Source organism: Engraulis encrasicolus, chromosome 4 (assembly GCF_034702125.1).
Source record: "Engraulis encrasicolus isolate BLACKSEA-1 chromosome 4, IST_EnEncr_1.0, whole genome shotgun sequence".
Taxonomy (NCBI): domain Eukaryota; kingdom Metazoa; phylum Chordata; class Actinopteri; order Clupeiformes; family Engraulidae; genus Engraulis; species Engraulis encrasicolus.
Genome location: NC_085860.1, coordinates 54,209,498 through 54,281,586, shown reverse-complemented (window position 1 = coordinate 54,281,586; position 72,089 = coordinate 54,209,498). Strand labels below are relative to the sequence as shown.

Genomic DNA, 72,089 nt, shown 5'->3' with positions numbered 1-72,089 from the left:
GTCTTTGATATAGATGATGTAGTACTGAGCAGCGTCGTCTGATTCATGGAGTTGTTCGTGCAGTCTGGAAGGGAAAACACAAACACACAGACGGAGGCTAGATCAATAGAATATGACGGCATCATTATTTTCTGAATTATTGGGTTTTTATGTTACTTTTAACATTTCATTTTACTGTGTCTTATATAATGTAATACTGTGTTATTTTACATGTCTGAAGTATAAGACAAAAACCTACGGTTTGCTAAAAAGTTACACATAATGAATGTCATACACTTAGGGTGAATCCCATTACACCCCTTAGCCCTATGCCGATCCCCTTTGCCTCCGTTTTGCGCGTCCACATGTAGGCGTAGTGGCATCCCGATTCACGTTCAGACAGATGGGTAGGGGTTTGCCACGCTGAGATTTTCCGACACCTCACTCCACAGACTGAGGGCTTCGACAGATTTCCCTGAATGCATTGCGATTGCATTTAAAAATGGGCGGCAAACCGCAGCATCCACAACAGCACACGAGATTAAGTATTTTCGCCGCAATTGTCGGTTTTAAAGTGGTAATAATTATTCCATTGTACTAAGTTTAACATTGTCCTAATGTGTGATGGCCCTTTTCTCTGTGAAACGCACATGAAAAAAATCGCTATTAACGTCAACCTAATGCATGGAATTAGTGACAGCTGTGAGTGTCATTCCGTGATTGTTGAAGGGGCATCCCAATCCATAGGGGTTGCGTTTCAAGCCCTACACCTTGCGGCTTTGTTTGAAAGCACGAGGGGCAAGAGGAAGGCAAAGGGGTAGGGGTGGAGATTAGTAATGTGAAAGGCCCTTACTTAGCCAGTTTGAGAAGAGCCATCCTTTCCACATCGCCTACTGAGTACGCCCTCCAATAACACTGAAACACAGATACACACACATACACACACACACACACACGGGTTAGACACTGAAAGTACTGTAGGTACCGCAACACTAAGGACTGAAGCTACACGCTCCCATGCTGTGCACTCACCTTCTTAGCTTCCACATGCTGGTTGAGTTTCTCGTAGCATTCACCAAGAGCAACGAGCATACGCGAGTCATTGGGTCTGCAAAAGAGCATGGGCATAACATGGGACATCATGGCTCATTTTAGATTTGGTCTGACTGAGCAAGACAATGCACACAATAGCCAACATATGTAAACACTCTTGAGATCTTTAATTCTGTATCTGAGGAGCACAACAGTGACTATATAACAGAATGCGTTACATACGCGCACACACACATTAATACAAGCAAGGGAAACGTGCGAACACACACATACACACTCTCACTCTCACTCTCACTCTCACTCACACACACACACGCACGGTGGTGGGCTTTGCGGTAATACCATGAAGAGTAGAAAAACACACACAAAACACAAACAAAACACACACACACCTGAGGTGGTGGGCCTTGCGGTAATAATATAGAGAGTAAAAGGGCATCTTGAGGATCTCGTAGGTCTGTCCAAGTCCGTACCAGGCTCGATAGTCACGTTTGTTCACCTCGATTGCATGTCTAAGGAGCCACACACACACAGAAAAACAGCACAGCGCACAAGATTTTTAAAAAATATATTAAAAGAACCTCACACTTGAAACAGATATAAAACCAAATGGTGTCAGTGCCCTTAAATGGACACAAGTATGAGAATAAGCTTTTTAACAGGCTTCTTACATTGCATCCATAATCGTCTTTCAGCCATCTTCTGTAGTTGAGCACAATCGTTCTCATCAATTGGACATAAAACTAAGACGCCAAACACAGTGTATAGGCATGCATGTCTATAGGCATGTATTCCGTGTGTGTGTTTTCCACTAAGGCCTGTATGAAGGGTAATGTGTTCTTCATTTCCGTGTATTCATGGCTCATGAGTGTCCATGCCCACAGGCTGTGTGTGTGTGTGTGCGTGTGCGTGTGTGTGCGCGCGCGTGTGTGTGTGTGTGTATGTGTGTGTCCTCACCTATAGGCCTGTATGGCAGCTGATGTGTTCTTCATCTCGTCTGTGTGTGTGTGTGTGTGTGTGTGTATCCTCACCTATAGGCCTGGATGGCAGCTGATGTGTTCTTCATTTCCATGTACTCATGGCCCATGAGGGTCCACGCCCCCAGGCAGCGTGGGTTCAGCTTCAGGGCTCGCTGGAAGTACAGGGCTGCCTTCTCATGCTGCGACCGCAAGCTGTAGTAGTTACCTTGACAACCACACAGCCAGGAGCAGAACATGGGGAGAATGGGACATAAGAAGATGATATTAGGGATGCATCAATACCACTTTTTTGAAAACCAATACAAGTACGAGTACATTAATGTGTGTACTTGCCGATACAGAGTACTGATACCGATACCTTTTACCACCAAAATACAATGAAAATTAATGCATGGCCTTGTTTTTTTTCTACCCATGATATTTTTATTGTCCATTTCCATGTAGATTTAAATGTTGGTAAATGTATGAGCTGGCACTTTTTCCCATGCTGCTTTTAAGTCCACAGAACGTGACAAGATTTTGCATTGTTTTGTGTAATAGCAGTATCGTTCCTGGTATCGGCAAGTGCTTGACGAGTGCGAGTACGAGTACGAGTATAATGAGCAGTATCGGGTGCCGATACCAATACTAGTATACGAAAACACAATGCATGCGCACATCCTGGACCACATCCATCAGACAGGTGTCGTATATAATGTGTCAAGCCTGTGTTTGTCAGTGAATCTGAGGAAGACCAAGAGGTCGAAACGTCATCATGCTTGCCAGTGAATGAATAAAAAGAAAAAAGTGACTTAAAAGAAGAAAAAATCCAAAAGCAGTGTGCGAACCTTTTTTCCACAAAGCATTATACATGCGGCTCATTCCACAAAAAGAAAGACAAATTGATACACCATAATTCCTAACATAATAAAAGTAGTTTTGGACCGGGCTACAAATGGGCAGGCTCCAATTGGAAGGAGTCTTAATACAAAAAAGAAAAGACTTTTATTTATTGAAACATGATGTATGAGTTGAGGGATTAAGGGTATGTGTGAACACATGGATAAAACAAAATAAAATCATTCAAGTCAAATCAAATGAACTTGATGTGCTAGTTATCCACACTAACAAAGTAAAGACGCAGATATAAACATACTGTATATATTGAAATCTCAAAATGCACAATGTGTTTTTTTTCACATTACCCCACATTTGGGCTTGCATGCCCATGATGACCCAGGTTCGAGTCCGGCCTGAGTCATTTTCCCAGCCCACCCCCATCTCTCTCTCTGACTCATTTCTTGTCATCTCTTCACTGTCACTACAAAATAATAAAGGTATAAAAATAAAAAATACATACCGATCACACAGCATGTCTCCACTCGGTACTTGTCAATCTCCACCAGATTGTGGGCCAGATAGCTGAGCTCCGGTTTCATACTCTACACAGGAGTACATGAGGAAGACAAGGGAGATGGAGGATAGGAAAACGGAGAAAAGATGATAATATAATTTTACATACACAAACAAGTTATTTTGCATGGAATTCCTGCACACCTCCTTTGGTCAGGTGTGTCAAAGGGAGAACCCTAGGTCACCAACGTTAGAGATAAGAAAGCTCCCACACACTGTCCACATTTGCAACATTTGGCTCAGTGGTTAGAGCACTGAGTTGGCAACCCAAGGGTTCCCGGTTCAATGCCCGACCGGACCACGGCTGAAGTGCCCTTAGGAGCAAGGCAGCTAACCCCCACACTGCTCCCGGGCGCCGCTCAGCAGGCAGCCCACTGCTACAGACTAGTGTGTGTACTTCAATGTGATTCACTAGTCCAAATGGGATTAAGTGCAGAGAAAGAATTTCCCCTAGGGGACTAAAATTGGCTCCAATTGGCTTAAATTGGCTCCAACATTAATTTGACATACATGAACAAGTCCATCAGGATTTACAGTAGTTGCAAGTACCCCAACAAACATGGTCCTGGTTTAGAACTTGTAGTAAAATGAGGACTCACTCGGACATAGAGCAGATTGGAGAAGGTGTCCATGTTCTCGATGCGGAAAGGGTCCTGCTCTCGCAGCTCGTTGAAGAGTGCAAGAGCCTTGTCAATATCTGCAAAATAAGACGACGGGACATTAGAAATGGGACTTAGGTGTCTGTGTGTATGATAGTATAGTGGGTGTGGTTGTGTGAGGTCTGTGTAAGAGTGTGGTGTGTGTATGTGTGTGTGAGAGAGACTCAGACTGACTGACGGACAGGCAGGCAGATGTAGGTTAGTTTAGTTTAGTTTGATATTTATTTGACAGGGACAGTGCACAACATGCAATTGAGCCAGATTATAGTCACAAGGCTAATGTTCATCTGTATTCCCTGCTTTTTGTAGAGAAAGTGCGCTCAACTCCGAAAAGTTTCTTACAAGGTCTTTGGGTGCAAACAAAGACGCTGAAGAAGGCTTAGGTCGAAACGTCTGTCTGTCTGCCACGCTAACCCAGTATTAAAACTGCAAGAAACTCATCCAGGAGTGGGGCTTTTTCACTACACATCTGTAGTCCCTGGATATAAATTGATGTCAAGTTAAAAATGTACCTCGTATGTTGTGGTAGGCGACGGCGATCTGTGAGATGATGTAGGTGCTTTTGGAGAAGCCGGCCTCGATGAGGCTCTGGTACTTCTGAAGCGCCTCCGTGATCATCTGCAGCTCCGTGTACATCTGAGCCAGGAAGAAATCTCGCACCCAGCACTCCGGCAGCGACAGGGACTTCAGCTGCAATACACACATTGGGCACGATCGTGACGAAGCAGTGCTGCTTTTGCTAGGCAGTGGGCATGCACACTTTGCCAGTTTGATGCGTTGTGGTTAGAAAATTCTAACCACAATGCATCAAACTGGCAAAGTGAGCATGCCCCACTGCCTAGCAAAAGCAGCACTGCATCATCACGATCTTGCCCATTACATCACATTACACTGGTGCTGACATCTTTATCCACGGCCAATAGTTATCAGAGGGTATTGATTACAGTCCAGGAAGTAGTCTGCCACCCAGCACTCTGGCAGAGACAAAGACTGCATTCCAATATGCGGACTTCCGTCCTTCCTTGCTCACTTGCCTGCTTGTGACCTCATGATGTCACAGACGACAGAAAAATTAATCAAAAATCTTGCAAAAGCTCAATTCTAATGTAATTTCCTCATGTGCAATTGGGATGGTGAATGAAGAACAGTCCCCCAAAAAGTTGTTGTGGCTAGGCTGACAGCGGGGAAACTTAATTGTTTTCTCCACGGTGGCAGGCCGTCAGCAACATGCGAGGCCACAAGCACAAGTGGAGGACGGGAGTCTGCATATTGGAATGCACCCAAAGACTTCAGCTGCAACGCACTCATTACATTGTGTACATAAAGTATACGCATGTAGTTACGAGTGATGTAGGTGTGTGAGCAGTGATTGAGGCCCAAGACAATTTCCCCTTCAGTGGACGATAAAGTCCAAGTAAACTCTAACTCTAGCATTATATTATATTAAATTATATTTCGTGTATGTGTAATATATTATATACAACAACACAACACCTAGAAAACAACAAGAGCCTCTTTGAGGGTGTGTGGGTGGGTGTGTCTGTGTGTGTGTTGTGTGTGTGTGTGTGTGTGTGTGTGATTTTTTTAGGGGATTTTATGCCTTTAACTTATTTTGACTGGACAGTCGAAGATGGTGACAGGAAGCGAATGAGACAGAGAGACAGGGGAGGATCAGCCGGACTCAAACCGGGTTCCCTGTGGGTGGGCATACAAGCCCAAATGTGGGGGGGTTTAGCGCACTGCGCCACAGTGCCCCCTGCGTGTCATCTTACCATTTCAATGTTGGTGACCAGATTGCAGAGTTCCAGCCAGGCTCCCCAGTGTAAAGGCAGGGCGTGTGTTGCGGCAACAAAGATGTCCACCGCCTCTTTAAGCAGATCCAGCTTCCGCAACACCACCCCATAGCTACACACACACACACACACACACACATGCGCGCACACACATGCACACGCACACGCACACACAGTTTGAGAATATGCATCCACAATCACTTAACACAGCAATACTGGCAAACATTGACCCAGCGATGCACACAATGATCACCTGTAGGCATGATGGTGCACAAGGAACAATAACATCCACAATCACTTCAGCACCTTCTCAGCCACAAACAAAACAATGAGCATTGGACACAATGCAATAAGTTGGAAACCAGCTGAATCCCCCGTATTTCCCAGATTGCTGTCAATAACAAATCATCTTTGTGTTGAATGGGCGTGTAGAGATAAAAGAACAGCCACCTTGAATAGGACAGGTCGGTGCCTGGATTATTAAATATTTAAAATGTAGTGCAAAACTACTTAGTCTTGGTGTCCTGTTTGCCGTAACATACTGTATACTGTAGTGTCAACTCATAGAGGCAGAATATTAGGGGTGACACTGCAATTTGTGACAGCACTGGAAAACGGCAAGTGCAGCCTCCCATCTTGTGTAGGTAGTGTAGGTACCTTCAGGTAATACAGATCATTTTTCCCCATCCATTTACATTTCTCAGGTCTACCTACAAATACCTCCAGCCTCCAAATAATGGCTGCCAGGATTGGCATGGAAAAGGGAGCGGGGTCACCTCTAATGTCTAATGTTCTACCTCTGTGTGTCAACTCATGTACTTACAGGTACAAGGCAAATCCATCCAGTTCCCCGGCAATGTGCTTCTTACTCAGCTCCACTCTCAGCTCCCTCAGGGCCTCGTTACGCACCTGACCCTTCTCCAGAGGGCCTACAGCCAATCACAACACAGCCAAACAAGAATTAACCAATCAGCTGGCAAGTACATCCTCAAAAACAAGGATGCTGTGATAAACAACTACCTTTTGTAACACTATTAAAATCTAACAAATCAGAGGTTAGCTGTACAATGAAGTTGGTTTAAAAAAAAACTCATCAGGAAGTTAATGGTCAGCAAACCATTGGACAATATTAACTGAAGGGCAAAGGTCTAATTGTCAAGAGAGGGACAGTAGCAGTCCTTCCATAAGAAGTGAGACCTTCAAACATATTGTGACCTGGCAATGCTACTCAAACAACACACTTCACCCCATAACAGCAATGCGGATATAGCAAAATTACAATCAAAAGCTTATCAAAGACTCCCTATACATCTGAATGGGCTCGTTTGTATTGTGCAGCTCACCTAGGCTGTCCACTGTCTCGTCATCTTTCTTCTTCTCTCCTGACTTGAAAAATAAATGATGAGAATCGTTAAAATGCCTGGTTGGTTATAATCACGAATGATTCATCAACTGCTACAGATATGTTTTGCTTACCAAGTATCGAGAGTACATATACAAAAAATAGGCTTTTTTACTGCGACAATCCCGAAGAAAATAGGCAGCGCGGTCATACTCCTTCAGGTCAAAGTAGGATTTGGCCAAACAGAGAGCGTCAAAGTCTGCAGCATCCTCCTAGACCAAACATGTATATAAAAGACACTCAACAGAATGTAACTTGACGGATAAAATGACATCAGAAATACCGTGATGTTACCACCTGTCAACATGTCAACATGAAGACTTGAACTCACCTCAGTGAGATCAGGAGGCGGGGGGTGTTCGTTTACTGGGAGAGGGTCCAAGGCAAACGCCAACTCGGAAGCCCTGTTAGTTACAAAAGCAAATGAGTGTACGGCTGCGGTATTGAAGACATTTTAAAACCCTCGCAATTAAATGATACAGTGCAAAACCAGCTAGTATTCCGCGGTTTGGGTAAGAGAAGCTAAGTTCTACAAAGCTAGCTGACAAAACACCGTAGTCGGCTTCCTTTCATAGCATTGCTAATTCATTTCGAGACAGGTTGATAACAGTGGGATACAACATTTAAGCGCTCACCACTTCACACTATGTACTAGCCCCCTTTCTCTGCATTGCGATATTATAGATATTAGTTGTTTTTTAATTTGCACCAAGTCGCCAAACTCCGTACCGAGCGCCGCCATTTTTCATAACCCTGCCTATACGTCATCAGGCAGTGAGACAGGATTGGTCTAGTGTTTTATCCGGCTGTCTGATTGGTCGGATGGACACTATGATTAGCCAATGTATGGACTGATTTTTAATATTTCTTTTTTCTGTACCAACCCTGCAATCATGAGTGCCACCTACCGTACGCACTGTATAACAATGTACATATTACTGGTATGATTGATATCCATGAACACAATGTATTTACGGTTGGACTACAATTCAACAAACACTAGTAAGTAATTATCAGGTTAGTTTCGACTCACCAAAAAGCGAAACAACAACAAACCAAGACCACGATTACAGAGGGGGCTTGCCTGTAGAGGTTTTGGAGAGGATCTGCTACTCTGCTGCTACCTACCAAGCATTTGGCCTAAGGATTTTGAAGTAGGCCTAGCAGCTTTATGATTTATGTCATGACTCATGAGATCCCCTGTTTTCTATGAAGTCCTCTGTAAGTGCACTGCTGCACAACTTTGTGTTACAGTAGTAGGGTTATGTGTGTGTTTGTTTGTTTGTTTACGTGCTTGTTTGTTTTTTAACCTTTCCTGTGTCAGGCTGAATCTGTAATGCTCCCTAGTCAATATTGGGGCCATTGCAATGTGCACACCATGTCTAGGCCTATGCAGTGAACAAGTGAGCATTTCAGAGCCTGCCATAAAGAATGGTAATGTATACCTGCTAAAATATAATTCTCTTTTCCCAAAGAAGTATAAGCTATTTGATTTCACCAACAACAAGATATGTTGACATCACCAACAGAGGCCATTTTGTAGTGTGATGACAGTAGACTACAATGTAAGTTATGATCTAATTAAAACTCACAAATAACCTTGCTCAATGGATGACATATGCATTTATAAATATATTGATTATATGTTCACTCACTCATTTATTTAACATGGGTGTATCTTCTTCAACTTTTGCATTATTTCTTTCTTTGTTGTCTCTCATTCTTACTTGAGGAGTGGCGTCCTAAGATGACAAGGTGATGTTTCTTTCCTCATTTACTGTATTATACTGTAAGCTATTCATGATTTGTTAAACATGTAACCTTCTGTTGATGAGAGGAAGGAAACAAGGAAGGAAACGTGTTTGGAAATCATTTCTTTTAGAATTTCACCCATTCAGATGAGAAACGAAGAAAGCGAAGATGGTTCATCACCTGAAGGGCAAGAACAATGCAAATACCACAAACCGGAACCAAGGTGATCTCTTAAACAAACTCGAATGACTTTTCACTCAGCTCGAACCTCTGAGTGATAGCCGCAAAAAACACAATATGTTATTTTATTATTATTTTAACAGCATTTATGAAGTGAGTGTCAAATAGCATCCAGTACTGTGGGTGTTTTGTTATTCAAAGTCTGTATCTTCGGGGCTGGGAGATAGTTCCTTTTTATAGTTAGATAGCTGGGAGATAGTTAGTTTGGTTTTCTAAAATTACCAAGTCGAATCTGATGTAGGTGTTTTACTAGTTTTAAACTCGTCCTCTTTGGATGACATTGTTTACTATGTTCAACAAACCCTCTTATATGTGAAAATTTTAGCACCACTGTCTCACGGTGTCAAAAAAATAAATGTGCAAATGTCAATTTTGTAGATTTATGAGCCTAATTAATCACATTTTATGGGTGTAATAAAGTGATTGCCACATAAAACAAATGTTTACATTAAGCATAAGCAATTCCGTCAAACAGAACATTTATGCAAAACACTCTCATCCCTCCTTAAGCACATATTACTAGCTAGGGAGGTGGTCACATCACGGACACAGAGGCTGACACATGCAGAGGGACTGTGTGCTGTACAAAGATAAACCATGATTCAAAAGTCAATAGACAGGTCTGATTCCAGATATGTGTGGGTGGTGTGGGAGTCTGGGACATTGACGTTCAGATGTTGACATCACCACCCTGTGCTAACAGAGCTTGGAGACTGAGGTGCTGTTTCCACGTAGCTGGATATTTTTATATGTGGATATTTTTTTCTCCTGCTTGTATTGGTTTTGCATTGGTTTTGGCCTTCCGTTTCCACGTAGCAGATATTTAAAAATCCAGGTGCAGGAGAAAAAAATAGCAGGAGAAAAAAATATCCTGTGTAGGGGTATGAAACGCATTTGTTACAATGGAGGATTTTTTTTATCCACATGTTGTGTTTCCACGTAGCAGGAGAAAAAAATACCCTGCTAAAAAAATATCCTGCTACGTGAAAACAGCACCTGAAGCTGAGAGCAGGATTCGGGGCTGGACGGAGGCGTTGGCACTGTTACATGTGCACTATTCATGACTGTGCACATTTATACAGTTCTTACAAGTGTCTTGCTTTTCTCTTGTCTGCTAAACTATTGAGAAGGGACAGGCCATTTTAAAGATATTTTTGATCCATTTTTTAAGACTTTTATGGACAGGAGGACAGCATGAGAGGCAGACAGGAAACGAATGGGGAGAGAGACGGGGAGGGGTCAGCAAAGGACCCGGTGCGGGAATCGAACTCGGGTCAGCCGCATGGCAGGCGAGTGCCCCACCGGATGGCCATGGCAGGCCATTTTAAGTTATAGGCCCTAGGCTAGTGATGTCAAAGTCAAGTTCAGTGGTCAAAACTGGCCCGCTGGGTCAATTTATTTGGCCAAGCTGATCATTTCAAATGTCTATGACAGATGGCCCACATACACCATTAATAGCCTATAACATGACTTGAACACTAAATTTGTTGTGTCTCAGGAAAACGATTGGGCTTCTGTAACATCTCACACTCGTGCAACAGACAGCCACATTTGAACTACCATGTATTATGAGAATGAGTGTTTGTAAAATTTGACTTAGAGTATTAAAGGGTGTGTGCATTTGACTTTGAGTGTGTGCATGAACAATTTTAGTTCGGCCTGTGTCGTTATTCCAGATTTAAATTTTGTCCCTCAGAGCATGTGAGTTTGACGCCCTTGCCCTATGCAATGAGCTTTTTTTTCATGTGGCGTTAAACACTTTCCACTCAATGCGTTCGAAACAAGAGTGAGTTGCATCTGGAGGCGTACACACATACACGTATACTGTTTTCTGCCTGAAACTGCTAATCATATATGCAAGTCATGATGTTGTCTATGATTACTCAATTGTAAATCACTTTGGTTAAAAAAAGCGTCTGCCAAATGCAATGTAACATACAGCTTCGCTTCAAAACAGACTTTGTTTTGGCCCTACCGTGGCTGATATGGTAGGGCACACGTTTACCACTCGGCCGACCTGGGTTCGATTCCCGGTCCGGGTCCTTTGCCGGTCCTTCCCCATCTCTCTCTCCCAGCTCACTTCCTGTCTCTCCTCCACTATCCTGTCTCACAAAAAAACAATAAAGGCTGAAAAGCCCCCAAAAAAATACTTAAAAAAATAAATCAAATAAAAAACGGACCTCGTTTGACGTCATGGAGGAAAAGGCTACTTGAGTTTGCCTACAGCACCTGGTTGTGACAGGCCTGGGTGTGGCATAGAGCGCATCTACCTCCCAGCACCATGGAGGATGTGCTGTGCTGCACGGCAGAGGAACACCGGAGGTTTAGCTGTGGCCATATCAGTACATAGTGTGGCCTGTGGCTGTTTGCCCATGGTGGAGTGGCCACACAGCAGGCAGGGGAACAGCAGGAGAGCACTGCAGGAGCTGAGGCAGGACTTGCACTGGTAATCAGTGGTGTGCACAGACATTTTGGGTGGCAGGTGCTCGGGGTGGGGTGGGATGAGGCTTCTGGATCCCTTAGGCCAGGGGTGGGGAACCTGTGTTTCGAGGGCCAGGGGTGGGGAACCTGTGTTTCGAGGGCCAGGGGTGGGGAACCTGTGTTTCGAGGGCCAGGGGTGGGGAGCCTGTGTTTCGAGGGCCAGGGGTGGGGAGCCTGTGTTTCGAGGGCCAGGGGTGGGGAACCTGTGTTTCGAGGGCCAGGGGTGGGGAACCTGTGTTTCGAGGGCCAGGGGTGGGGAACCTGTGTTTCGAGGGCCAGGGGTGGGGAACCTGTGTTTCGAGGGCCAGGGGTGGGGAACCTGTGTTTCGAGGGCCAGGGGTGGGGAGCCTGTGTTTCGAGGGCCAGGGGTGGGGAGCCTGTGTTTCGAGGGCCAGGCGTGGGGAGCCTGTGTTTCGAGGGCCAGGCGTGGGGAACCTGTGTTTCGAGGGCCAGGGGTGGGGAACCTGTGTTTCGAGGGCCAGGGGTGGGGAACCTGTGTTTCGAGGGCCAGGGGTGGGGAGCCTGTGTTTCGAGGGCCAGGGGTGGGGAGCCTGTGTTTCGAGGGCCAGGGGTGGGGAACCTGTGTTTCGAGGGCCAGGGGTGGGGAGCCTGTGTTTCGAGGGCCAGGGGTGGGGAACCTGTGTTTCGAGGGCCAGGGGTGGGGAACCTGTGTTTCGAGGGCCAGGGGTGGGGAACCTGTGTTTCGAGGGCCAGGGGTGGGGAACCTGTGTTTCGAGGGCCAGGCGTGGGGAACCTGTGTTTCGAGGGCCAGGGGTGGGGAACCTGTGTTTCGAGGGCCAGGGGTGGGGAACCTGTGTTTCGAGGGCCAGGGGTGGGGAACCTGTGTTTCGAGGGCCATTTGCGGCCCTTGAGGCCGTTTCATCTGGCCCCCGATATCATTTTAATGTTATGCAGCTTCACATGAAATATGAAATAGGAAAGGAATCATAGAAATTAAATTTTCAATACAATTAAGTTATATTCAGGGCACCTAGAGGAGGTGGGAGGGGTCTGTTCTACAGCTGTCTGCCTTCAATATAAGCCTAAAGCCTACCACTGGGCAGTCATGGGTGAGCGGTTAGGGCGTCAGACTTGCATCCCAGAGGTTGCCGGTTCGACTCCCGACCCGCCAGGTTGGTGGGGGGAGTAATCAACCAGTGCTCTCCCCCATCCCCCTCCATGACTGAGGTACCCTGAGCATGGTACCGTCCCACCGCACTGCTCCCCATGGGGCGCCACTGAGGGCTGCCCCCTGGCACGGGTGAGGCATACATGCAATTTCGTTGTGTGCAGTGTTCACTTGTGTGCTGTGGAGTGCTGTGTCACAATGACAATGGGAGTTGGAGTTTCCAAATGGGCTTTCACTTTCACTTAAAGTGCAAGGGGAAATCCTGGTTTGAGTTGGAGTTTCCAAATGGGCTTTCACTTTCACTTAAAGTGCAAGGGGAAATCCTGGTTTGCGTTCATAGTACGACCCTCGGAGGACTTTTACGGCCCTTGGTGGAATTTGATGTGGCCCCCCAAATGAAAAAGGTTCCCCACCCCTGCCTTAGGCTACAAAGGTTATGATTATATATTTTTTATATATTATTATAGGGCATTATTATCACTTGCTTTTAATGGTGAAGCCTTTCAAGATGATCATGTCAACATGGACAACAGTACAGTAAAATTAAAAGCTTACAAAACACTTTCAAAAGGGCATTTTTTGATCCAGAAGGGCAAAAGAGGCAGGTGATATAGCACCACTTTGTCCCTATCTGTGCACGTATATGCTGGTAATCTACCATACAGGGCATTCTCCTGGTAATCTACCATACAGGGCATTCTCCTGGTAATCTACCATACAGGGCATTCTCCTGGTAATCTACCATTACAGGGCATTCTCCTGGTAATCTACCATTACAGGGCATTTTCCTGGTAATCTACCATTACAGGACATTTTCCTGGTAATCTACCATTACAGGGCATTTTCCTGGTAATCTACCATTACAGGGCATTTTCCTGGTAATCTACCATTACAGGGCATTTTCCTGGTAATCTACCATTACAGGGCATTTTCCTGGTAATCTACCATTACAGGGCATTTTCCTGGTAATCTACCATTACAGGGCATTTTCCTGGTAATCTACCATTACAGGGCATTTTCCTGGTAATCTACCATTACAGGACATTTTCCTGGTAATCTACCATACAGGGCATTCTCCTGGTAATCTACCATACAGGGCATTCTCCTGGTAATCTACCATACAGGGCATTTTCCTGGTGGGCCAACAGTCCTCAGCGCAATTCAATTTGCGATCACTTGGAGGGCCCCTAGGGGTGATCTTGATTTGTTGCCTAGCAATGCTGAAGAATCTTTTTAAAAATCCTGGTTCCGGTTCATGATCCGGATCAACAGCAAAATTTAATAACTTGTTCCTTTGGTCATTTCCAACAATTCCATTTTCGAGTCATTCTGCTGACAAACAAACAAACAGACAGACAAACCAACGCAACCGAAAACAAAACCTACTCGGCGGACATAAAAGTGTCCAGGAGTCTCAGCGTGTGTGTGTGTGTGTGCGTGTGTGTGTGTGTGTGTGTGTGTGTGTGTGTGTGTGTGTGTGTGCATGCGAAGGTGTGACTTTAAAGGTGAGGGTACACAGGATCTCAACAGGAGACCTGGATCAAGCAGGTGAAACGATGGCACAATAGCAGAGTGTTTTATAGGAAATCCCCTTCTAAAACAAATGCCCGTATGAGTTTAGAAGACAACTCTGCACTTGCTCAGAACTTTGAAGGGCTATTTTTAACATGTAGCGGAGACAACACCGTCCTTATCACCTCGGTTTGTGTCAATTTAAGCAAATTTTTCATGGCAGTCAGGAAGATGGCTGTGTGTACATTGCTCAGCAAGTGCTGCTATTCCTGTAATTTTGTAAGCTCAAACAAAAACGAGTAAGGCACCCATATCCAATTTCAACCAATCACAGCTAATGTTTCGGTAGCGCAGAAGGAAGAAGAAACTACTTTTCCCAGTAATAAGGAACTATCCAAGGCAGCATACTGTAGTTCATATTGTTGACTCTATCGCGGTCCAGAGTTCTATTGCCTTTTATTCATTGACAGTATATCTCAATACTTTCATTATATCTAAATGCGTCATCGCATTGTGTTGGCTTTACCGTAACCTATGAAGCCTTGGCCTTGATCAAGGGACTTCCACAGTGCTCCATGGACTGAAAATAATGCCCTGTATGTGTAATTTTCCTGTATGTCAAATGTGGTGTTCCTCATTACATTATATGTATTGGGTATGGGGCATTCAATTGATTTTGTCCTGGGTGCAGCCAAAGCTGTCAGCGGCCCTGCCCTCTACTCTAGGGCTGTCATGGGGAAGTGGTAAGGGCATCAGACCTGTAGCTGGATAGGTTGCTGGTTTGACTTCCAACCCACCAGGTCTTCCTCCATGAATGAGGTACCCTGAGCATGGTATGGTCTTGCTGCACTGCTCCCTTGGGGTTGCCACTTCCACGTCACCGGCCCAATCACTTTATTGCTGTGGTTTTCAAAGTGTGGGCCACAAGGGGATGCTAGGACCGGATCAGCAGGTTGTCAATAAAATGATGCAAGACTAAATAAATATGTATTTCTATAAATTAAATATCTAATGTACAGTACAGTATTACTATCAGTTAAGAACTGGATTACTATAATTTCTCTCCCCTCACCTCCATCCATGGCTGAAGTGCCATAGGCATCTAACCATACATTGCTCCAGGTGCCGTAAAAACTTCAAGTCGCTTTGGATAAAGGCTTCAGCTAAGTACATACATATAAAGGTATATGAAGTAGGCCTGTAGCCTATATATTAGAAAATGCATCTGTCCGGTGGAGAACTGTTTCCATCAAATCCTGTCGAGACTCTTCTTCACAGTTGACAGACATATTATCCGTAATTCCTAGCTCACAATCATGACACGATGTAATTTTGTTGCGAAATTTGGCTTCCGGTGGGGCCGTACAGCAACATGCAGCCTGAGGCCATGTTAATGCGGCCCTGGCAACCATAGTCACGCACGGCCATGTTTTTCCCCATCCTGCTTCCCTTAGAAACTCTCTTCTCTGTCCAGGATGCCAGTGAACTTCTCACCGGTGACGGATGTGTTCTGGGATTATGGCAGAACCAGGATCCAAACGCCCTGTAACAGGTTAATGATCTATCTCGCCATGATGGAACAGGACAGATGGTGAGTAGAGGACAGTGCTACACCCTTCAAACATTACATTCAGACCAGCCAGGACACGGTGCAACCTTCCAGCCCTTCATTGACGCATGTTGACAGACTGCATGTTTACTACTTTCTCGCACATGCACACACCTTAATTTCCCCCTGGGATCAATAAATGATACTCTACTCTACTCTACTCTACTCTACTACTCTACACGTGCAGTGCATGCATGTTGTACACACACAGACATGCACAACATGCACATATATACAGACACACACACTAATACACACACACACAGAATATTTTTTTTTCTTCAGAAATATAGGCAGAGGCTTAAATATTTACATTATGGTATGGAGTGTACACACGCTGCCAAGGCGTATGCATCAAAGTCGGCTCAACAGTCCTCTCATGTGTTCCCCTTAGTTTTCCTTGGGATTATAATGGTGTTTTTTCTTGAAGGTTCCGTGAGAAAGTCCATAAGAACACACATCACATATCCATGCTTCAAATGTCAGCATATTGGGCTTATTATGAATGTAATTTGATGTCAACTTGACCTCAATTAGTTGCTCTTCTGTTGGATTCATGGATGAGATAGATAACACCTTACAGAGTTCATTGTGTGTGTGTGTGTGTGTGTGTGTGTGTGTGTGTGTGTGTGTGTGTGTGTGTGTGTGTGTGTGTGTGTGTGTGTGTGTGTGTGTGTGTGTGTGGTGTGTGTCTGTCTGTCTGTCTGTCTGTCTGTCTGCCTGCCTGCCTGTCTGTCTGTCTGTCTGTCTGTCTGTCTGTCTGTCGGTCTGTCTGTCTGCGTGTGTCTGTGTGTGCCTGCGTGCCTGCGTGCGTGCGTGCGTGCGTGCATGCATATGTGTGGTGCTGTTCTATCAGCATCTCCACCATAGGAGGAAGCAATCGCTGCAGCCATCTCCCCACGAAGGGCAGCCCAGGCCAGGCCTCTTGTTTGCAGTGTCATGCCCAGCATCTGCTGTGGGTGTGGAGGCGGCGTGGAGATATGGAGTTCAGCAAGAGCTTTAAAAGGTGGACGCACAGAGGTCCCTCCTCAGCTTATGGCCCTCCAGTCCACTCGACCCAGCAGAGGAGAGAGAGAGACGTGTGGAAGCCAATATGCCCTGGACCAAGCCCAGCCTCTGGGCTCTCGTTGCCTGCATGCTCACCTGTGCTGCACAGGTGGATGCTAAACTTGGTGAGCTGTTGGAGGGGAACAATTTTGTGTCTTCTCTCTGTATCATTGTTAATTTTTTCTTTCTTTGATAGCTGGATTGATATTTTTGCAATGGTATTAATTGATGTGTAATTGCGTGAGTGAGAATTCACTGCAGACCTTTCAAAATAACGTTTTTTAATTTATAATATAAGTACCGGTATATTAAAATGTTTTTTAAGATTATAAAATTATAGATTTAAGATTATACTTTATATGTTAACGTTTTCAGTAAATGTTTTATGATGTATAGTACCTGCATATTAAAATGTTTTAATATATATGTAAATTATAATTGTATTTCAATAACTCTTTTAGTCCTTAAAATATTTGTTTTATATTTCAATAAATGTTTTATAATGTATAATGTATATTAAGTATGTAATGTAAATAAAGTATGTTAAAGTTAATTATAATTACACTTTCAATAACTGTCTTACTCCTCAGTCCAGCACTACAGTTACTACAGTAATAAGTAACAGTTATTATTAGTTAGAGCAATTCCTGTCAGTATAATACAGTTACTAGATACTACATACAATTATAATTGCTATACTACTGTTTTTGTTCCTCAGTCCAGCGCCAGAATCACGTGCAGAGCATCTGCAGCATGTGGGGGAAGGACCACTTCAAGACCTTCGACGGGGACTTCTACCAGTTCCCGGGGATGTGCGAGTACAACCTGGCCTCCGACTGCCACGCCTCCTTCCAGGTAAGGGGGGGCGAAATGACGATATTAAACAGGGTTCCCACTGGTGCTTGGATTCCTTGAAAATGCTTCAATTTCAATTACGTGTTTTCAAGGTTGTGTAAATGCTTGAATTTTTGGTTAAGTGCTTGGAAATGCTTGAAATTTGTGTCAAGTCAAACTCAGTAAGCCAAATAACAGAAATAACTTGTTCAGATCCATCAAAAATGTGAGGGAGTGAGATGTCAGATGGGATTTGCCATTTGACACCCTATAATTGATTAGAATGCAAGAAATTGCATCTTGAAACCACAAACATTTCTGGGGGAGGACCACCAAACCCCCTTCCTGAGAGCTATTTAAGGTGCTGGAAAACTGAAAATTTGGTGCTTGAAGGTGCTTGAAAAGTGCTTGAATTTGTTCATGGAAAAGGTGTGGGAACCCTGATTAAATCGTAAATCATGATATCGAGTACAAGATCGTCTCGAATCTGCCAAAGTGGAGAAATCGTATTGATCGTCTTGCAGTGAGGATGTTTACTATCAGTATTAGAGTGATGTTTACTTTCTTGTGTTGTTGTCTTCACAATGTTCTTTACGTTATTGTATTCCAATTGTGCAGTTTATGAGAGTGTCATCAGTGTGTTAACGTTTTATTAACTGCAAATTACAAATTGCAAGTATGTCAAAGTTGATTTTTGTTGTTTTTATTTTTTGGATGGAAGATCGTGATTAAAAGAATCGAAATTGAGATATCCTGTTAAAAAATCGTGATATGACATTGTTGCCATATCGCCCACCCACGCCTCCTTCCAGGACTTCTCGGTGCACGTGAGGAAGGCCGTGGACCACCGGGGGCGGGTGACGGTCACCCAGGTGATGGTCACCATCAAGGAGCTGCCCATCCTCCTGACCAAGGAGCTGGTCTATGTCGACGAAGAGATGTGAGTGTTGTTGTTAAACTTGGATTTTTTCCGCACACCTCAGCTGGCAGGTGCATCGGAGATGGCCCTTGGGTCACTCAGCAGACAACTTGATGAAAACAGCGAAATGGTCAGTGTGCGGGAGTTTCTTCAAGTTGTCTGTTGTTGGAGGTGTGACGTCATGCCATACCTTTTTTTCCATGGAGTCTTTTAATTAACCTGCGCCTCACTTCTCCGATGCCATACCTCTGTGAAGAAAACAATAGTTTGCCCTCTATCAACTTAGCCACAACAACTTTTGGGGGACTTTTCCCCATTGAACAACCTGATTGCAAATGAGAAAATGGCCTTTGAATTGCACGTTTGCGAAATATGGAATTCAACTTCCATTGTCAATGATTGTCATTGTCACGCCATCACAAGGCTATAAGCACAAGGGAGGACAGGAGTTAGGATAATGGAAAGAGCCCCATGTTTTTGTAATGGGCCTTTGTGCCCTTATTGGCAGTACAATTTAAGAGAGACAGGAAGCATGTTGGACAGCGATGGAAAAGGGTTGTGCAATGACCTAGACTGGATTCATACCTGGGTCCCCATGGGCATATAGCTCATGTATTGTATGGTTTGTTAGCACGCAGTGTCACACAATATTTCATGAATATACCTTATTATACCACCACTATCAGTTACATTCATTATGCATTTATAAGTATTCATTATGATCTGGAAATGTAGACTTTTCATACATGAATAAGTGAATCTTCTCCATGTCTGCCTTACTTTACTTTGGTCAGAGCAGTAAACATACGCTTATGACCTTGTCAATATCAAGATCTAATTTGTGAACTGGCATCACACATTTTGAAAGAAATAAACAACCAAAATGATAGCTCCTACATAAGTTCAGTAAATGAAGGTCATGGTTTATCAAACACAAGCAGGGAATTGGAGTGCTTCTGGGTCTTCACCTTTTTCCCTTGGTGCTCAAAAGTGTAAGGGCTCTCAAACTTGGTCCAGGTAGACAAATGCTGAGGCACTCAAGGTTGCAATTTTTTTATTTGGCTACAATGCATACGCGTTTAACTGCGCTGTATGTTTGCCTCCACAGGGTCAGCACTCCTTACCATGCGTCTGGCATCCTGATCGAGGAGAATGCTGCCTACACCAAACTGCACTACAAGCTGGGCCTCAGTGTCATGTGGAACAGGGACGACGCTGTCACAGTAAGTGGGCCGGAGGTGTTCCTGCCCAGTTTGCCCCCCCCACACCTCGTCAACTACATCGGTTTCGGGAATGGGAGGCACAGTACGAGCGTGCTGAGCTAAAGGGCCGGTCCGATAGCCCAACGCTACCGCACTCTATGAGGCTTCGGGAGGGAGGGTTTACTAACGTTTCACGCCACACTCTGCTAGTTGGCCTCCATTGAATATTGCCACCCCCTGATACAAGGGGCGTGAAAATAATGGGTTTTGGAGTAGGGGGATGTCAACTATTAACCGATTAATCAACTTTAGTTGATTAAAACGTTAATTGATTAAAAAAATAACTGCAATTACTCACCAGTTCTACCTCCTTCTTCTTCTTCTTCTTCTTCTTTTTCTTCTTCTTCTTCTTCTTCTTCTTCTTCTTCTTCTTCTTCTTCTTCTTCTTCTTCTTCTCCTTCTTCTTCTTCTTCTTCTTCTCCTTCTTCTTCTTCTTCTTCTTCTTCTTCTTCTTCTTCTTTTTTTTCCTTCTTCTTCTTCTTCTTCTTCTTCTTCTTCTTCTTCTTCTTCTTCTTCTTCTTCTTCTTCTTCTTCTTCTTCTTCTTCTTCTTCTTCTTCTTCTTCTTCTTCTTCTTCTTCTTCTTCTTCTTCTTCTTCTTCTTCTTCTTCTTCTTCTTCTTCTTCTTCTCTTCTTCTTCTTGTTCTTCTTCTTCTTCTTCTCCTTCTTCTTCTTCTTCTTCTTCTTCTTCTTCTTCTTCTTCTTCTTCTTCTTCTTCTTCTTCTTCTTCTTCTTCTTCTTCTTCTTCTTCTTCTTCTTCTTCTTCTTCTTCTTCTCCTCTTTTCCAGGTGGAGCTGGACTCCAAGTACTCTAATCGCACCTGCGGCCTGTGTGGAGACTATAACGGTGTTCCACTGTTTGACGAGTTCATCTCTCAAGGTGGGAAAACAATCCATCCATATCATTATCACGTCCTTATCATGTCATATCATTAGCATGTTCTTTGATATTGACAGGACATTATACAGCATCATCTCTCCTTTTTTGATGTGCTAAATTAAATAAATGAAAAATAAAGAAATTAAATGAATTTACCTTTTCTGTGTGTTTGCGTGCGTGCATGCATGTATGTGCGTTTGCGTGTATGCATGCATGTGCGTTTGTGTGTCTGTATTTGTGTGTGTCTGCACGTGTGTGTGTGTGTGTGTGTGTGTGTGTGTGTTGCGTGTGTTGCGTGTGTGTGTGTGTGTTTCGTCTTTCTGTAGGTCGTCAAATAGGGCCTATTGAGTTTGGCAACAAGCAGAAGGTCCACAACCCCAACCTGAACTGTGAAGACCCCCCTGAGGAGGAGGAGGAGGAGGCGGAGCTGGAGCAGCAGCAACAACAGGAACTCAAGACATGTGCTGAATATGTAAGCTGCCACCTGATTGATTTTTTTTCCAGAAAGATTTCGTTCTACATATTTGTGTGTGTGTGTGTGTGTGTGTGTGTGTGTGTGTGTGTGTGTGTGTGTGTGTGTGCGTGCGCGCGTGCGTGCGTGCACGTGCGTGCGTGCGTGTGCGTGCGTGCGTGTGTGTGTGTGTGTGCTTGCACGTGTGCGTGCACAGAAGCCTGTCTAACCCCCCCTCTTCATCATTTCCCCTCGTTATCGCCACCTTCTCTTCTCCTCTCCTCTCTGGGCGAGTACAGCACAAGTGTCTGCTGCTGCTGTCCCATGCCTGGGCGTCCTGTGCCAGCGTGCTGGACCCTTCGGCCTACATACAAGCCTGTGGCAGGGACATGTGCCGCCCCACGCAGCAGGAGGCGGACGACCAGGTTAGAGGATGACATTTTTCGGGAATTCCCGTGGGTCCCGTGGGTCTCGCGGGACTCCTGTGGGATGGGAGTCAAACTTTTTGAACGGGCAGGAGCGGTAATAAAGATGAATGGGAGCAGGCAGGAGCGGGAATAAAAATGTTAGAAAAAGAAAGATTTTGAGTGGGAGCGGGCAGGATTGGGTGACATTCTTACAGGAGTGGACGGGAAGGGATTTGTTTTTTTTACTCCAGGGATGGGATTTTATTGATGGGACAGGAGTGAAAATCCACTCCCGTGTCATGCTCTAGTCAGGACCAAGGGAGTTTTCCCCTCATCCCCTGTTGCTACCACCTGGGGCCACATCTGCTTTGCCCTGATGCTTGTGACTATATGCCATTTGCTTTTGGTCTAACCTTTCAGATTCTTGTGGATTTTATGGCATTTTAATATTTTATTATCGTTCAGCCTATTGTGATCCTATAGCTTTTTACTTTGCTTGTATTCTTCTTTTGTTTAAATCAACCATATTCTATTAATTTCTATATACAGGTATTTTTCATTTAATTTCATTATTTTTTCAATATTGTTGTTCATCTAACTTTTACTCACATAAAGCTGAATATCTTGTATGCAGTGTGCTATACAAGTATAGTTATTATTATTAATATCATTCCCAGGATGAGGAGGAGGAGGACCAGGCGGATGCCAGCCAGTCCCCCATGTGTGTCACGCTGGCCGAGTACTCACGCCAGTGCTCCCACGCCAGGGGCACGCCGCCCAACTGGAGGACACACACCTTTTGTGGTAATAACTTATAATAATCATAATAATAACAATAGTAACAGTAATTAATGATGGTAATAATAATAGTACCTTTTGCTGTGAGTTAGCAAGCCATTTCCTTTTCCTCACGCTCACTCTCACACACACATAGGCTGCATCTGAATACTGTAGTAGCCTAGCCACTGCCTCGGTTCTTTCTTAAGAAAATGAGGACTCCAGGCTCTTCTATTAGAAGGCTCATCTATCTATGAATCTATCGGGCATCTATCTATCCAGGCTATTCTATTAGATGATTTACCCCTTAACTTATACTGATTTACTCCTGAACCATCTTCTTAATTTATTGTCTATATGTTAAGTAAACCCTAACGTTCAGATTTCACAAGTGAATGGATTTCACAAGTAACTTCCTCTCAAGTTAGTGAAAACTATCAGTAATTTTCATCCTTTGCCACTTTTTCCAAAATCAAAATATAAACTGCATGTAAACTTCAAAGGCAGCTGTGTTGTATGTGTGCATGAATAATCAGCATTTCTCATCTGGTGTCTCTGTGCAGCCATGAAGTGCCCGTACAACATGGTGTACCTGGAGAGTGCATCGCCCTGTATGAACACCTGCACACACAAGGAGACCAACGCCCTGTGTGAGGAGCACAACACCGATGGATGCTTCTGCCCCGAAGGTGAGAATGAATACTGATGTGGCATTGAAGAGAGAGAGAGAGAGAGAGAGAGAGAGAGAGAGAGAGAGAGACAGAGAGACAGACACAGCGAGAGAGAGAATCTGAGTGACTGTGTGAAAGTGTGTGTGTGTGTGTGTGTGTGTGTGTGTGTGTGTGTGTGTGTGTGTGTGTGTGTGTGTGTGTGTGTGTGTGTGTGTGTGTGTGTGTGTGTGACAGGATGATTGCGAGAGAAGAAGATATTGTGAGTTAGTGAGAATGTACTGTATGTGTTTATGAGTGAGTGAGTGAGTGAGTGAGTGAGTGCGTGAGTGAGTGTGCGTGTGAGTGAGTGAGTGAGTGATTGGATGAGTGAGTGAGTGATTGGATGAGTGAGTGAGCGAATGAGCGAGTGAGTGAGTGAGTGAGTGAGTGATTGGATGAGTGAGTGAGTGAGTGAGTGAGTGAGTGAGTGAGTGAGTGAGTGAGTGAGTGAGTGAGTGAGTGAGTGAGTGAGTGAGTGATTGGATGAGTGAGTGAGTGAGTGTGCGAGTGAGTGAGTGTGCGAGTGAGTGAGTGAGTGAGTGAGTGCAAGTGCGTGAGTGAGTGAGTGATTGGATGAGTGAGTGAGTGAGTGAGTGAGTGTACGAGTGATTGGATGAGTGAGTGAGTGAGTGAGTGAGTGAGTGAGTGAGTGAGTGAGTGAGTGAGTGATTGGATGAGTGGGGTTGAGTAACTTGGGTAAATACAGATGGCAAATGATGTGTTTGACTTCTGAGATATTGTGAAACACTATACTGCACTGTAGCTTCAACTCAGCTAAATAAACATCCTGGTTGAGCTGTCTCTCTCTCTCTCTCTCTCTCTCTCTCTCTCTCTCTCTCTCTCTCTCTCTCTCTCTCTCTCTCTCTCTCTCTCTCTCTCTCTCTCTCTCTCTCTCTCTCTCTCTCTCTCTCTCTCTCCTCATCAGGAACTGTGTTTGACGACCTGTCCAAGAGAGGATGTATCCCAAAAGAGCAGTGTCAGTGCAAGCATGACAGGGTCTACAACAATAGCGAGGTGCTCAAGACAGACACAGAGGAATGGTGAGACTGCAGATGTGCATGTGGGACAGTATTGTCTTCCTCAAACCAGTTGCAGAATGCCTGTAGTTACAGAATGCATTAATATACTGCTTCTGTTCTGATGTGTTTCTATCAACATTGATACAGGATCAGAGGCCTACACTGATGTAGCCCTTTGATCAGTGTAGCCCTTTCATCCTGAATCATTGTTAGTAGAAACACATCAGAAGCCACCAAGACCTGGCCAAAATCTTACCTTTTTGAATCTAAACCTCCCACTTATGTTTAACACACAACACACAATATAATCCCTTTTCCCAATACAGACCCAATACAAAGTTAAATGAAAAGAATATAAATACAAACTCCTCTTCATAGAGACTTGTTTTGAGCTGAACTGCATAGTTTTATGCCGGGAGGTGGATGAGGTGATGCTGCAGGAGCTCATTGTGTTGTTTAATATTGTTTTTTTTGTTTTCAGTACTTGTCACGAGGGCCGATGGTCCTGCAAGAGCGTCTCTGCACCCGCAGTATGTGAAATGGAAGAGGGATCACATATCACCACATACGACGGCAAAACATTCCATTTCCATGGAAACTGTTTCTATGTGATTTCCAAGGTAACATGATTTACCTGTAGAGTCAGTGATTGCTTTTATTTGGAGATGTCTGTGCTTAGGTGTAGATGTTCCGATAAAGACCTGTTATTCTACCTAGTCGCGCTAGAGCCACAACGCATCAAGTTGAGGAACTCACTCGCTGATTCTGCACCTCACAGTGATTGGTTTACATTAAAAGTATGAATTCAAAAACTCCATGGCATGTCACTCACTAGACGACTGTGTCAGTGAAATTCGTTTGCAGACGATGTGGTTCTAGCACGGTTTCTCGCAACTATTAAACATCTGTTATTACTTTCAATACCCTATATATCTAATACAGATAAGGTCATTACAAAATACCATATCTTTCTGTCTGTCTCGTTAGGACTGCGTTGACTCCATATATCTCTGTCTCTGTCTCGTTAGGACTGTGTTGACTCCATATATCTCTGTCTCTGTCTCGTTAGGACTGTGTTGACTCCATATATCTCTGTCTCTGTCTCGTTAGGACTGTGTTGACTCCATATATCTCTGTCTCTGTCTCGTTAGGATTGTGTTGACTCCATATCTCTATGTCTGTGTCTCATTAGGACTGTGTTGACTCTATATCTCTATGTCTCTGTCTCGTTAGGACTGTGTTGACTCCATATATCTCTGTCTCTGTCTCGTTAGGACTGTGTTGACTCCATATATCTCTGTCTCTGTCTCGTTAGGACTGTGTTGACTCCATATATCTCTCTGTCTCTGTCTCGTTAGGACTGTGTTGACTCCATATATCTCTGTCTCGTTAGGACTGTGTTGACTCCATATATCTCTCTGTCTCTGTCTCGTTAGGACTGTGTTGACTCTAAGTTCTCCATCTGGGGGGAGTTGGCTCCATGCAGCTCTCAGGAGTGGGACACCTGTCTGAAGAGGGTGGTACTGCGCCTGATGGGGGACAAGAGAAGTGTGAGTCTCAACAACTTGCACAGACATAAGATGGCAGTGCCAATGAACACATAAATTGATATATGGATGGATGGATGGATGGATGGATGGATGTATGGATGGATGGATGGAACAGATGTTTAAGACAACATATTAGAGCTCCCATATAATATAGCATGGCTGTCTGTAGTTTGCTAAACACATCCTTACTGTATGTGATGGATTCAACCCAGATGCTTTAGATCTTGTGTGCTGCTGTGTGATATACCATGTGATAACAATGACCAATGGGACAAGCTCTCACTTCCACCTAATTTTCTAATGCAGGACATAGTGATCCAGGCTAATGGCAAAGTGCATCACAACGCCGATGTCAACCTGCCCTACACTACAAGTAAGAGGAAACAAAGAATTTTAACACTGACAGCAGAGTGACTTTGACCTGTGTGTGTCTGTGTGTATGTGGGTGTCTCTATGTGTCTCTCTAAATAAGCAATCAACTGACTAAGTGTGCATCCTATTACATATAGTTTTCATGTTTACTCATGCATTCATTTTTAAGCCACTCATTTTCGCAAACATTCAAATTTTTCCATATGTCGGCGCATGTTGTTACAATGGATCAGTGCTTTCCTTGACTTTATTTTAATGTACTCTTCATTGTGTTGCATGTGTTACAATGATACATAAAATCAAGGAGTTACGTTGTGAGTAGAGATGTCCGATACTGGCTTTTTTGCCGATATCCGATATGCCAATATTGTCCAACTCTCAATTTTCGATTCCGATATCGGCCGATACAGATGTAGATATATGTGGGTTATTTTTCCTCTAAACAAATTTTAGGTAACAATACACATCTCCTGTTGTGGACAAAAATATGCTTAATTTTATTGTAATGCCCCACCAGATGCAACAAAGCTTTCCAAATATTAACATCGTCCGTGCAAAATAGAAAAATAATTAAGGACAAAAGTGTTCAGTAATTCAAGCATTATTATATCGGTTTTGATAGGTCAAAAATCGGATACCGATATTGACCGATATTACATTTTATGCTATTATCGGGCCGATAATATCGGACATCTCTAGTTGTGAGCAACTGGACCTCTTCATGAGGCTTGGAGAAATCCAAAGAAAAGTCCAGTTGCTTACAGCTCTGTTTGAATAACAAATATCTGGATGAATGAGAGTCTTCAGCTCTTCTGAGGATATTCAAAAAGTCCTATTCTCTATCTCTATCGTCTGCCACACAGTATATTAGTGTTAATTCAGCACTTGCACAGTCAAATGTAACACTCTTCCAGTTGGTCCTTCTCAATGTCTAAATGTTAAATTATAGAAGGAGTACAAGTCCACACACTGAAGCTGCTGGGTCGAAACATTTGTATGTCTTGAATAAACCTTAAAAGCAGAGCTGCAACGCACGGACCTCTACTCTTTCTATTGTCAGATTCGCCTTTGTCCTGTGCCTGACCTCAGCGAGGATGTGCATATTTTACTCTTCTAAACGTTGAATTCACACTGTAAAAATGTTCCTGTGCAGGCGACCTGACGGTCTTCCAGCCCTCGTCCTTCCACATCATCCTGCAGACGCACTTCGGCCTGCAGCTGCAGATCCAGCTGGTTCCCATCATGCAGCTCTACATCTCCCTGGACCAGAGCTTCAAGACCAAGACCTGCGGTGAGTAGTGCTGCAAGCACAAACTGCGGCTCATAGAGCTCGAAAGTCCCGCCCCTTAGTTCCGCGTTTCACGGGACCTAAGCTGACCATCTAACAACATGGTAGAGAGTAAATATCTTCTGATCTCAGTCATGATATGCGCTGGGCTACAAATATGCTGTTTAAGAGGCTAGATAAAGATTATTCATGCAGAAGTATCAATGTTTTGTTCTGAGGCCGTCGGCATGAAAAATGTGAAGAAACACAGCTTTCTAAAAAGTTTGGGGGTTCGTACGAAAAATTAAGCAAAAATATCAGAAACAACATATATGGAGCTCGTGGCAACACTCGAGGGGGATCGAAATATCATTTTAATACCGCCATTGGATTACATGCTACGATTTTCGGCTAAAAACGCCGTTGAGGTCCCATGAAATCGGGGGAAGTGACGTCACTTTCGAGCTCCATTAAGCGGCGTACACACACAAAGCTAGCTTTCCGCTTGCTCGCTACTCGCCACTCTTTCATGGAACGTTCGCTGAAAGTTCCCGCGGCTTTAACTGCCAATGAACAGGCGAGAAGTACCGAACTCTGCATTCCAATTGGTTACTCGCTTACTCGCCTCGCTCGAAGCTAAAATATTTTCAACTCGGGATCCGCCCACATCACATCGCTTGTACAGTACTCGCCTACTCGCCTGCGAGTCTCGCTGGAATACATCGACATTCTATTGACTTAATTCGCTGAGCGAGTAACTTGTAGCGACGTGTTTGTACGGCCCTTTAGTTATTTATATTACCACACATTAGTTATTTATATCACACTCCGAAATGCATCTGTGCACAAAAATAAAGAAGAAAAAATTGATGCAAGGTGTGCCCCCCTTTTCTCTGATTCTAAGTATTAACTTGGGACAGCACCCTTAAAAGTTATCAAGAAACCTGAGTGAAGCCTGCTACCTACTTGATTTATTTATATTACGGTACCACGCACTGATGAAGGCTTGATAGTTGAAGCGCGTTTGCTTTTGGACATGATGGTAATACACAAATAAATAATGACTGACTCTACTCTACTCTACTCTACCAGACACTTTTGAAGAATAGAATTAGAAATAGAAATATAATAGATTGTATTTATTGTCGTGCTAGCATGGAAATTGTGTGACACGTTTATACAAGTAGAAGCAATTCCTGCTGTCTTGTCCTATGCAGGTCTGTGTGGGAACTACAACATGAAGCTGTCTGACGACATGAGGAGTCCTCAGGGGATAGTGGAGGGCACCGCATCCCTGTTCGCCAGCTCCTGGAAGGCCCAGAGCAGCTGCCCAGACGCCCCCGAGAGGCTGGACGACCCCTGCTCCCTCAGCGTAGACAACGGTGGGTAGAGCTAATGGAGGATTCATCTCAATTTAATACTGAAAGGTGCACTGTGTTAGATTGTGGCCAGAATAGGTATTTCAACTATGCTTCTCATTGAAAGTGTGCTGCCTATTGCCAAATGTGATCTTTTCATGAATATTTACTACGTAAAAAAGTAGTATTTACTAGTTTGACCAAAGTACAATACATTTTGTAGCATGGNTTCTGGAAATGGACAACTAAAAATCTCACACAGTGTCCCTTTAAGTTGTTCAGAAGAGCTTAACCTCTTACTGCAGATGGGCCTGAAGCCTATTCACTCTTTGTTGAAAATAGGTAACAACAGTGCTAACAACATTCCTATGACATTACTGTACATATTAAGACTTGGTCATTACAATTTCGTTGACAAGAAGGTTATATTCTGTGGATTCTGTGGAAAGGGGTTAATTAATTTATACTGAAAGATATAAAGGTGTTTAGAAGAGTTTGAAGGTTTTATTTGGCTTTTTTTTGTCTTTCAGAGAGGTTTGCCGAACATTGGTGTGCTCTGCTCAAAGACAAAGAGTCCACTTTTGCAAAATGCCACATTGCCGTCAACCCAGAGCTCTACTACAAGGTTCAGTGTTTTCATTCTCTTCATTTTATTTAGCACGCTGTAATGTAATTCATGAAGAATATCCATAATGTAAATATTAAAAGTCAAATCAAGTGAATTGGGTTTTATTATTCTTTCAGCCATATGCTACTAAACATAGTACACAGTGAGATAAAACAATGTTTGATCAGGATTTCCTGTTTCTTGACAGAGGTGCAAGTACGCCAGCTGCTCGTGTGACAGGAGTGAGGACTGCTTGTGTGCGGTGGTGTCCTCCTATGTGCGCGCCTGTTCCGCTAAGGGGATCTTCCTCCCAGGATGGAGAAACACCGTCTGCAGTAAGGGCCATCTTTAAATACATGACATTTTGAAATTCCATATCAATGTTATCTTCCACACACTGCGCTCTTCCGTCTTGTTGGTGCGTCTCTGAAGTAATCTAGTAGTTAGGAAATGGATCGCACTAATTTTTTCTTCTTTCTTGTTGTTTTCCTTTTATTTTAACATTGCAGGGACTGATATGACAGGCGTTTCGGCTGCACAGAGCCTTCTTCAGTGCAGCCGAAACGTCTGTCATATCAGTCACTGCAATGTTAAAATAAAAAGAAAACAACAAGAAAGAAGAAAAACTGAGTGCGATCCATTTCCTAATTCCATATCAATGGAAAAGTGAATGTGACCATTTTATTATTACTACTATCACAAACCAATAGTATATTAAGTACTACAGTCCATATGGCCCTACCGTGGCCTAACAGTGGGGCACTCGTGTGCCATGCGGCTGACCCGGGTTCGATTCCCGGCCTGGGTCCTTCACAGGCCCTTCCCCGTTTCTCTCTCTCTCCCCGCTCACTGTATTGCTATGGTAGTTACATTTAAACGACTATTACAGCATGCCACTGGAGGTACGGCGCGCATTAAGGGGTTACTATATCAATAATATTCACCATGATCATGCTGTATCATGACCCCATTTCTCCCACTTATTTATTCTTTCGCTCTCTCCGTGACCTTCAGGCAAGTACACGGACCACTGCCCGGCCACCCAGACCTTCTCCTACCGGCTGCAGGACTGCCAGCGCACGTGCCACTCCCTCAGCTCCGAGCGCCAGGTCTGCTCGCCCGACTTCCTGCCGGTGGACGGCTGCTCGTGCCCCGAGGGGCTCTACCTGGACGACGCGGGCGTGTGCGTGCCCATGAACAAGTGCCCCTGCCAGCACAACGGAGACTACGTCAAGCCGGGCAAGTCCATCAACATCAAGGGCGAACACTGGTGAGAAAGAGAGAGCTCCACCTGCGTGCACACCTTTTCGCTTACTCTTTGCATGATTCTTAAAGGTGCACTGTGTAATATTTTTAGTAGTTCATTTCCAGAAAAAATGTGACTATTTACCACCACCATCAAATTCTAAGTATTCATTATGACTTGGGAAATTGCACTATTTATCCGTGAAAAGGGGAATCTTCTCCCTCTTCTCTCTCTTCTAAATATTGATTTATTATTAAGTAAATATATTGAATCAAATTATAACTTGTCCTGATCCCAAAGTAATTGAATGCATTTTTAAAAAAAGACTTTTGAAGGAAATATGAAACGATTCAGTCTTTTCACTACATTATAATGAACAATTTTGTTGTTTGTTTTGCATGCATAACTCTGAATCGTCATCAGTCTGAATGTATTGTAAACCACTTGATTTGTGTCTTCCAGTGTGTGCACAAATGGAAAGCTTCACTGCAGGTCTTGGATGAAAATGTCCACGGGTGAGTTTGCACCCCACCTTTGATTGAGATAACATAGCTGGCTAAAATGCTATTTCTTTGAAAGATTGCCAGCAAAATAACAACAGAAAGTACTGCTATTACGGAAAATCAGCTACAGTATTACACATTTTTATACATGGATATATTCTGTATGTATTATGTTAAGATATTATACATGGGTTCGCCGTGTTTGGATGTTGTGAGTAGGGGCAAGACACTGGCAGCCAACCACGTGAGCAAATTTTTTGACCGACAGTGGTTTCCAACAATCAGAGGTTGAGTTGTGCACAGCTAGTTTCGCGCAATCAGGAGAAAACAAAAATGTAGAACCCATGTATAGAACAACAGACAGACTTGATGCTTATGTATGTATGTTCTATATGTCCTCCGTAGTAGAGGTGTGTCGTTCATGAACGAGCCGGTTCTTTTGAACGGCTCCCTGAAGTGAACGATGGGAACCGGATCACAGCTGGGGGAGCCACTCGACCGTTATTTCGTTCATTTTTCATTCATTTTAAGCACGTGACCTCGACCAGAGTAATTAAATTTGGGAAAAAAACACAATTGTTTGCCTCAAAGAGAGGCAAAAACGGTCTTTAGAAGCAGGAGAATAATCAGTTGTTGTTTGGACAAAATTACCTTGAGGAGGAGTCAAAATATTGCATTCTTCACACTGAATAAATAATTTAAAAAAGAGCCAAAACAGCCAGTTTTTTGAACGGCTCTTTGAAAGGAACGAGCCACTTAGATCCGGATCCCGAAAAAGAGCCATAAATCCCATCTCTACTCCGTAGGTTGCCCTGCCCCCAAGGTCTTCTTCAACTGCTCGGCCAACAGTGGAGATGACATGGAGTGTGTACGCACCTGCCAGCAAAAGGATGCCGACTGTGTGAGTTACTCAGTCTTGAAAAGTGGACAAGATGACCCTGCCGTGGCCAACCGGTAGGGCACTTGTCTGCCATGCGGCCGACACGGGTTCGACTCCCGGCTCGGGTCATTTGCCGACCCCTCCCCATCTCTCTCCTCATTCGCTTCCCGTCCACCTCCCAAACTGTCCTTTCAAATAAAATTTTAAAAAAGAAAAGTGGACAAGATGTGTTCACACTATTCACTGTTATTTGTTCCTCAAAGTGTTTTTAACTGGCTGCTGAATCCAACATAAAGTCCATAAATAGAAGAGATAAAGGACTGTTATGATTTTTTATTGATTCATACACAAATAATTGCATGAAGACTGCTGTCCTTTAGTTCTTTGAGTTAATACATTCTTTGCAACTAGCTGAGTCGAGTGCTTGTAAAGGTTTAAGATGCCATAGTGCTGATCCTAATACACTATGTATGCAAAATCTATATGTTTATTTAAGAGTTCAGCACTTTCATTTGAACTTCATATGATGTTTTTTTGTGTGTGTGTGTGTGTGTGTGTGCCTGTGTGTGTGTGTGTGTGTGTGTGTGTGTGTGTGTGTGCCTGCCTGCCTGCGTGTGTGTGTGTGTGTGCGTGCCTGCCTGCGTGTGTGTGTGTGTGCCTGCATGTCTGTGTGTGTGTGTGTGTGTGTGTGCCTGCCTGCCTGCGTGTGTGTGTGTGTGTGTGTGCGTGCCTGTCTGTGTGTGTGTGTGTGCGTGCCTGCCTGTGTGTGTGTGCGTTTGTGCGTGCCTGCCTGCGTGTGTGTGCGTTTGTGCGTGCCTGCCTGCGTGTGTGTGTGTGCCTGCCTGCCTGCGTGTGTCTGAGTGCCTGTCTGTGTGTGTGTGTGTGCGTGCCTGTCTGTGTGTGTGTGTGTGCATGCCTGCATGCCTGCGTGTGTGTGTGCGTGCCTGTCTGTGTGTGTGCGTGTGTGTGTGCGTGCCTGCCTGCGTGTGTGTGTGTGTGTGTGCGTGCATGTCTGTGTGTGTGTGTGTGTGTGTGTGTGTGTGTGTGTGCGCGCGTGCCTGCGTGTGTGTGCCTGCGTGTGATTCCTGTCCCCGTGCAGGTGGCCTCTGCGTGTGAGTCTGGCTGCCGGTGTCCTGCAGGACTGCTGGACGATGGCCGTGGCAACTGCGTACGCGAGCACAACTGCCCCTGCCCCCGCAACGGACAATACTACATTACAGGCTCCACCGTCAAAGACCAGTGCAACAACTGGTCAGTGTCTATCTATGCGGTGTTACATACAAATCCTGTAACAGTTAGAGTGATGTGGGTAGTGTCCCACACCCTCATCCAAGACTGAAATGCCCATGAGCAATAGCCAGGTCGCCCGTCCTAGTGACGCAACACATTCGGCGTTGCTTCTAATCAGGGTAGGAGCAATACAAATGTTGTTTCTGAGCTCCAGAAAAATCGGTAACTCCTCCCACTTTGTCGGGAAGCAAACAACCAGTAGCAAACCAAAGAAGGCGGGTCAACCATGTCGTTTGGGAAATGTTCATTGTTATGCTCTTGGTCAGACCAAGTCTCGAAGAGATTTGAAAGTCGGTGATAATCAGGCTACATGAGTAAGGCAACAAATCTGACGCATTTTGCTCCAGGGACTGTAACCAACAACCTACGAGTAATTTTGGAGACAACCATCTTGCTAAATGTAATGTTAAATAATGCATGGTCAATCTCCTCTAAACGTCAGCGGACTGGGTAAGGTGTGATATGGCGATGTCCGGACACAGGCTCTCCCAAAGCGGCATTGCATGTACTGTATTTCAAGTCCACAATGCATTGCTTTAAGTCACTTATGCCTCTATCCCACTGCCGGTTTTCTGGTAGGCCTACAGCTCGACAAAGCGTGACTCGGACGCCACTTTTTGCTTGTCGCATAGGCTAGACACAGCTCAATCATAAAGCAAAACGTGGCGGCCGAGTTGCGCTGTGTCAAGTTGTAGGCCTACCAGAAAACCGTCAGTGGAAAAGAGGCATTAGACTGCTAATAATGTAAAATAAACCCTGTATTACCCTTGCTATGTATGATTTCACCATTTCTCATTGAGATCTGGTCACTTCTAGCGTGCTGTTTTAAGTAGCTTTTTTCTTGTTAAACCGTTAGCATGAAGCTAACTGCCAATGTGTGTGTTTGCCCTCTAGCACTTGCAACAGCGGGACGTGGACCTGCACAGACAACAAGTGTGCGAGCATCTGCAACATCTACGGAAGTGGCCACTACCAGACCTTTGATGATCAGAGATTTGCCTTCAGTGGTCAATGTGGCTATGTGGCAGTGCAGGTATTTAACAAATTATACTATACTGTACTATACTATACTATACTATACTATACTATACTATACTATACTATACTATACTGCATTATACTATACTATACCATACTATACTAGTCATTGAGTGTGTAAGAGAGTTAACAACTGGTTCATCAGTTTCACAATATTATCACTTCACCCATGGATATAATTTGCTCGATATTTATGCACATGTTTCTATTTGAGACTGTGCACTGCGTGTGACTATTGAAAATAATACAATGATGCATTATGATTATGCAGTTCCCAGTGGAGTGATGTCTGTCTCTGTTGCTCTGTCTATGTCTCAGTGCCTCTCTCTGTCTCTGTCTGTCTGTCTGTCTGTCTGTCTGTCTGTCGGTCTGTCTGTCTCTCTCTCTCTCTCTCTCTCTCTCTCTCTCTCTCTCATTCTCTCTCTCTCTCTCTCTCTCTCTCTCTCTCTCTCTCTCTCTCATTCTCTCTCTCTCTCTCTCTCTCTCTCTCTCTCTCTCTAGGACAAATGTGGAGACGCAGAAGGCAGTTTCCACATCATCACTGAGAATATGCCATGTGGAACCACTAGAACGACATGCTCCAAATCCGTCAGGATTATGTTAGGGGTAACACAATGTATTATCATCTTGTCAGGATTGTTTTAGGGGTAACACAATGTATTGTATCATCTTGGCCACTCTGGTATAGTACAGCTGTGGAAGTTACATTAACTTCCCTTATATAGAGGTGATTAGGCAACTGGTAGTAAACAGATGTACTTTTGTTATTCAGTCAAAATGAACGTGCACACCGCTTATGTCAACACAAAAGCAGATATTTTTAATGCACAGACAATACAAAAGGTCCCTGCTACCCAGAATGCTTCAGTCACCATCAGACCATCATCAGTGCATTTACACTATACTATACATCTCCAGAATATTAACTATGACTTTGCTTTTGTCTCTTATGCTGTGTTCTGAATCATTAAAGTAGGTGTGCACGATATGACGATATTACATCGTGAATCATGAAATCGAGTAGAAGATTGATGAAAATGTGTCAAAGTGGAGAAATCGTATACAAGTAGATCACCTTAGATTGAGGATGTTTACTTTATCAGAATGATGTTTATGTACTTATTGTTGTTGCCTTTCACTTTTATTTTTCACTGAATATATTATTTTCCAATAGTGCACTTTATCAGAGTGTTATGTTATGTTTACATTGCAAGTGTATTCATTAAAATGCCAGGTTTTTTTTTGTTTGTTCGTTTCTTTTTTCGATGAAAAGATCGTGATAAAAAATCGAGATCGAGATTGTATGGTTAAAAAGTTGTGACAAAAATCGCCCACCCCTACATACATTAAAGTATAAAATATCTCCACTTGTGACCAGAACAAGCAGCTGACGCTGGCCGATGGCAAGTTGGAGGAGGAGGAGCTGTCGAGTGGGGCGGAGATCAGCTACACTGTCACCACCGTGGGTCTGTACCTGGTCATCGAGTCGAGAGATATCGGCCTCACTGCATTCTGGGACAAGAAGACCACCGTCCGCGTCATCCTGCAGCCCGAGCGCATGGTGAGTGACTGAGCGGACTGAGTGGATGGTTTTGTGTAGTAGGGGAACAACTGTGGCCGAGTGGTTAGGGGGGTTGACTTAAGATCAGGAGTGCGTCTCCCCGTTAACAATTGATTCTATGAATGCTATGTGCTCTATGATGGTGTTACGTGTGAACTTACGTAGCACTTAGCGTTAAGTACTACTTAACTCCCTTTGGGAAACACGGTCCAGATCAGTTGCAGGTTCGATCCCACCCTTACCTCTCCCTACACCTCTGTCCATGGCTCAAGTGCCCTTGAGCAAGGCACATAACCCCACCCTGCTCTAGGGACTGTAACCAATAAATATTTTTGGAAAAAAGGTTCGCACACTTCTTTGGATTTTTTCTTCTTTAAGTTATTTTTTCTTCTTTTTATTTATTCATTCATTGGCAATGACGTTTCGACCGAGGTCGAAACGTCATTGCCAATGAATGAATAAATAAAAAGAAGAAAAAATAACTTAAAGAAGAAAAAATCCAAAGAAGTGTGCGAACCTTTTTTCAAAAAATACGTAATCTTTTTGTTCAGCACCAGGGATTGTGCACAAGTAACTCTCTACCACTGTAACCAATAAACCCTGTAAATAACTATGTCGGTTTGGAAGAAAACGTCAACTAAATGTAATGTAATGTAATGTAATGTAATGTAATGTAATGTAAAGGAGGGGGGGGGGGTTACTTCTCTGATGCATTCTGTGTGACTGCAAGGCTGAACATCGTTATGCTTCGGCACCTTTATGCATTGATATGTCAGTCAAGTCAAGTCAAATGTATTTTTATAGCGCATTTCATATACAAGTGCAACTGAATGTGCTTCACAATAAACAAATGCAAAAGGAAAGAAAACAAGCAAAGAAAAGAAGAAAGACATTAGAGTCAAAGAACATTTAAAACACTAAAATTAAAAACATATGGTAAAAAGAAATAAACATAAATAGAACAATTAAATATGTTTAAATATGTTTAAAACATTAAGATAAAAACATATGGTAAACAAATAAACATAGAAATAAAAATTATATATAATGCAAGCTAGTAATGCATATCCTCTCAGGTTTTGATACTAGACACTTGTTACATGCATTGTCATGCATGTTAGTAATGTAGGTCTTGGCTGGAATCTACACGTTCCAGAGTAATGGGGGCCCTGCCATGGTAAAGTTTGGGAACCCCTGCCTGAGCTATACTGCTGTACCAAACAAGAATGCAGTAACTATGCTTTCTGAAAAACTGAGAAAAAAGGTGGTACAGTTTCCTCTCTGGCTAGACAACTGTGTTGTAGGCAGTGGTGGACAAAGTAAAAGTAAAAGTGAAAAAAAGAAACACAGCTTCTTTCCAACTCAGGTAACTTATCTGAGTAAAAAGTAGACCAATGTACTTGTCTTACGATAAGCTGATTCTGCACAGGTTGGGTTGAGTTTGTGGTGGGTCCTTGTTAGGTTTTTATTGTTTTTCAGTAATAACAAAGTCTATGTCAATAGGTAGGTAAAATGGAGTAAATGGTGTAACAGCTTTGTAATATCATGTGCTACTGTTGTAATTACACCACGAAAGTACTTTTACTTTTACTTTGTCCACCACGGGTTGTAGGTAAAGTGGTGGTGACACTTCCATGTACTACTTGTTTAGAATGGAAAATAATGCACACAGACACACTAAAAAAGGGGGGGGGGACAAGATTCATATGCCATTTCACCACAAAAACGTAGTTACTGCGTTCTTGCTAGTATTACCATCTGTTCCTGAACCACTGCTTCATTGATAAGTTCAGTAACTGACTACACACTTACTGCGAATTAGCTTCTAAGATGTAATCTCTTAAAATCATGGAACATCCTTTACTGCGTTCTTTTACTGAAATATGTTGGGGTTTTTTTTAGTTATTGATTTTTCGACATGATTTTTTTCTGAAATGGGACAAAGTTGGACCAAAGCTTTTTGACACAAGACAAAGGAGGTATTATAAAGCCCATTTCTAAACTCAATTTCAACCAGATATGCAGTCACTGCGTTCTTGTTTGGTAGGGCGGTATAGGCGGTGTGGGATCTATGTCAAGGATCGCCATATACCGATAGATTCCAGGCAAGGCCCCACTGACATGGGCCGTGCCACACTTTCACAACCATAGTCAAGGTCTGTGTGTCAGTGCCCCATTGGGATATATAAAATACCTAATTGAGATGACATAGATTATGATAATGCCGTTGTCAACTAATGGGAATATTGTTTACTGTATGTTTGCTTATTTTGGTGTACATAAATTACTACATTATTATTGCTTTTTACTATACTTTTTCTTCCAACCTGCGGCGGGCGGCCCCCCTAGCACCCCCTTGCGCCCCCCACCCCCAGGGGTCCCCGGCCCCCACTTTGAAAACCACTGATCTAATGTCATTGTCACCGTACACGTGCAGGGTGAAGTGTGTGGCCTGTGCGGCAACTTCAACGGCAACGGCAAGGACGACTTCACCACACAGGACCAGCTGCTGGTCAGCGACGTGTTGGAGTTTGCCAACAGCTGGAAGGCGTCCAGCAACTGCCCCGACGCCACTGACAACACAGACCCCTGTGCTGCCAACCCCAACCGACACACCTGGGCCAAGATGCAGTGCAGCATCATCAAGGGTGCCACCTTCCAGGCGTGCCACAACATGGTAGGGTATATGATATGTTACATTACAGTATGATACGTTATGATCCAGTATGATACAATAAGGTGTAATATGATACATTATGGTATAGGGATGTCAACAATTACTCAATTAATTGACTGGTGACTGGCAAAAGACCCAGGTAAGCTGGGCATGACGAAGTGTGTGTGAAGAGGGGTGTGAACAGAGGAAACATTTCAATCATTTTTGGATGAAAGAATATAAATATAAATTAATTTCAATTTAGCATTTTATCTCTTTTTAAATTTAAATTCTTAGAATTAGTCTTTTAGTCTTTTTTTGTGAGGCATTGAACTTTGGGGAAAAAAACACCACTTATCAATCACAAGTCGATTGAGGCCAATCAACCAACAATTAATGAATCAATCGATAATTTGTATCCCTATTATGGTACTACATGATATGTTGTAGCACAGTATGATACATTATGGAGTACTCAGGGTTGGATTAAGATGGTATGGGACCCCTAAGATATAGGTTGCTGTAATTCAACTAAGAAATTTCCCTTTGATACCATATTTTTGCATAACCTAAAATAGGCATTGCCACGACACCCAATCAAAGGCCTTCTCGGCATCAAGAGACAAATTGGCTGTGTCATGACAACCAGATTTTACAAAGAGTATGTTAAGCACTCTTCGTATATTATGAAAACCTTGTCTTCCTTGAACAAAACTGTTCTGGTCAGAGTGAACCATCTGTGGTAAGGATGTTTCAAGCCATCTAGCCAACACTTTACAGAGCATTTTAAGATCATTGTTAAGAAGTGAGATTGGCCTGTATGATGTACACAGGGAGGATAGTTTTCCTGTTTTTAACAAGAGAGAGAGATCTCTGCCAGCAGCTTGATCTTTTAATTTTGCTGTGTTGTGTCCATCCTTAGGTGGATCCTACTCCCTACTATGAGAACTGTGTGAAGGATTCATGTGCCTGTGATAACGGTGGTGACTGTGAGTGCTTCTGCACTGCGGTGGCTGCATACGCGCAGGCCTGCAACATGGCTGGGGTGTGTGTGGCCTGGAGGACACCAGACATATGCCGTGAGTACTGACCTCTAACAAGAAACGTCCTAGACCTAGAGGGATCCCATAAGTATTCATCCACCTTATATCCACAGTTAAAAGTGTAATGCCATTGCTATTGCATCACATTACATTTGTATTGCATCACATGACGCTTGTATCCAAAGTGACTTACACTTATTTAGGTTCAGGGTATTGGTTACAGGCCCTGGAGCAATGTGGGGTTAGGTGACTTGCTCAAGGGCACTTCAGCCATTGATGAAGTTGCTGGTAAGGGTGGGATTTGAACTTGCAACCCTCTGATCTAAAGGCCAGCGCTCTAACCACGGAGCCATGGCTGCCCCTATTTAGGGAGCAGTTGCTAGTGCTAAGTCATTCAGAAGGGCTATGGGCAGTCTAACAGGAACTAGCAAACTGGAAACAAAAAAATGTTGAAATGGGCGGGGTTAGTGGGTGTGGTGATGAGAAGGTGGATAGAATGTGTAGTAAATATGAATAATTTTCTTTCCTGTTATTTTTCTTTCTTTTCATGCAACTACAAACACACACACACACACACACACACCATCATCGTCATCATCATCATCATTATTATTATTATTATTGCCAATATTATTATTATCATTATTATTATGGGTATACGAAAGACAAATGGGAAGACATAAGCAACAGCTTGAAGCATTCACCTCGTATCTTGTGTTCACCTTGTCTCTCGTCTGTCTGTCTGTTTCAATCCTAGCTGTTTACTGTGACTTCTACAATGGGCCGTCTGATGATTGCGTGTGGCACTACAATCCATGCCACAAACCTTGCTACAAGACCTGCCTTAACCCTAACGGGACCTGCTATGATGAAACACCCCTTCTGGAAGGTAAGGTGGGACACAGGCTGTCTCTCACAGCTTTGGCTGGGCCCCGGACAAAATAATTTGCAAGAGCCCCCGTCTCAGTACATAAAATGTCATGGAGACCTAATTCATTATCAAACAGTGTGTGGTCCGATTCTCGATTCTGATTGGCTGATAGCCGTGTTCAATCGAGTGTAACCGCAGAAATACACCAGCGGCGATGCGATTCAAGCGACAGAGTCTAGCAGCAAGCGATACAAGCGATTGAGGAGACAAGAGTATGTCAGTACAGGCAGAAGGCAAAGCATTCAAGCATTCCCATTGGCTGTGGTCACTGACCTCTATACAGTCATTGGCTGTTGCGGCTTGTCGTCGAACCGCGTCATAGAAAGTTGAAAAGATTTCAACTTCAAACTGTCGCGCTCGTCGCGCAAATCGCTCTAGTCTCCAGAATCGCTTTTGTCTCTCGACTCAATACAAAGTCAATTACTTCCGTCGCTCGACTCGCTCAGATCGCCGCTGGTGTATTACTGCGGTAAACCTACACCTTCCACCTGAAGATTCTATGCACGTCTAAGTTAGACCCAGCGCATCTACGTCGGTAATGAGAATATTTTGCAGTTGGGGTAGGGAGTCTGCAAGAAGAGCACATCTTTGCACCATCTGTGGTGGGGGTATCAGTGTGATTGCGAAGACATTTCATTCCTGCTGTGTTTATCGCTCCTTGTTGAGTTTTTGTAACTAAGTGTGTCCGGCACGCACGCCGAGTAACATTGCCAGGGTAACCACAATCACTGCCTCAACTTGTCAACTGAACGTTGCGGATCAAATTCATTGTCATTAAAGCGTTAATGCGAAATTTCGTCCGCGATTAAGTGTAACTGTGTTAGATAAGCAATAAGCCACTTGAGTCCGTGGGTGTTATATTATATTTAATATTAAGACTGCAAAACATAGCCTTTGAAATCATGATAGTTAACATGTCTCTGTTATGGCCAACCCCCCCAGCCATATTGACTAACAAATGCTCTGAGGAAAACACTACATTGTGTCTGCTTTTCAGGCTGCTATCCCAAGTGCCCGGATGATAAACCCATATACGACGAGGTGACAGGAGAATGCGTGGAGGAATGTAACATAACCACAACCACACCATCCCCAACCACCACACCAATACCGCCCACAACAACACCTGCATCGACAACAACACCACCCTGGACTCCTGAACCACCCACCACAACCACCGGAACCCCGGAACCAACAACACCTACAACAGAGAGTACCACTGTGGTGACCCCAACACCTGAAATCACCACAACAACACCCTCAACCACACCACCTACACCATCCCCAACTACACCATCCACACCATCTACAACACCCACAACAACGACCACACCACCCACTACACCATCCCCTTCCACACCTTCTACAACACCCACAACAACGACCACACCACCAACACCACCTACACCATCCCCAACCACACCTTCTACGACACCCACAACAACGACCACACCACCTACACCATCCCCAACCACACCTTCTACGACACCCACAACGCCGACAACCACGCCACCTACACCATCTCCAACTACATCAACCACACCTGTGACACCGACACCCACACCATCCGAATGCATAATTTGCGAATGGACAGACTGGATTAGTGTGACCACTCCAATCCCACCAATGAACGACGATGAAACCTATGACAACATTAGGGATCATGGAATAGATATCTGTGATGAACCTCTAAACATATCATGTAGGTCTGTCGACTATCCTGACTTCAGCTTTGATCAATTTATTGAGGAAGCACGTCAAGATGTTCAATGCAACCTTACGTATGGGCTGTTGTGTGAACACGACAAACAAAATAAGCCTAAGAAGTGCCGTGATTATGAGATTTCGGTATACTGCTGTCGGCCATGTACATCGACAACACCTACGCCAACAACACCGGGGACTACACCATCCACACCATCTACAACACCCACAACAACGACCACACCACCAACACCACCTACACCTTCTCCAACCACACCATCTACAACAACGACCACACCACCTACACCACCTACACCATCTCCAACCACACCATCTACAACAACGACCACACCACCTACACCTTCCCCATCCACACCATCTACAACACCTACAACGATGACTACAACGACCACACCACCAACACCACCTACACCATCTCCAACCACACCATCTACAACAACGACCACACCACCTACACCACCTACACCATCTCCAACCACACCATCTACAACAACGACCACACCACCTACTCCTTCCCCATCCACACCATCTACAACACCCACAACGACAACAACAACTACACCACCTACACCATCCTCAACCACACCACCAACACCACCTACACCATCTACCACAGCAACAACAACGACCACACCTCCCACACCACCTACACCATCACCATCCACACCATCTACAACACCTACAACGATGACTACAACAACCACACCACCTACACCACCAACACCATCTCCAACCACACCATCTACAACAACGACCACACCACCTACACCACCTACTCCTTCCCCATCCACACCATCTACAACACCTACAACAACGACCACACCACCAACACCACCTACACCATCTCCAACCACACCATCTACAACAACGACCACACCACCTACACCACCTACACCATCACCATCCACACCATCTACAACACCTACAACGATGACTACAACAACCACACCACCAACACCACCTACACCATCTCCAACCACACCACCTACTCCTTCCCCATCCACACCATCTACAACACCCACAACAACGACCACACCACCAACACCACCTACACCATCTCCAACCACACCATCTACAACAACGACCACACCACCTACACCATCTCCAACCACACCATCTACAACAACGACCACACCACCTACTCCTTCCCCATCCACACCATCTACAACACCCACAACGACAACAACAACTACACCACCTACACCATCCTCAACCACACCACCAACACCACCTACACCATCTACCACAGCAACAACAACGACCACACCTCCCACACCACCTACACCATCACCATCCACACCATCTACAACACCTACAACGATGACTACAACAACCACACCACCTACACCACCAACACCATCTCCAACCACACCATCTACAACAACGACCACACCACCTACACCACCTACTCCTTCCCCATCCACACCATCTACAACACCTACAACAACGACCACACCACCAACACCACCTACACCATCTCCAACCACACCATCTACAACAACGACCACACCACCTACACCACCTACACCATCACCATCCACACCATCTACAACACCTACAACGATGACTACAACAACCACACCACCAACACCACCTACACCATCTCCAACCACACCACCTACTCCTTCCCCATCCACACCATCTACAACACCCACAACAACAACCACACCACCAACACCACCTACACCATCTCCAACCACACCATCTACAACAACGACCACACCACCTACACCATCTCCAACCACACCATCTACAACAACGACCACACCACCTACACCATCTCCAACCACACCACCAACACCACCTCCACCATCTACCACAGCAACAACAACGACCACACCTCCCACACCACCTACACCATCTCCAACCACACCATCTACAACAACAACCACACCACCTACACCATCTCCAACCACACCATCTACAACAACGACCACACCACCTACTCCACCTACTCCTTCCCCATCCACACCATCTACAACACCTACAACAACGACAACAACAACCACACCACCAACACCATCCCCAACCACACCATCTACACCACCTACACCATCTACCACAGCAACAACAACGACCACACCTCCCACACCACCTACACCATCTCCAACCACACCATCTACAACAACAACCACACCACCTACACCACCTACACCATCTCCAACCACACCATCTACAACAACGACCACACCACCTACACCTTCCCCATCCACACCATCTACAACACCCACAACGACAACAACAACTACACCACCTACACCATCCCCAACCACACCACCAACACCACCTACACCATCTACCACAGCAACAACAACGACCACACCTCCCACACCACCTACACCATCTCCAACCACACCATCTACAACAACAACCACACCACCTACACCACCAACACCATCTCAAACCACACCATCTACAACAACGACCACACCACCAACACCATCTCCAACTACGCCATCTACAACAACGACCACACCACCAACACCACCTACACCATCTCCAACCACACCATCTACAACAACGACCACACCACCTACCCCACCTACTCCTTCCCCATCCACACCATCTACAACACCTACAACGATGACTACAACAACCACACCACCAACACCACCTACACCATCTCCAACTACACCTTCTACAACAACGACCACACCACCAACACCACCTACACCATCTCCATCCACACCACCTACAACAACGACCACACCACCAACACCAACTACACCATCTCCATCCACACCATCTACAACAACAACCACACCACCAACACCATCTCCAACCACACCATCTACAACAACGACCACACCACCTACACCACCTACACCATCTCCAACCACGCCTTCTACAACAACGACCTCACCACCAACACCACCTACACCATCTCCAACCACGCCTTCTACAACAACAACCACACCACCTACTCCACCTACTCCTTCTCCAACCACACCATCTACAACAACGACCACACCACCTACTCCACCTACTCCTTCCCCATCCACACCATCTACAACACCTACAACGATGACTACAACAACCACACCACCAACACCACCTACACCATCTCCGACCACACCACCTACACCATCCCCAACTACACCACCTACACCATCTACCACAGCAACAACAACGACCACACCTCCCACACCACCTACACCATCTCCAACCACACCATCTACAACAACGACCACACCACCAACACCATCTCCAACTACGCCATCTACAACAACGACCACACCACCAACACCATCTCCAACCACACCACCTACACCATCTACAACCACAGCATCTACAACAACGACCACACCACCAACACCACCTACACCATCTCCAACCACACCATCTACAACAACGACCACACCACCTACACCACCTACTCCTTCCCCATCCACACCATCTACAACACCTACAACGATGACTACAACAACCACACCACCAACACCACCAACACCATCTCCAACCACACCATCTACAACAACGACCACACCACCAACACCACCTACACCATCTCCATCCACACCACCTACAACAACGACCACACCACCAACACCACCTACACCATCTCCATCCACACCATCTACAACAACAACCACACCACCAACACCATCTCCAACCACGCCTTCTACAACAACGACCACACCACCAACACCACCTACTCCTTCCCCATCCACACCATCTACAACACCCACAACGATGACTACAACAACCACACCACCAACACCACCAACACCATCCCCAACTACACCACCTACACCATCTACCACAGCAACAACAACAACCACACCTCCCACACCACCTATACCATCTCCAACCACACCATCTACAACAACAACCACACCACCTACTCCACCTACTCCTTCCCCATCCACACCATCTACAACACCTACAACGATGACTACAACAACCACACCACCTACACCACCAACACCATCTCCAACCACACCATCTACAACAACGACCACACCACCAACACCATCTCCAACTACGCCATCTACAACAACGACCACACCACCTACACCACCAACACCATCTCCAACCACACCATCTACAACAACGACCACACCACCTACCCCACCTACTCCTTCCCCATCCACACCATCTACAACACCTACAACGATGACTACAACAACCACACCACCAACACTACCTACACCATCTACAACCACAACCACACCACCAACACCACCTACACCATCTACAACTACACCATCTACAACACCCACAACAACGACCACACCACCAACACCACCTACACCATCTCCATCCACACCACCTACAACAACGACCACACCACCAACACCACCTACACCATCTCCATCCACACCATCTACAACAACAACCACACCACCAACACCATCTCCAACCACACCATCTACAACAACGACCACACCACCTACACCACCTACACCATCTCCAACCACGCCTTCTACAACAACGACCACACCACCAACACCACCTACTCCTTCCCCATCCACACCATCTACAACACCTACAACGATGACTACAACAACCACACCACCAACACCACCTACACCATCTCCATCCACACCACCTACAACAACGACCACACCACCAACACCACCTACACCATCTCCATCCACACCATCTACAACAACGACCACACCACCAACACCACCTACTCCTTCCCCATCCACACCATCTACAACACCTACAACGATGACTACAACAACAACACCACCTACACCATCTCCAACCACACCATCTACAACAACGACCACACCACCTACTCCACCTACTCCTTCTCCATCCACACCATCTACAACACCTACAACAACGACCACACCACCAACACCACCTACACCATCTCCAACCACACCTTCTACAACAACAACCACACCACCTACACCATCTACAACCACACCTTCTACAACAACAACCACACCACCAACACCATCTCCAACTACACCACCTACACCATCTACCACAGCAACAACAACGACCACACCTCCCACACCACCTACACAATCTCCAACCACACCATCTACAACAACAACCACACCACCTACACCACCAACACCATCTCCAACCACACCATCTACAACAACGACCACACCACCAACACCATCTCCAACTACGCCATCTACAACAACGACCACACCACCTACACCACCAACACCATCTCCAACTACACCAACCACACCATCTACAACACCCACAACAGAGAAACCAACCTCTCCTACAACAGAGAGAACAACTCCGGTGACACCAACACCTGAAACACCAAGTACGGAAACACCTTGGACCCCTCGTACGGGTCCCACTACAAAGCCCACAACACCAATTGCAACACCACAAGTTTCAATATTTACAACGCCATCAACAACAACACCCAAACCCACACCACTTACAACGGAGAGCACCACCACCCCAGAGACAACTACACCACCGGCTACAACACCCACCTCGACAACTGGACCTCCGTCAACATCCACGCCAGAACCCACCACCACCACAACACGGATAACCACTGTCACAACAACTCCGGGAACATCAACTCCCAAACCTCCGACGCCCACCCCAGTTCCCGACTGTCCTGAGTGGGACAAGCAGGTGAGTCTGTAATGACTCCTTGTAAGTTCTACATCTTTGACGCCAAGAAGGTGTTTCAATTGTTTAAAGAGATGGTTTTATTCCAGTGTTCCATCAAACTTAAAGTTTCTTCCAGTTTCCAAAGTTCATCAATTGTAAAATTTTCCAAGTTTCGATATTGAAAACGGTTTCCTGCTGGTGTCTTTGTCTTTCCAAAAGCCTAATGCTCCATGCTCAATGCTCAAAGTGAGCTCTTTGTTCCAAAAGAAAAGCTGTCTGATTATTCACCTGAGCCAATTAGGCACCCAGGTGGATCATCAGTCAGGCTCCCAAATCTGAGGTGCAGGGACAATTTACGCCAGCAGGTGTCACAATTCCAAAAACCAAATATCAACAAACCAAAAGTCAAGTAAAAAATGAAATACCAAATCAAACACAAAAATGGCTCCTACAGAGTCATCAGAGGGAACAGGGAACTTCCCCCTCAGTTTACATTTTGAAAAAAAACGTCTGCACACTGACCACTTCGCTGTTCTCTTCAAAACACAACGTTTCAGTCGAAACAGTGAAGGTCAGTGTCAGGGAGTTTTTTCGCATTGTCCGCTGAGTGACCCATACAGGTAGGCCCTCTCCAACGCACCTGTCAGCTGAGGTGTGTGAAAAAATACAAGGTTAGTCCTCACCTTATATTGAAACTGAAATTTCAAAGCACAAACTGTGTGGTCGATATTCAAGATGACTAACAGGTCTGTGGCACTCACCTCACGCGTGAAATAAGGTTGGTCATACATTTTACAATACCTATGATCATATGCAATAATTGAGACAGCATCATCAGAGATGTATGTAACGAAGTAAAAGTAACGAAGTACTGTACTTAAGTACTAAACTGCAGTATCTGTACTTTTTTGAGTACTATTTTTTCCTCATACTTGTACTTTTACTGCACTACATTTTTCTGATGAAATTAATACTTTTACTCCGATATATTTTTCATGTGCTGCTTTCGTTACTCGTTACTCGTTTCTATGCCCGAGCGCTAGATGGCTCTGTCATCACCAGATATGATGGAATGATGATTGAAGCACAACGAGCTGGTTGGAAGCACTGTTTTAAGCAGTAAAACTACTGCCCTATGTTTTCTTAAAAACGGAACTTTACAAAGCTGTTTAATAACAAACCATAATGGTATTTTCACTTCATAAGAGACTTATTGTACAGAGGTCTAATAAACCAAATGGTATTCAAACTTTTGACTGACTTTTTTCCCCCCATTTTTTTATGCAGTACGTTTACTTCTACTTCTACTTTTTACTCAAGTAGCAAAACTTGCAATACTTCTACTTGCTTTACTTAAGTACAACACATTTTGAATACTTTTGTCCTTCTACTTGAGTAAGGTAAGGAAAGGTTACTTTTGACTTTTACTCAAGTCATTTGACAAGATGATACTGGTACTTCTACTCCACTACTTTTCTCCAGTACTTTATACATCTCTGAGAATCATTATGGTGTAATGGTAAATTCTTAGTGTGAGCAAGTGGATAGTGTCTCAGGTGTCAAGTAACTGCCCAACAACAACAGTGACATAACAGAAGCCACTGGGCATTTGCAATTGTAAAGTCCTTTTGGACGTGTCCTAAAAAAATGCATTTTATTCATCTAAGGGAGTACCTTGATCAGGAAAGGTTTGACATTTTTGAGCTTAATATGGAAACTCCTGGATAGAAGAGCAACCAGTAAAGACTTGTGTTGTGTATGTTTTTAAGGGACTGAACACGCCATTCTCTCTTAATACATGTACTACTGTAGACTTTGATATTTTCAGACGTTAATGGTTGTATGTCTTTTATTTATTTGAAGCGGCTATATACTGTAAATTGTAGGCTGCCTAATGCTCATTATGTCAAGGGACATTTCTTTAATGTTGTCCCATGAAAATACATGCTTACAAGTCCGGAGAAATGGGAGAGGTCTTCAGTCACTTCTGTGGCATACTGTATGTGTATGTGTGTGTGTATGTTTTGAAGGGACTGAGCGTGCCATTCTCTCAGTCTTAACACTTGTACAACAACATTTATTTATTTTTATTTTTTTTTCAGCAAAATGAGACCTTTTGGCTCTGCCACTGCGTATTGGCTCGTTGCATTGAGGACAACGTCATCGAGGTAATACCATACGAGTGTCCTCCCCTGGAAAACATCACCTGTGCCAACGGGAAGGACCCCGTGGAGGTCTGGGATGAGAACTTGTGCTGCAAGAAACGAGTCTGTGACTGTATGTCATCCCGTTTATATATATATATATATACCTTAATCCCTTGTTAATTTACATTTTTAAATGAGGAATGGAAAATGAAATGGTACTACTACTATACATACATAATGTCTATGCCAATGTTTTGATGTCAGTAAGATGCCCACCTCTAGATATGCATGAACATCCAGAGTTGTTTCTGTTTTTACTGTCCCTTAACAGTTGTATGCTGTGTGTGCGTGTGTGTGCGTGTGTGTGTGTGTGTGTGTGTGTGTGTGTGTGTGTGCGTGTGTGTGCGTGTGTGTGTGTGTGTGTGTGTGTGTGTGTGTGTTCAGAAAACTGCAGGAAAAACTGTAGTGATTTTGATTTACCAACACAGTTTTGTATGCGCATTTAAAATATTGTTGCTGACAAACAAGTATGACCATGATCATGTTTTTTAAGGTTTCTGCGAAGGATGGGGAGACCCTCACTACATGACATTTGATGGGCGATCCTACAGTCACCAAGGCAACTGCTCGTACGTGCTGGTGGAGGAAAAATTCAAAGTGCAGGACTTCAAAATCTACGTGGACAACGTGAAATGTGCCCCTTATGAGGACGTCTCCTGCCCCCGATCCCTCATCATCTCCTACGAGTCCACCGTCATCACTCTCAAGAACAGTAACATCATGGGGGCCGCCAAACTAGAGGTTGGTGAAGTTCATTACATTCCATTACATTACATTGCATTTGGCAGATGCTTTATAACCAAAGCGACTTTCAAAAGAGGACATAAACATAGCCAACATCACTAGCAAATACAAAGTTCACAGGAAATATAATTCGAGTCAACCGTCATCACTCTCAAGAACAGTAACATCATGGGGGCGGCCAAACTAGAGGTTGGTGAAGTTCATTAGCCTGATAAACCAGACTAAATGTGGATGTCTAATTTAGTCTGGCCTCGGTGCACAATACATCCGAAGATTGTTGATGAGAACAACCTTCCCTCAAAACCCTGCCTGCTTTGATTCAAAACACATCTTTGCGTTGTAATTGGTTTGCCAGATTCATGGCATTCTGGCTTCATTGAATCATTATGCGAGGCCAGACCCACCCGTAGACAAAACATTTTGCCGTCCAGCGGGTGGCGCTGGTTCGCCAGGCTAGAAGTTCATTACATTACATTCCATTACATTCCATTGCATTTGGCAGATGCTTTATAACCAAAGCGACTTTCAAAAGAGGACATAAACATAGCCAACATCACTAGCAAATACAAAGTTCACAGGAAATATACAGAACAATACGTGCAGATGCAAAGAAGGGTTAGTTTTTTTTTTATAACGAGAACACACACAATAAACACACACACGCACATGCACACACCTCATGTCAAGAGTCTGCCCCGGGGCTAGGCCAGCTCAAGCATTAGTCTAGTAGAGACTCACGAAAGTTCCCATTCCTTTACAATACATTACGTTACATTAAGTTGAAACTGTCATCCAAATGGACATCACAGAGTTATGGCGACAGCAGGGTTCTAAATGAACACCAGCCAGCCGGCCAAATGCTGGTGAATTTTCAGTTTGGCTGGTAGAAAAGACCATCTTACGAGCATTGTATTGTATGTGGCAAGAGATAGGTTAGCCCTACCCTCCTCCATAGCAAAACCACAACACAGTCTCTTCCCAACTCATCAATTTCTGACTACCTTTTACCAGACGGCAATTTTTGACATCGAGGGCAAACTGTACTTACTAGGGCTGCACGATATATCGAAAATGTATCGATATCGCGATATCACGGCTTGCAGTACACCTATCGCAAAAGTTGGTTACATTATGATACCTGCTTTTTAATTTTTAATAACAGCCAATTTGGTGAAAATTTGGTAAAAAGTTTTTTAAAAAGTTGTATAAGCTGTATATTACCCATGTTTTTTCCAAATAAAAATAATGTTGGAAATAAAACATTGCTCTCAGTTGTTTCATACATGATAAAGTGTAGAATGGCAAGTAGAGAGGGGAAAATATATGTATATATTAAATATTGCGAGTAATATCGATATCGCGATATACTGTCATGTTATCGTGTATCGCATATTTTTGTAATATCGTGCAGCCCTAGTGCCTACCACGTCATATGTTGACTAAGTGTTCTTAACCAAGACCTTTCCCTAACCTTAACCGTTAAACTACCACAAGGGGGCGCACATTTGAGGCGCATGTCACATTTTGACTTCTAGGGCAGTGTTTCCCAACCAGGGGTACGTATACCACTAGGGCAGGGGTACTCAATTAAAAGTCCCCGAGAGCCAGTTTTTCAAAATTCCTCCCAATAAAGGGCCGGGCCGGGCCGACACGACCCGCATTTTTTTTTTTTTTTTTTTAATTTTTCAAAATTATTCGAGAGCCAAAAATAGATGCCCCGTGAGCCACAAATGGCTCGCGAGCCGCTATTTGAGTATGGGGGCACTAGGGGTACGCGAGCATACTGCAGGGGGTACTTGGAAAAATGAAAAAATGTATGGAGCTTAGTCACATTGGAATGTAGAGCATGAGTGAGGCGGTACTCATGGTATGACATAAAGGCTTAGGGGGTACGCGACACAAAAAAGGTTGGGAAACACTGTTCTAGGGCATACCTTAGATGTCAAAAATTGCAGTCTGGTCAAAGGTAGCCAGACATTGACGAGTTGGGATGAGACACTGTAGTGAGAACACCATTAGCTACTCAGGGTTAATCAATGATGCGGGTGTCTCTGCTCTTCTCTTCCCGCCCCCTTGTCTCTGTGCAGGCTCTGAAGGACGGCGTGGCGCTAAGGCTTCCCTATGCCATGAACGGCATCAGAATCACGAGCACGGGCCTCAGGCTCACCTACGAGATACCACAGAAGAACATCACCGTGAACTTTGGAATCGTGGGCTTCACAGTTAACCTGCCCTATCAGCTCTTTGGCAACAACACACAAGGACACTGTGGTGAGACATGCTACTCATCATATGTACTCCAGTTCATTCCCAAAGATTTCTTGTTGTATTGGGACACCCCTTTTGGGCCTAAGAGTACTATTGCGAAAACCCCTGCCTCGTACAGTATTTGCTCTAGTGAATTAGTTTAGTTTAGTTTAGTTTAGTTTAGTTTAGTTTAGTTTAGTTTAGTTTAGTTTAGTTTAGTTTAGTTTATTTGATAGGGACAGATACATAACATGTAGGTTGCATAACAACCAAAACAGCAAGCATCATAGCATTTATATCCAAAAGCTAATTTCCAATGCTCGTCCCTAGAAGGGCTTTTAAAACAATACAATAGCAGCAATAACAAATAAAACAGTATTATCATAAGAACAGCCTATACACTCATTCAGTCCAATCATTCATTTCAATTCACTCAAGAAGCTGATGCCTGGGGGGCGCTGTGGCGCAGCACGCTAAGCCCCCCACATTTGGGCTTAAACATTGCCCACGGGGACCCCGGTTCGAATCATTTCCCGGCCCTGCCCCATCTCTTATACAGTAATTAATACAGTACAGTAGTAGCTTTTCCAGGCTAGCATCTAGCAGGTCCACCTTTGCACAATGTATGGGTTGACATCCCATAATACTATGTGACACTGACACTAAATTTGTACTCAGGTTCATCCAGGTAACTTGCTAAGCTGTGTATGTGTGTGTTTGTGTGTGTGAGTGTGTGTTTGTGTGTGTGAGTGTGTGCGTGCGTGCGTATGTGCGTGTGCGCGCGTATGTGCGTGCGTGTGTGTTTGCGTGCGCGTGTGTCCTTGGGTTTGCTTGCGCTTGCCTCCCTACTTTCAGGAACATGCAATAACGACCAGGCTGACGACTGCCTGCTGCCTGACGGCCGCATCATCGACAACTGCGAGGTGATGGCCGACTTCTGGCCAGCGCCCGACATGTACAGCCCCGACTGCCCCGCACCCGGCACCGTGCCCACCGCCACGCCCAAGCCGGCCGCGACCCACCGACCATGCGGCCAGACAGAAGTCTGTGACCTCATCCTGAGCGAGTAAGTATAGTTGGGGTAGTTGTCATGGCCTAGTGGTTAAGGAGAGGGGCTTCAAATCAGATCAGAGGGCTGTAGGTTTGAATCCCACCCTTCCACTCCGCACATACCATACGCGCTCCATGGCTGATGTACCCTCGAGCAAGGCACTTAACTCCATAGCCTACTGCTCCAGGGACTGTAACCAATGCCCTGTAAGTAACTGTAAGTCGTTTTGGAAAATCGTGTCACCTAAATGTAATGTAATGTAACGTAATGTAATACTCTAGGTACAGAAAGATCGTTGAATTGAACAACACTCTCCCCAACACTCCCTTAAACCTAACACCCTAAGATTTCAGACAAATTTAATGTGCTTCATGGTATTATAGTTTAATGTACTTCATGGTATATGAATAGTTTAATGTGCTTCATGGTATATGACTAGTTTGAATGAATGTGCTTTCTATGAATGTATTTTCATAGAGATGCTACGTCTACATCAGTGATGGGCAAAATTAGTTACAATATAATGCCACATATTGCAACAAGAGAATTCAACCAGGTGACCATTCAACCTCCTAATCACCTGGCTGAATTGAACAGGTAAAATCCAGTGGGTGGAGCTATAGGTGAAACTGGATTGTAACTTATGACTGAATAACTGTTTAAATCAAAATAAAAACTTTGAGTATGCATTTTATGCGCCTCCATGATGGTAGCCTATACAGCAAAAAACTTGGATGGTAGCTCATAGAAACTCCGTCTCTATGATGGCAGTACTTAATATCTGTATGGGTTTTAATTTTTTTGCCATCATGTGTTTTATGTTATGCTATATGTTAGTCAGGATCAGTTTTCCAAAAAGTTGAACCCTGGAGGCAAATCATGTTAATTTTCGGCATACAAGTGATTTAGGGGAATTCAAGAGTGCTTAACCTGCAAGTTACACGTTAATATCTGTATGGGGTTTTTTTTTGCATCATGTGTTTTTTGTTATTCTATGTACTATGTCCAAGGTAAATTTCCCCTTAGGACGAATAAAAAGAATCTTGAAATCTAAAATCCTTTAAGTCCCCCACGGTGACCCCGGTTCGAATCCGGCCAGGGTCATTTCCCAGCCCTGCTCCGTCTTATCTCTCCCAATCGTTTCCTGTCTACTCTCACACTGTCCTGTAATAATAAAGGCCAAAAAGCCCCCAAAATATATTTTTAAAAAGAAATCTAAAATGCTCCTTTTCTTCTCTCTAGCTTGTTTAAAGAGTGCCATAAGCACATCCGTCCTGAGCGCTTCTTCGAGGGCTGCAAGTTCGACAGCTGCCACATGGAGAACAAGGTGGTGGAGTGCACCAGCCTGCAGATCTACGCAGAGGCCTGCAACCAGGTCGGAGTCTGCGTCCACTGGAGGAACCACACCACCCTTTGCCGTACGTGCGCCGTGCACATACACACACAGGCATACACACATACATACACACACAAAAACAGTACATAGTCATACGCACAAGCGCATGCGCACACACACACACACACACACACACACAGTCACACTCATGCACGCATGCACGCACGCACGCACGCACACTCACACACAAACACACAGTCACACACACATACTAACTGAAATGCTTCCACTGTTCCTCTCACCAATTGTAGCAAGCAACTGCCCGTCTGACAAGGTCTACCACCCCTGCCAGTCTGCTCACCAGCCTACCTGCGAGGACGAGTAAGTAACACTAACAATAACATTCATTCATTTTATTTGGAAACAGCTTTCATAACACAAAAAGGACAGCCCTGCTGCACTCACTAGTAAGTAATAATATTGTAGAAGTCTTGGCCCAATAGTAGCTTGTAATTATGGTAGCAGAGGTGTCAAAAGTACAAATTAAAGTTTAAAAATAAACACAGTTTCCTTCCAACATAGGTAACATATCTGAGTAACCAGTAAACCTGTGTACGTGTCTTACGATCAGCTGACTCTGACTGCTGGATCAAGTTTGTGGTGTGTTCTTGTTAGGTTTGTAGTACAATGGTGTAACTGTTGTGTAATATAATGTGCTAATGTTGAATTTACTTTTACTTTTACTCCTGACACCTCTGGCAATTAGTAACTGTGTGGAAGGAAAGTAAAGTCCGCAACACTGTTTGATGCTCCCACAATTTAATCCCACAACATTTTGGACTATCAGTCCTTCATCACAGTGCACTGTGCACCATGGTTAATTTCCTTTCAGTTGTCTTGTCGTGTTTGGTCCAGCACCTGTGCTACTGATGTGATGTGCGCGCATTCTCTGACTTCTGGTAATTAGCAACTGTGTGCGTGTGGATTTGTTTGAATGACTCAGGTCCGGTGATCCAGAGACCCACTACATCACAGAGGGCTGCTTCTGCCCAGAGGGCTCCAAGCTCTATAACAAGGAGTCCAATGTGTGCGTGGACAAATGTGGTGAGTTGAAGTTGAATACATTATATTATATTCTATTATATTCTATTATATTCTATTATATTCTATTCTATTATATTATATTCTATTATATTCTATTTTATATTCTATTCTATTATATTATATTATATTATATTATATTATATTATATTATATTATATTATATTATATTATATTATATTATATTATATTATATTGTATTATATTATATTATATGAAAGTACTATATTATACCGTCTATGTGAATGTTATAATTGAGGTTGGATTCATGAGGTGACTTTTTGCTAAGCTAACCTGTCTCGTGACTTGTTGCTAAGCTAACCTGTCTCGTTTATGCAGGATGTTTGGATGCTGAGGGAAATTCATGGGAGGTGAGTCTGACTCCTTGTTTCCTTATCCTCACTTCTCAAAGTCAAGAGAACTCTGTGTGTGTGTGTGTGTGTGTGTGTGTGTTTGTGTGTCTGCACGTGCGGGCGTGCGTGCGTGCGTATGTGTGTGTGCATGCATTAATAATGTATGTGTGCGTTTGTATAATGCATAATCTATGTGTGCGTTTGTTTGTGTGTGCCCCCTTTCTCCTCTTCACCAGTTCAACGAGGTGTTTGAGCTCCACTGCCAGGAGTGTATGTGCATGCAGGACACCAAGACCATCAGCTGTAAGCCTAAGAGGTGTCCCGTCCCCGTGGTGCCCAGCTGTGATGATCCAGGCTTTGTTGTGGCCAACACCACCGACCCCTCAGACCCATGCTGCACGCTCTACACCTGCCGTGAGTGCATTTGCTGCTACCTTGTAGAAAATGACAACTTTGTTCAGTTTACTGGGATTTTTGAGCCCACCACCTACCATAAAATTGCCTGTGCCAGCTTTCACTTTCTGAAGTTGAGTCATTTCGACTCAATTGTGTGGGTTTTTTTATGCATATATATAAAAAGATGATATTAATTGAGATGTTGAGTTGATATGGTGCCGTGAGTGCAATGCTACCAGGCTGCTGTTCAACGCACAGCCGCACGCTGCAGCCAGTCAACCCATAGTGCAGTCATTCCGGAACTGGGAGTCGGGACCAGTACCATTTTGTGAACCAATCAGGGGTGCCGACAGGGGGGGGGACAAAGGCGACAGTTGTCTCCGGCCCAGGTAGAGAGGGGGCACAGAATTGAGTCCTCAATACATTGTTTATATTGGGCTAGGGGGGGCCCTTCAGATGACTTTGACCTGGGCCCTGCCAAACTTGTCAGCGGCCCTGGAACCAATTATTTACCTTTCGAAAAGTCCTTTATGTTAAGACACAATGGAGTGTAATGGTCTTTCATGCACTGTATTTTCAGCACTAGAAATGAAAGGAGCATGTTCAGATGGAGGTACTATATAATATACATGTAGTTATCTGTATGCAAGTATACACATGCATTTAAGTCGACAACAAATGACACATCAGTGTTCTCATCTGGTGCATCAACGGGAAATGGACAAAGTTCTTGAAACGGAAAAGAACAAAGAAAACAAACACAGACAACACTCAAAACAAAGAAAAAACATAGAAGTAGTTACAATGTATTTTCTTTTGATCAGTTGCGCAATGTAGTAGGGACTAATGTTTGGATGGTCAAGTTTTGAAGTTTGTGTGTTTGTTGTCTCTCTGCAGAGTGTGACAGCTCCAAGTGTCCTGAGTCGAATGCGGATTGTGAGGTGGGATATGAGCCGCAGATCTCCACCAGCCAGGGAGGATGCTGCCAGCAGATCACATGCGGTACAAAACACTTTGAAGACTTTGTAGCCTCTTACTGCTGCAGGGGTCGCCGGCGACCCTATGCACTTTCTGAAAATGCTTAACTACATCATAACAACATTGCTATGACATCACAGAGAGCTATAGTCCTGCGCTAAGGGGTTAAAGGTGCACTGTATAGGATGGTGGCCAGAGTTGTTATTGCAACTACCATATGCTGCTCATTGAAACTGTGCTGCCTATTGCCACATTTAGATCTTTATGTGAATATTTACGGTACTAAATAATAAACTGATATTTGCTAGTATGACCAAAGTGCAGTAACTTTTTCTGCTAAAAAAAAAAACTATTTCTGGACATTCATAATGGTAGAAACGGTGATGACCCACCTTTTCATGTATAAAAAGTGCAGTTTTCCCAATCATAATGAATACTTAGAATTTAATTGTGGTGGTAAATATTTGTGAAAAAATGTAACGTTTGTGAATGGACAGCATGAATTCTGGAAAGGAACTACTAAAAAATACACAGTGTACCTTTAAAATCCCCATTAAATCGCTACAATCCCATTTAAAACTTAAAAGTCCTGTTAAAATCAGTCAAAAACATATCCTCAGTCCTGCCTCTAGTGTCTCACATAGCTTGTGCATGTTTCTATCGTCAACAGTGCAAAAGAATGTCTGTGTACACAAGAAGCTGGAATACAAGGTAATGTATAGCAGCATTAACTCCAAGCCTCCATATTCTATTTGTTTATGCAATGTTTATTTAAACAATGAGTTCGTGCAAACTGAACAATGCAAACTTTCCATGTGGGTGGGATGTTTTCAGTATCTCCGGAACAGGTTTTCCAGACTCTACCAACAAGCTTGATGCAATATCCTGGCTGATTTAGAATAGAACAGAATAGAATAGAATAGAACAGAATAGAATAGAATAGAATAGAATAGAATAGAATAGAATAGAATAGATTAGAATAGAATAGAACAGAATAGAAAGTCTTTTTTTGTCATTATACACAGTACAATCAGATTTTAAGCATCTCTCACATGGATTCATATAGGGCTTTTTGATAAGCTAGTTTAAATGAAAAATTATAGGAATTGGTATCTGCTAGTTGTGTGTAACATGTTTTGTCCTTTTTGTGTAGCCAGGGCAGAGCGTTCCCGCAACGGACTGCCAAGAGTGTCGTTGCACCCTAGAGACGGATCCCAACTCTGGATTCCTGCTGGTCAAGTGCACTGAAATTGTGTGCAATAAAGACTGTGAACCCGTAAGAACCCATATGACACCACATGACGCTCTACCTGGGAGTTTTTATCTTTTTATTTATTTTTTGTTTGTTTTGGGGTTTTTTGTTTGTTTACTAACCATTTATTCGGCTGTCATTACAAAGGCTGTGTTACCATTAAGTTGTGTGTTACAGTACATACCAAATTAAAGTGTTATACATACTGAAATGCTTTCAACTCTCTTCTGGTTTTGATGTGTCAGCTATCATCTCTCACTCCTTCCTTTCTCTTATGTGCCTTTGCTTTGCTCTCTCTCTCTCTCTCATCCTTCTCTCTCTCTCTCTCTCTCTCGCTCTCTCTCTCTCTCTCTCTCTCTCTCTCTCTCTGACAGGGTTATGAGTATTTCTTTGACTACTATGACTTCGACAGCGATGCCTGCTGTGGAGAGTGTGTGCAGGCTCAGTGCACTCTGGAACTCAATGGAACTCTGCATCTGCTGAAGGTATCGTGTAGTCACTGCACTACTGTGCTGCACACACTGTAGGGTGTCTTGTACTATCTAGTAGCATGATGCAGTAGTTACCTATGCGGTTAGTGTGACGGTCCAGAGGTCATCTTGCACCTGTTCACCCCCCTCGGGGATCGAACCTGCAGCCTCGTCAACTACAACGGTCCGGCATTGGGAGACACAGTACGATACCGCTGGGCCAAGAGACTAGTCTCTCGGCCCAACGGCATGAGACTGTATGAGGCTATCGGAGGGAGGTTTACCAATGTTCCATGCCAACTCTGTGCTAGTTAGCCTCCGTTACACTAGTGCAATATTAACCCCTTAGCAGAGAACCTCTATTATAACCTTATTGTCACAAAAATGGTAATGACCCATCTTTAATCGCTTACTTAAAGGTCTGATTAACTCTCTCACGTTAATATCCAGGTACAAACTATTCACTACGGTAAGCCTCAGGTCTCTGTTGATATCCATCTAATCTGTGCATAACAGATTGAGTTTCAGCTTCAGTTTTGGTAATTGGAGGACGAATTGGATTTGTCCCACAGGTGTATCAGTGACACACATTGTTTGACTTTTCAGCAGTTCATGATACACGTGTGTGTGTGTGTGTGTGTGTGTGTGTGTGTGTGTGTGTGTGTGTGTGTGTGTGTGTGTGTGTGTGTGTGTGTGTGTGCGTCTGTGTGTGCGTGCGCATGTGCGTGCGTGTGTGTGTGTGTGTGTGTGTGTAGCCTGGCCAACTCTGGAGCCCCCCAGGCAACAAGTGTGAGTCGTACACCTGTACAAAGGTGGGCAGCAGCCTGATCGCCAGCAAAGTCAACATCCAGTGCCCCCCATTCAAGATGGAAGACTGCCAAGCAGTAAGTATTACTGGCAGCAAACAGGCATGAGAACATAGACACACATACAGAAACATCACACACACACACCATTCAAAGTGGAAGACTGCCAGCTTGTGAGTATTACTGGCAACAATCATGGCAGTCAAATCCGTGAGAAAAGGCTGACAGTAATTCCAGAGAACAGACAGTAGAGACACACATACAGAAACATCACAAACACACACACACGCACACGCACACACACACACACACACACACACACACACACACACACACACACACACACACACACACACACACACACGCACACGCACACGCACACGCACACACACACACACACGCACACAAACACATATAAATATATCACGACTAACCCCTAACCCCAACTAACATGTAATACATACACAGTACATACATAAAATACATGAACACATAGTAGCAACACATACAGACATAACAGAGGTCATAACATGACATTAGTGAGTTGAAAGTTGTCACACTGTAAAATGCTGTGTGTTTCTACCCAACTCTAAAATGTCACTTCTCCTCCATAGGGAACCATTCAGACCCTCGCCAATGGCTGCTGCCAAGTCTGTAAGTATAGCAGAATATATTCAACAGTTCAAAGTTCCATGCACAGCTCCTAGGTGCTGGTAGATGCAGGAATGTTCAATACTTCAAAAGAAAGAAGTCTACCGCACACTTTCTTGACTTTATGCTCGTTTTATTAGAGCGAACAACGCGTTTCGCCTCAGTGCGTCATCAGGCTCGCTCAGGTATGTATACCTGTACCTGATACTTGATCTATATATACCTGTACCTGATACTTGATCTATATATACCTGTACCTGATACTTGTAATACCTGAGCGAGCCTGATGACGCACTGAGGCGAAACGCGTTGTTCGCTCTAATAAAACGAGCATAAAGTCAAGAAAGTGTGCGGTAGACTTCTTTCTTTTGATGCCAGAGTGTATATTTGGTGACACTTGACTTGACGCCGGCGTCATGCACATGACATAACAGTGTCATAATAGTGTCGAAAGAGTGTCATGACACAATCATGAACGATGTCGATGTCATAAACGTTTTATGCTCATGAAAAGTTGACATTGTTAGGGCTGTCTTTACCCTAATCGAATGTCACTGAATGACAAAGTCATAAAATGTTTAGGATATTGACATAAATAATGTTGAAGATACATGAACGACTACGTTACAACATCATTATGTCATACGCATGATGCTTAAGTGTTACCCTATATATTTACCCATTTACATCTTCAAGCACACATCTGGCGCTATTTCCCCCCCAGATATACTGTATGTATATGCTGCATCACTTTTTCGTGAATATTTTTCATTAAGATGAAAAAACGTAGAAGTGTCAGGGTTTAAAACGCTGCCTCAAAGCGTGTGAAATGCTTTAGAGCTCGGGGTGTTGAGGAGGTATTAGGCTGAGGCGTATTGTCAGTGTGTGCATGTACGTGTCGTGCAGTAAATGCTGTGCAAACTCAGGACTCAGGATCTGCATGCAGGCTGGGTATCTGTGTGAGCCGGGCAAACAGACTGTGTAAACAAACACACTTACGTTATGAAGGAAGCGGCGTCTTGAGATAGGAGTCTTCACCAGGTTTTATACATACCAGTACAATAACCAGGGCTCGAGTTGTAGGGGGATGAGGGGGGATGCCATCCCCCTCAACAATGAAAATGGTCTAAAATAATCCCCCTCAATGAAAATGGTCAAAACCATCCCCCTCTAAAACAGGCCTCCCTTCTTCACATATTGTGTTAAAATTCCACATTTTCTCAGGGGAGAACCCCCAATAATCAGAATCAATCTCTGACTATCTCCCATGCTTTCATTTTACAACTCGACTGCTGACAATTACTACATATTTTGTCAAAATTGAGTTAAGACTCAAAGTGGTCTTCTCTTCATAACACCTCCTTTATCTTGTGACAAAGGACGTATGGTCCAAATTTGTCCTGTTTTAGATGTATTGCTGTGGCACAATTGCAGTAACTACAATATCCAACCTAAAACCAAAACTTTGAAGGTGATTTTCTCAGTTTCAATGTTGGCTTAGGTACTGCACTTTGCCTTTGTAGGGCAGTATGCATTGACTGCATCCCATTTCTCCCCAGTCACACCGCAGTCTGGTCCACTCTGTTCTGGGTAGTGGTGGCCCTCTTACATTGGTCTAGGGTTTAAGCAACCAAAAACCAAAACCACCAACATGGTCAGTCGGGGAGAACCGTGCAAATAGTGCATTTATTTACAAGTGAGGGTGATATATTTACAGCATCCTGGGAGCCACAGGACAGATCAGATAGGCTATCAGCATTAAATCTTGGCAACCAACAAAAAACTAAATCAGAATCAAAATCAAGTTAAAAAATGGACAGAAACCCCAGCTTTAACGCAAAGGGCAAAGCAAGTGGTGGTGTGGAGGAACCCAGCAAATCCCTCCTCCCCCATTGGCAGGTGAAATGGGTCATCTTTTAAAGCAGTGATTTTCAACCTATGGCCCGGGGCCCACTGGTTGGCCCTGAAGGTATACCAAGTGGGCCTTGAAATAATATTCTAAAAATTATAACCACATTTTTATGTGTGTTGCTGCTGATTTATGTGAGTTTTATTCGTAATCGGGTCAGAGGTGGGCCCCGAACATTTGTGACAATTTTGAGTGGGCCCCAAGTTGGAAAAGGTTGGGAACCCCTGGTATACAGCAAGCGCCCACGTGAGTACCATGGAGGAGGATGGGGGAGAGTACTGGTTCATTACTCCCCCCAACAACCTGGTGGGTTGGGAGTCGAACCGGCAACCTTTGGGCTACAAGTCTGATGCCCTAACTGCTTACCCATGACTGCCCAATGTACTGTACTATGCTGTACTGTGCTATACCTACACAGTCTCACCCCAAGTAGTCAATATCTGAGTACCTTTGACCAGACTGCAATTTTTGACGTCTTGGGTATTCCTTCCACGTCACATTTTGACTATGTCCTCAAAGGCGCCCCCTTGTGGCAGCATGACGTCATTGAGGTTAGGTTTAGGAATAGGTTTAGGGTTAGGCCACATAGTCAAAATGTGACGTGGAAGGAATACCCAAGACGTCAAAAATTGCAGTCTGGTCCAAGCTAGTCAGAAATTGACTACTTGGGGTGAGACTGCGTTGGCTATAGTAATCGCAATCGCAATCGTAATCGCAATGTAATGTAATGTAATGTACTGTGCTATACTGTAATGTACTGTGCTCCGTGTGTGTCCACAGGCCAGCTGGCAGATACGGGCTGCAAGGTGGAGACGGAGCTGAGGACCATCTCCTTCCGCGGGTGCCAGTCTGACCACCAGGTGGCACTGAGCCGCTGCCAGGGCTCCTGCAACGCATACAGCGAGTGAGTGTGACTGAGGGGTACTGGTAGATGGAAACATCCAGTGTTGCCAGATTGTGCGGGTGCCTGCCCAATTGGGCTACTTGGGATGAGCGTCTGCGGGTAAAAATTGGGAAAAATTGGCCATTTGGCGGGTTTTTCAGCCGTTTTGGGCCCATAGAAGTCAATGTAATTTGTTGAATTTGGGCGGAATTAAGCGCATTTTGGCGTTTTTTGGGAAGCTTTTGGGCTGGATTTGGTCAGACACATCTGGCAACACTGGAAATATCATACTGTTTAGGGTATTCAGGGCTCCTGCAATGCGTACAGCGAGTGAGTGTTACTGAGGAGGGTACTGGTAGCTGGACATATTAAGTATACTGTTTAGGGGATTCCGGACCACTGGACATGTGACAGACCTTATAGGGTAACTAGTGCCACAAAGTGAGACTCGGCCGCCACTTTTTGCTTTGCGATTCAGCTGTGTCGTGCGTGCCTATTCGAAGTGCAAAAAGTGGCAGCCGAGTCTCGCTTTGTCGAGCTGTAGGCCTACCAGAAAAACAGCAGTGGAAAAGAGGCATAAGAACGTTTTCAGACCTGGTCCCATTCAGCCATTTAAGTGAACTCAGACCTGTGACTCAGCATTTTCTGTGTATATATGTGAACGCTTCAAAGTGTACCCAGACCCCTCGGAAGTGAAAAGTACTGAGATCTTTATTGACGTGGTCTCAGTTCGGTCTGAGGTCACTTAAACGGCTGTAGGGGACCAGGTGTGAAAACCCCATGGTCAGGAAGTAGAGGGCGTGACTTAGGTGCCCCATTTCCTCTCAACTCTCTCCCCTCTCACCCCTCCCACCACCACCTCCAAACACCCACACCCTTTACTTTATTGTCCACAGAGTGGAAATTTGTCTTCAGTTTCACCACATACATACTGTACAAACATTTAAAGACAATAATCCCACAAAAACACAATCTAGCATTCAAACATTGCACTTGTACAAAGCAGAAGAGGAGGACAGGTTATTATAAAAGTACATTTAAATATTAAGTGAATATAAAAAAGTACAGTAGCACTCAATAGATTGTTTAAAAGATATGATGATGATGATGATGATGATGATGATGATGATGATAACGATGACGACTCACCTGTGCCACAGGTACTCGGAGCTGGCGGCCACCATGACGCACACCTGCTCGTGCTGCCGCGAGTCGCGGGCCAGCAACCGCACCATCACCCTCACCTGCCTGGACGGCACCAAGGTGCCGCACACCTACACGCACGTGGAGGCCTGCGAGTGCACCAGCAAGCAGTGTGACGACGCCATCACCAACCCCTGGGCCAAGGCCCGGCCGCGCGAAGCCAGGAGCAAGCCGACGGGACCAATCAGGAGCAAGCCGACAGGCCCCATCAGGAGCGCGCAGCGGGGGAAGGCGGCGCCCGCCGGGGGACACAGCAGCCCCATGGTCAAGAGGAGCCTGAGGACACGACGCTAGGGACAGCACAGGGACAGGACAGGGATTGGAGAGGAGAGGAGAGGAGAGTAACTTTATTTGTCCCCAGGCACAGGACAGGGATTGGAGAGTGCACAACAACAAAAACGATTAGGAAATACAATGTTAACTCAGCACTTAGTACCACTCAGTACTGTGTATACCATTTGATTTGATTTGATTTGATGGTTTATTTCAGATGTCACAAACAAAAAAACCAACAATCTCCAAGAAAAAAAAAAAAACAAAAACAAAAGACAATCGATACCAGCAAAGGGGAAAAGAAACTTTAACCCCCTAAATGCATCCGAAAAGGAATGGGATGAAGCATAGCTTTTTAAACTCCCACCCCACCATTGGAGCAAATACACTCGAGGAGGTGTTACATCAACTCTCTAAGTGTTGAGTTAACACTACAAATGTTTAATCCTTCCTGATTTAGGATGATCTCTCTACCTTGTTCCCGAATATTGACCCTGTGATGACGAAAGCATGATAACGATGGCAATGGTGTTCTGTAACCTCCTCTGTAATCACCACTACCCACCTCAACGGTAGTTTTAGTAGATTTTTTATATCTCTTAGTAATTTGCACAGGGATTTGCCAACTGTCACTTTATTAATATAGAGGTTTTATAAATTATTTTTCTGTATCTATCTAGTCACTAATATAATGTGTATGTCAAACATGTCTGAATTATGTAGAGTTGACAATGCATTACTTCCTGATTAAACTGCATTTACAAAAATATATTTGTGTGTGGCTGTTTTTATGTGCTGTCCTTTTCCCCTACTGAAGTGGCTATGCTACATCATATGATCTCCATGAAAGGCTTCTGATAGGTTGTAAAATAGAATAGTTGGCCTTTGAATTATTGCTATCAGGGCAATTTTTGCTTAAAGGGCCCCCTCGTTATTAGCAGCGCAGAAGTGACTCACAGGTGGGCCCCGCACCCTCGTGGGCCCCTATTTTCAGAAATGTTTTTTTTTTTAAAAAGCTATTAACATTTCTGAAAATAGGGCTGCGGGGCCCACCGGGAAATGCCCACTATGCCAGATGGCCAGTCCAGTCCTGGTTGCTATTCATTCATAAATTTACACAATACATATGCACAATGACACTGAAAGCAACTCACTTCAGAGCAGACATTTAAGTGAGACATATACACGTAAAGTACGACATACAGTATAAATAAGTACTAGTGCAAGAAACAGATTGGGGGTGGGGCTGTCAATCCTTTTGTGTGTAATGGTTATGTGTTGTGGAGCTGACAAAGCGTGCATTTTTGCATGATGCTTCCTTAGATGCATAGGAGCCCAAGTGAAATGCTCAATTTTCATATCAATTAATTTAATTATCCAAATACATATAAAGGTGCCCCTTTAAGCTAAAAGTGCCAGCACTGACTACATTGTAGAGAGATGAAAGATGGGTTACAAAATTCAGACTAAGATGTTGCTCAGTATCAATAAATGTAGACTAACAGGATATAAAGGTATGTGAAAGTGATACCCAACTGGGACACTCCAACTCCCATTGACATTGTGACAGAGCACTCCACAGCACACAAGTGAACACTGCACACAACAAAATTGCATTTATGCCTCACCGGTGCAACCCTCAGTGGCACCCGAAAGGGAGCCGTGGCGCGGGACGGTACCATGCTCAGGGACAGGGTACCTCAGTCATGGAGGAGGATGGGGGGAGAGCACTGTATAATTACTATCCCCCCCACCTGGCGGGTTGGGAGTCCAACTGACACCCTAACGGTATACCCATGACTGCCCCACTGTAGTTGCACAGTACAGTACTGCACTGCATCAGGTGGTTGGTTGGAGATCAGGGGATCAAGGGATAGATGGGGATGAGGGGTCAGTCAGTGCATGTGAGTGTTGAAGGTGGTGGTTATGGCCCTTTGCGGACTGACATTATGCAAAGGCGTTTGTATTTCACGCTGGTGCATTCCATGTTGTGGTGAAACGACTATGAATGTTATGTCGTGCTCTACAACAGTGGTGTAGTCTACGTAGAGCGCGGGTATACAGAGTATACCCACTTCTAAATTTCAGGGATTTCAGTATACCCACTTAGTAATATTGATTGATCCGTTGTTTTGAATAGCACAAATATATACAATATACCCACTTCAAAAAATGCTGAAATATACAGTATACCCACCATACAAAAGTAGACTACACCACTGCTCTACAGTGACATAGAAAAGCAGTGCTATTATGTGACCAGGCTTGCACGAGACAAGTAGTTGTTTGGGAATTTTTGTTGCCCTCTGTGAATTTCTGTTGCTAAATAGGAAAATGCTCTGCTCTGCCCTGACCAAAACCTTTCCTAATCCTAACGTGTCAGTAAAGCAATGTTTCTACTGCTTTACTTTTGCCAATAACAGCAAAACAAGCAAGGTGAAAAGCAAAGATGTGCCCAGACCAAAACCACCCCTAACCCTCACCTGTCATAGGGCATTGTAGAGCATGCAAAGTCGTATTGCACACACACAGTAGAGCAGGGAAGGCAACTGGAGGCCCAGGGGCCACATGCGGCCCGCCTCCTGACTCAGTATTAGCCTGATTATCATCGCCTGAATCTCTTCGAGACTTGGTCTGACCAAGAGCATAACAATTCACATTTCCTAAACGGCATTTCCTAAATGGCCGCCCTTGGTTTGCAAATGATTGTTTGCTTCCCAAGAAAGTGGGAGGAGTTCCCGTATTTGCAGGAACTCAGAAAGTACTTGCATTGACTCTTGACCTGACTGGTAGCAACGCTGAAGCTGTTGCGTCACTAGGAGGGCACAGCCTGGCTAACTCAGTATGGCCCTTAGATAAAACATAATGAAAAATAAAGGCCAGATTGTTTTAAACCACTTCTGAATCAATCCGTTGTAATTCTTATACTGTTGCCCAATAGAGAACACTTCCAAACAATATCGGCAGTCAGTGAGCAACCAACTGCACCTCGAATTTCATGTGGCACTCCAATGGTGGCGATGAAAAAATGTGACCCTCCTTATCATGAAAGTTGCCATTCCTGCTGTAGATGGTTCAAGTCGGCGTGTTATCCAAACGCAGTTGCATGATGCCACGTTGCCCTTGGGAGTGACACTGTTTTTGAGTGCATTCCTGAGGGGATGATTTGCATATACATATAGGCCTAGGCCTGCAGAGTAAACTTAAGGTAGGCAAATCAATATAGTATTTGTAGGATAGAAGAAACTTAATAAAAAGTAAGTAAATAAATTACACGTAGGATCCGATAATGTGGGGTGTTTTTTTCCCTAAATGATGCTATGTCAGATCACAGATGTGACTCCACAAAGCATGCACACAGACACACACAGACACAGAGACACAAGCACACACACAACCAGAGCGCAAATGAAGATACTGTATCAATTGTGTAAAATGACAAGTTAGGCCTATTTCACATCAGAACAGGGAAACAAGACGGAAGCAATCAGCCAGCAGTGCCGAAAACACATGGAAACAGGTATGTCCTTCCACACCAAGACGGGGGTAGTCGGGCGGTAGCGGTGCAGGAGACGGCACTGTGACACACTGCCTTCTACTTGAGCGGAATTTGAATGGGGGCGGCCAGCGGTGTCCCGTTGAAATTAAAGGCAAAGTAGCAAAAGAACTTTGGCTGTAGTACAGGGGTTTTGAACAGGACTGGCCCTACAAGCGATGCGGTCAGTGTGAAAGGCTGAGAAGAACACACCGGCCGACACTAGGCCGAAAGACCTCAGTCTTCTCGTGGCCGACACACCACGCTCTGGTGTGTAACTGTCCCCAGAGCATCGCATGTTTCTCAGGATAGAAGAAAGTGGCAAATGACAATGTTTAGCTTTAAATCTTGCCCTTGTGATTGTTTTATATACAGGTAAAGTATATATTTATTAATTAGCCAACCATTTCATTTTTATCCATTGGCATGGTTAAACACACACAAAAGTTTGAACAATCAGCATTTTAATTCCCTGTAAGTCCTACAGGATGCCACCTCATGTTATTCATCATCATAACCATCCCAAGCTCCGCCCGGCCGCTCAAACAAAACGACCGCAAAGCAAACTGTGTATGTATTTAAGAGGCCCTGTTGTGGTTCTCATCAGACCTGTTTGAGGCTTCATCAGGACAGGTGACTGTCACTTCTACTGGTGACTAACTAACACATGGCCGCATCATCGGGTACTGGGACGGGCGTCTCGAGCATGGCGCTCCCTTCGTGGGTGCCACAACTGGTCTTGACCTTGGCATTGCTCGCTCGGCCATCCGCATCTACTACAGGTTGGCTGTTATAACTTTTTATTTTATATTTATATTCTTATGCAGAATTTATATTCATTCTTGTGCAGAATTAAAAATTTGGCTTGTAGAATAGCTGGATGGCTGGTGACTCTGGAAAACCACTAGCCACAGTGGCCGCCAAGCGAAAAAGTTAATGTCAAGCCCTTAAGTGGACCACGGGGCAATTTTATTTTATATATTTTTGGGGGGGGTTTGCCTTCATTGACGTGAATAATGCATAGGAATGCATAGGACAGTGAAGAATGCATAGGAAGAGAGTTGGACAGAGAGATGTGGTAGGGTTGGGAAATGACCCAGCCCAGATTCGAACCTGGGTCTGCATGGGAAGCTTGTCCATTTCTGCTATGGTGCACTGGCACTGTTAACTACAGCACCCCTATGAAATTTAATTAGGCGTGTGATCGGTCATTTCGACAAAATATGTAGTAATTGCCCTTTTTTGTCTTTTGTCCAACTCAGTTATTCAAAAATGTCAGTTGTAGTAGTTGAAAATATGAATCACTCATTATGAAACAAATACTATTACGAAATAATAATAATATAATTCCTAAATAAAAAATAATAACTTTTTTTTTTAACCCCAGAAACACCAGCTCACAACGGTCAAGTCTGCAGCACATGGGGGAACTACCACTTCAAGACGTTTGATGGAGATTTCTTCCAGCTGCCCTTCACCTGCAGCTATCGGCTGCTGTACCTGTGTGACGACGTGGAGGACCTCAGCATCCAGTTCAGGAGGCGAGCAGGGGAGGACGGCCAGCCCGCCATCACGGCTCTCACGCTGCGGCTGGAGGGACTCGTGGTGCAGTTCACCAACGACACAGTCTTGGTAGACAGCGAGGAGTAAGTGGACCAGGGCTTGACACTGGCACCTGCCAACCGGCCAAATGCTGGTGAAACTTGGCTGTGGCTGGTAACAATTTCAGTGTCACTAGCCAATTTGGCAGGTAGCTTATTCTATGGTATGACATATCAGAATGGCGTATATTCTGCACTTTGCCCCTTGTGTATCCATTGTTTGTATTTAAGTTCAAGAAAAAGCTCGGTTTCTATTTGTTTGTTTTATTTCCATGTGGAAACCCATGCACTCATCTTCATGCTTTGAGCACCTCATCTTCTGAGGTTAGATGTACAGCGTCATGATAAAAAAAATAAGAATAAAAAAAAATGTGGCTAGTAGAATAGCTGGATGGCTGGTGACTCTGGAAAACCAATAGCCACAGTGGCCGCCAAGCGAAAAAGTTAATGTCAAGCCCTTAAGTGGACCACGGGCCCGGGTACACTACAGTGTTGATTTCGTCAACCAGGACTATGACAAAAATATTTCGTCAACGCCTCTTTTTGATTTTCGTCATTCAGACTAAGGCTAAGACTAAATTGGGAAGGCAATGACTAAATATGACTAAGACTAAAATTGATTTTCCTCATTGTGACTAAGACTAAGACCACATTTTAGAAAGCTGACGAAATTAGCACGGGTACACTACACAAGGGGCGGATTAGTGCACGGGCCTACCGGGCCCAGGCCCCAGGGGCCCAAGAGGGAAGGGGGCCCTGAAGCAAAGGCCTCTTTATTTCCATTCTCATCTAGCGTTAAAATCATACTTTTAACAACTGTATTTGCACATTTTATTGGGGGACAATCCCAAACCACATCAACTCAAACATCTTGCTTAAAATCCATAATCTTTTTTTTTTTTAAACTAATAACATCCATGGAGGGGGGCCTTTCTTGGTGTCCGGCCCACCTCTGGCATAATCTGTCCCTGGGTAGGTACACAATATGTCAAGATTGGGTCACAGTATATACAGTAGGTGATGCAGGATAGGACTGGGACAAAAAAAAAATTGTGCAAAGATTTTTTTGTGCATCCCCCTCTGAATTGTGGGTCAGCCTCTAAGAAAATGCAACAAAAAAAACAACAGTCTTGGCCCCTGAGGACTGTCGGCCCACCAGGAAGTACCCTGTATGCCAGATTACCATGTCAGACCTTTTCATACTGTATGATGTGAATCTGAATGTGATCTAG

General features: G+C 44.2%; 3 protein-coding genes across 3 annotated transcripts in view; 2 read left to right on the top strand and 1 right to left on the bottom strand.

The window, feature by feature from the left end:
* cdc23 (CDC23 (cell division cycle 23, yeast, homolog)) overlaps window positions 1-8,000 on the bottom strand; it is an 11,427-nt gene extending 3,427 nt beyond the window's left edge. Inside the window, exons 1-14 of the mRNA XM_063197734.1 lie at window positions 7,894-8,000; window positions 7,590-7,662; window positions 7,333-7,470; window positions 7,200-7,242; window positions 6,680-6,785; window positions 5,836-5,968; window positions 4,576-4,753; window positions 4,004-4,101; window positions 3,352-3,433; window positions 2,064-2,217; window positions 1,425-1,544; window positions 1,012-1,087; window positions 833-894; window positions 1-64 (exon numbers count right to left, since the gene is read on the bottom strand). The exon at window positions 1-64 is cut by the window's left edge and continues 15 nt beyond it. Of these exons, the coding sequence (XP_063053804.1) occupies window positions 1-64; window positions 833-894; window positions 1,012-1,087; window positions 1,425-1,544; window positions 2,064-2,217; window positions 3,352-3,433; window positions 4,004-4,101; window positions 4,576-4,753; window positions 5,836-5,968; window positions 6,680-6,785; window positions 7,200-7,242; window positions 7,333-7,470; window positions 7,590-7,662; window positions 7,894-8,000 (1,434 nt within the window). The remainder of the gene's footprint in view (window positions 65-832; window positions 895-1,011; window positions 1,088-1,424; window positions 1,545-2,063; window positions 2,218-3,351; window positions 3,434-4,003; window positions 4,102-4,575; window positions 4,754-5,835; window positions 5,969-6,679; window positions 6,786-7,199; window positions 7,243-7,332; window positions 7,471-7,589; window positions 7,663-7,893) is intronic.
* A 9,074-nt stretch (window positions 8,001-17,074) lies between these two features.
* On the top strand, window positions 17,075-66,492 carry LOC134448136 (mucin-2-like). The gene is given in 47 exon segments (XM_063197894.1): window positions 17,075-17,153; window positions 17,747-17,883; window positions 18,675-18,802; window positions 19,890-20,004; window positions 20,830-20,920; window positions 21,247-21,383; window positions 21,677-21,796; window positions 22,492-22,582; window positions 23,119-23,244; window positions 24,191-24,305; window positions 24,766-24,925; window positions 25,721-25,850; window positions 26,151-26,207; window positions 27,360-27,497; window positions 28,691-28,855; window positions 29,362-29,456; window positions 29,647-29,773; window positions 30,453-30,708; window positions 31,147-31,199; window positions 31,994-32,088; window positions 33,167-33,318; window positions 34,252-34,390; window positions 34,897-35,001; window positions 35,774-35,956; window positions 38,394-38,633; window positions 39,535-39,691; window positions 40,413-40,544; window positions 41,584-42,453; window positions 47,236-47,337; window positions 47,851-47,882; window positions 49,964-50,138; window positions 50,562-50,809; window positions 52,900-53,083; window positions 53,915-54,125; window positions 55,353-55,528; window positions 55,758-55,827; window positions 56,450-56,550; window positions 56,887-56,918; window positions 57,137-57,314; window positions 58,194-58,298; window positions 58,945-58,985; window positions 59,428-59,550; window positions 59,901-60,011; window positions 60,752-60,880; window positions 61,417-61,456; window positions 64,143-64,266; window positions 65,406-66,492. Coding segments are annotated over 47 exon segments (6,912 nt in total). The 3' UTR covers window positions 65,743-66,492.
* A 3,387-nt stretch (window positions 66,493-69,879) lies between these two features.
* LOC134447974 (mucin-5AC-like) overlaps window positions 69,880-72,089 on the top strand; it is a 22,161-nt gene continuing 19,951 nt past the window's right edge. Inside the window, exons 1-2 of the mRNA XM_063197730.1 lie at window positions 69,880-70,038; window positions 70,644-70,902. Coding sequence (XP_063053800.1) covers window positions 69,924-70,038; window positions 70,644-70,902 — 374 coding nt within the window. The 5' untranslated portion in view covers window positions 69,880-69,923. The remainder of the gene's footprint in view (window positions 70,039-70,643; window positions 70,903-72,089) is intronic.